Source organism: Semicossyphus pulcher, unplaced genomic scaffold (genome assembly GCF_022749685.1).
Source record: "Semicossyphus pulcher isolate SPU_LCO1_2020_fin unplaced genomic scaffold, fSemPul1.0.p SCAF_25, whole genome shotgun sequence".
Taxonomy (NCBI): Eukaryota; Metazoa; Chordata; class Actinopteri; order Labriformes; family Labridae; genus Semicossyphus; species Semicossyphus pulcher.
The window spans coordinates 10,719,601-10,788,282 of NW_027211699.1; the positions used below are offsets into that span (position 1 = coordinate 10,719,601).

The following is a 68,682-nucleotide window of genomic DNA, read 5'->3' on the forward strand; positions in this document are numbered from 1 at the left end:
CGGCTCTGCAGCGCTGCCGTCTGTCTCTGGGTTTCTTTTCACTCACAGAGCAGCAGCAGGTTTCCTCTCGTGAATATCAGAACAGCTGATTGTTTCTTTACTTTGTGCACATGCACGTACAGGTGAGTGTCAGTGCTTTACAGCCTCCTGAGGCAGAGCTACATGCAGTATTAATGCCCTGTGTCACAGCCTCTCCTTTCTCTGAGCCATCTTCACTGTTCTCTAAGAGTCATCAGGTTTTACTGACGTGTTTGATCTGCTGCTTCCTGAAGTCGTATCTCTGCACTCAAGTCTTTAACTTGATTTTCCAGAAGGTTTTTCCAGAGCTGAAGATATCTGCAGAGGTCTCCTCCTCTTTAAAACAAACACAGCGGGACATTAACGCCGCTTTCAGGATGTTTCACAAATGCTCTTCTTTGGTCAGAAGGAGCTGTGAGCTGAGCTGTCGCTTTCACTGCAGATCCTTTGTTTGTATTTAGGTTAGAATTTCTTCTCGTCGTTCGTTCGTTCATGACGTTTTTAGGAGAGCTGAAGAATCCACGGACGTTTTTCTCTCCTGCAAAACAAACAGAACCAGAAATTAAAGCAGTAAAAACAGAATCAAGACGTTAGAAGCGGCTGCAGGCTGAGCCTTATTTTTAAGTTAGGCTTCGTTTGTTGTTCAGGTTTTATCTACTGACGTGTCCTCCTCTCCTCTCTGTAAGTTAGATGAACTATTTACCTGACGTCCTCTGATGCTCTGGAGCAGACACCGGACGTCAGGAGGGGCCGTGAGTTCCCCTCCTCTCCAGAACAAACAGACCTCAGAAGTTCAACCAACAAATACACCGATTTAGTTTTAAGTTTTACGTAAAGATTTGTTTCTCTGAAGCTCTCTGGAGCTGAGCGGCTGCTAACTTCAGCTCACTAGCTGACATAAATTGAATCTTGTTTAAATGACTGTAACATGAAACGTAAAGAAAGCAGTCTTTGGAAATGTATAAATGTGTGGTCGACAGCTGAAGACACTCTTTAGGCTGATTTAGAAGATCGTTTCATGCAGAGAGATGTTCCTGTATGTCTGTCGTCGTGTTGTCGCTTCACTACAGGTGGATAAAGGTGTGATCGACCTGGATGACGATCTGGATGTGAGCTGACAGCTGACGGACAGAGACGCAGGAAACCTCATCAGATCAGGCGGGAAAGATCATGTGCACACAATTACCGACCTGTCCGTGTGACAGCGCCGCGCCAGCCACGACTGTGACCTCCAATCTGAGGGGGTAAGATCCCCGGAGCCCCCCCACCTCCTCAGATTACCTCAGCCTTTGAGTCCTGCCCGAGCAGAGCGGGCCCGCTCTCTGAATCAGCAGCCAGGCAGAAAATGTGAGGAGAGGCGAGCAGGCTGCGTGATGACTTTGGACTGAAGCGGAGGGTTCAGGTGGAGGAGGTGTGTCTGATCTCTGCTCAGATCTGTCGCTCCTCGTTCCACGCACGACAAACAATGACAAACATGGAGAACGCGGGTGTCAGGGGGTGTGATGAGGTTATATTTAAATTACCTCCACTCTCTGGACTGAAGGTGGAGGGACGGCAGCTCGCTCCTTCCTTTTTATAACAATGAGCCTTTATTTAACAAGAATCCCCGGAGGAGCCGAATCATGGTCTAAACATCTGCAGCAGAAAAAACAACGTGTTCACCAGTCAAACAGACGAAACGTTCACCATCACAGGTCTGCGCTCACGTCAGGGTCTTTATTATGCAGTTAAACTAAATGTGTTTGGGACCAAAACTTTCAAAACTGTGTTCGAACTAAGATTTAGGAAGAAAACTGTCAACACTACAAACATACACACATTTTATTGATAGCAAATTAGTTTAAATTCGACCTTGTTTCTATTCGAGTGCTGGATCTACTTCTCATGTACACTGAAGTGCATTAACAGTGACGTAATCTCAAAGACGATAACGAATCTTTGAACTAAAGTTGCAACTAAATTATTCAAATCAGTGAAGATGTTCACAGTTTCTGCTCTGTTCTGCATAATTATTCATTCAAGATGAATATTGAAAACTTTGACCTGCTGGTGACTTCAGAAGAAAAGATTTAAGGACCATAGAGTCAGTAGGGGGCATCCTCTGGGGACCCTGAACGTCACAATGTATGTAATTTTAATGGAAACCCATTTATTAGTTAGAAAACTGTAAGAGTAGCAAGCGCCTTCTGGAACCGAAGTTTGCTTGAGATAAATTAAATTAAAGGTCACACTTCAAAGTTTAAACCAATCAAACAATCTTCAAGAATGAAGTCGTTCTGCTGTGTGAAGCGATTTAAAGCATCTGGAAAACTCGTCATTCCGCTGCTTCTGATTATTCAGGCACTGAAACAAAAGAGAAAACCAGGCGGACAATGGGCCTTGTTTTAGACAACGGCTAACGTTAGCATTCAACCACCTCCTAGCTAACACTTGCTCTTCAACAGTAATCATGAGATAGTAAAGGCGCAACTCCTAGCTAACAGCAATGCTAGCGAGCTAAGTATAACATTAGTCTGAGAGCGGTTGCATGCTAACGCTAGAGAACAGCTAATGTTAGCATTCAACCACCTCCTAGCTAACACTTGCGCTTCAACAGTAATCATATGATAGTGAAGGCGCACCTCCTAGCTAACAGCAATGTTAGTGAGCTAAGTGTAACTTGAGTTTGAGAGCGGTTGAATGCTAACGTAAGACAACAGCTCACGTTAGCATTCAACCACCTCCTAGCCAACACTAGCGCTTATATAGTAATCATATGATTAGACAGCAGCTAACATTAGCATTCAGCCACTAGAGCTTACACAGTAATCACCCAGCTAACAGCAATGATAGCAGGCTAAGTGTAACTTTAGCTTGAGAGTAGTTGAATGCTAACATTAGACAACAGCTAACGTTAGCATTCAACCACCTACTAGCAAAAACTAGCACTTCAACAGTAATCATATGATATTAAAGGCACACCTCCTAGCTTACAACAATGTTAGCGAGCTCAGTGTTACTTTAGTTAGAGAGCGGTTGAATGCTAACATTAGACAGCAGCTAACTTTAGCATTCAGCCACTAGCGCTTATACAGTGATCACATAATAGTGAAGGCGCACCTTCCAGCTAACAGCAATGATAGCAGGCTAAGTGTAACTTTAGCTCGAGAGTGGTTGAATGCTAACATTAGCAGTTGGCACGCAAGAAATGATGGCTAACAGTAAAATGATGACCTAATATGTCCAGAAACAACCTACAGAACCAACAAAATCACTACTCAATTACTATAAAGCAGAATTAATCATATTTTTTTCTCGTCCGACAGACTCAAACATTTGAGGCATCACAGACCTGCGTAAACGGCCTCCGGGCTCGGGTAGCAATGCATCTTCATACTTCAGAAAATAGGCCAATCACCGGCTCACCGCCAAACCAGTAATCTCTGAAAAACTCACATGTACCTCAGAGTTTTGGCCCCTGGGTGGAACAGAGAGGTTATCCTTCTGCGTAGAAACATTATAGCTGATAAGAAACCGACCATCTGAATATAAACTGGGAGATAATGCCAGACAGTGCTGCTGAACAAGGCAGGTAAACGCTTCCTCTCAGGGCTCCTTCCTCTCTATAATTGAAGGTCAGCCTCTGAAATCAAAGTTCATTCATGCCTGCAGACACTGTGGATGACACGCGTGTTCAAAGGTTACACAAACAAGCCGAACCGTGTTTAAGAAGCTTTAACAATCCCCACACTGAGCCTTCGTCTTCCATGTCTCCTAATGCTTTCAACAGCACTAACAATTACACACAGCTGACCCCTCTAATGGCTCGCTCCTCGTCCTGCACGGAGGAGATTCCTGCAGCACACGCTCCCTCAGGTGGGGAAAGATAATAAATCACTCCTCATGAGTATCATCACCACGCTGGCTCGTGTTCTCTTTGACTCAGGGTCCCAGTATAACCAATGAAAGCTCTCGGAAGCCCCCATGTGGACTGAAGTGGAACAACTCTACTGTAGCTCAGAGGAGAACTTCTTCTACGTCAGTGGAAACAATTTTAAGAACAGGGTGGTGCTAGAAAAGAGAAAAACTAAAGGTAAACATCAGACAGTGTGTCAGACGTGTCTGTTAGTCCAATAAAGCGCACAGACATGCACGAAAGGCTCCAACAGCACAAACACGGCCCAGAGGTTACATTCAGTGACTGAATTAGCTACCTAGCAGACAGCTAGCAGCTCCCAGCTGTCACTCAAAGAGGCCACGCCCCTAACGATGCATCACTGTAAGCCTTAATATAATGTAAACAGGTGAGCTGTATAAAGATTCTCCCCGTACAGTTGTCATGAAGAGAGAAATGAGCTATAGAGACCCAAACTGTTTTTTGTACCAGGCTGTAAACATGTTTATTTCTGCTGTAAAGTTTAACATGGGGCTCTATGGGGACTGACTCACTGCTGGAGACAGCCTCAAGTGGACACCAGAGGAACTGCAGGCTTTGGACCTTCAGCCCTGGAGGGTGCTGCTTGCCTTCCACTGAGCTTTGACGATACAGTGAACATTTCCATCCATCCAACCATCCATTATCTATACCGCTTATCCTGTTCAGGGTCGCGGGGGGGGCTGGAGCCTATCCCAGCTGTCACTGGGCGAAGGGCGGGGTCAGTGAACATTTCCTGTAATATTAAAGACGAGACTCGATGAAGCTGCAGTCTGTGGTTTAATTTATTCTGTTTAATGAAAAACAAAAACTATATTCACAGCTCGTCTCTGTACACTGCAAAGAAACACGCTCCAGTTAAACCACTCAGGCCAAATAAAAGTTCATTAAATAAAATAACTCAGTTTAAGTCCTTTTTCATCTTCAGCTGGTCTTCAGCCTCTTCGTCTCCACGCTGTGCGCCGCTGCCTCCTCCTGGTCTCTTTTGGTACCTCCACTCCTCCTCTCCTCACTGTCCACCTCCCAGCCGCCTCCTCTCGGGTGTCTCAGCTCCCTCTTCTCTCTCCTCTCCTCCATCTCTTCGATCTCCTCGGCGAAAAGGGTTTTCAGTGCGGGGATGAGCCCGGGGAGCATTTTAAGGTCCCTGAAACGAACCTGAGCACAGAGGAAGTGGAGGAAATGGTGACATGTTCTCCTACATATGTTGCACTGACAAAATAACTTTTTAATTTAAGTATATTTTTATATCCTGAAAGGTGCTCTATGATTAAATGTGCCATGTCTGAGTATTTATTTTAGAAAAGCATTTGTCATCTGCGTAATTTGACCCTTGAACGCACCACATTACTGGGTTTAAAAGGTTAAAAGGTTAAATGACCTCTGTCAGCTCACATTTATCTATAGAAGTGCTGTACGAATTAATTAGAATTATACTCAAATGTATCTTAATAATAAGAAACAGAGTCAGCGACACGTACTCTCATGTGGTCGAAGGAGATCCCCACCCTGTCTGTGAAGTCCTCACTGAACAGAGGGATCTTGGCGTATCGCTGGCTGAAGTGGTTCAGCATGATGAAGTCGGCGTTCATCCTCATGCCGATGCCGATGGCCTGCGAGGTCGTGCTGTCAGAAAGCAAAGAAGAAGAAAGTCGCAGATTTACGTTTCTCTACTTTCCACAGGATGATCATTTTCTCTGCTCGTAAAAGATGTCATTGTGAAGACAGACGCTCACTCCGACGCCATAAAGAGGAGCAAAAATCAATGTCAATATCTGTGGAGAGTAAAGAAGTTTAACAGTGCACTCAAACATAACAACAACAAGCAGCTGCTTTATTCTGTTTGCTGATGGAACTTTAACTGCTGCTGTTTTTCCACTTTTATCAATTTTATTAGTTTGCATAAAAGACACTCAAGAGGAGGACTTATAATTTTAATCCTGGGCTCTTTTCTTCACATATTCCGCCTGCAGCAGTGAAACAGGCTGTAATGGCTGCAACATAATCCTTGATGGTTCAAAGGTCGTCCACTAAAAGTTCTTGTTGTTTCCACTGACAGGCTCAGATTGTTATTCTAAGTGTGTGACAACATGACAGAAAGGATCCCTACAGAGATAGACCTTTTTGTTACAGAGGAAGATGATTGTTTTAACCACACACAGACGTTACATCGCTCTCTGCAGACACACCAGACTCCATTCAGAAAAACAGTAATTTTACCCTGCAGAACTGAGGAGTCGCTGCCCTACTGCTGCTTCGATCCATTGGCTTGTTTTGAGTTGTTGTGGCTTTGTGTGTTTTAAAGAATCGAATGCATTATTTGTGTAAAACACAATAGCACAAAAAAGCAAATCCATCGAGGCTGCTGCAGACCAAAAGCTCCTTTGTTCTGCAGGGTAAAATGAATGGAGTCTGGTGTGTCTGCAGAGAGCGATGTAACGTCTGTTTGTGGTTAAAACAATCATCTTCCTCCTCGTCTATCTCTGTAGGGATCCTTTCTGTCATGTTGTCACACACTTAGAATAACAATCTGAGAACCTTTAGTGGACGCACTTTGATCCATCAAGGATTATGTTGCAGACATTACAGCCTGTTTCACTGCTGCAGGATGAAGCTGAAACACCTTGTACCTGACAAAGAGAGTTTATTCTCCTCACCTGTGTCTTTTCTCCACAGCCTCCTCCTCCAGCCCGTCTTCCAGCGTGGCCTCATGGATTAGCAACGTTGCATCCCTTCCTGTGGAAAAAGAGTCGAATCAGAGTCGTGAATCCCAGAAAAGCACTTTTAGCTTCTTCCTGTCTCACAGGAAATCAATCAGGTCGTCGGCGTAATCAAAGACCGGCACGCCCTGTTTGTCTGCAGCGCCCAGCCGCCTATAATGAACAGACCAGGGATACACTCTGTGTCTCTGGGAGGCTCTGCTTGGACCGAGTCCAGTCAAGCAATTTAAGAAGAGTCAATGAAGAGGGATCCCGCAGGAGCCATTAGAGGAGGCTGCCAGCTGCGAGAGTGATCGAGAGCATTAAGAAAATATCTGATAAATTATTCAGAACAAGCTGCTCTGAGGTGACCTCACATGAATCTCTGGGATACTGAAGCGCTCGCTCAGTTTGCTATTAACTACAGCGTGTCTGTGAAATGTGGACTTTAATCATTGAGAGTGGGACTAACCGATGTATACGAACGCATCGCAGGGCATGGTGTCACCGGAGAAGGCCAGCTTCCAGCCGGAGCGGTGCGTGAAGCTGCAGGCGAAGGCGTTCTTACAGTGACGCACGAAGCACGTCTGGAACTGAGACAGAAACAAATAATGAGGGACTCTGAGGAGGCAGTCTGAAAACTTTAAAGCACAAATTTGGCTTGAATCAGTAAAAATGCTTCGCTGGAATCAAAGTTTAGAGTCTCACTAAACATCAGCAAACATCTGAGTGAGAAAAAACCTTCGTAACCTTTAGACAAACAGCTCTTTCTGCTGTTGTTTCTCAAGACCTTTTGGGCGTGGCTTAGCACATTTTGATTGACACCTGCCTGGCACATCCAATCAGGGTAGTGCAGCTTTAAATGTTTGCGTCGTTGAGTCAGAATCAGAGCAGGAAGCATCTTAAAGCTGTTCTTTTAAACTGCTCATTAAACGGCGAGTTAGCAGCTAGCATACAGATGCTACATTAGCTGAGATGCCTCTTTTTCTCATCAAAGCTATGAATGCTACGCTAACGAAGGCTCTGTATTATTAGATAGTGTTTTATTATTACACAACTAAACAAACATCCGCCACAAAAAATAGATCCTTCCCAAACTCCTGCAGCGTAGTAAGAAACTGAAGTGACGATACTTCAGATGTAGTTAGAGGGACGTGAGGTGTGATGTTAAAAACAGCTGCAGACCTGTTCCAGATCGTTCTTCTTCAGCAGCTCTGTGATCAGTGATTTTGTCTTCGGCCAGGGAACCTCGACACCATCGAACAGGCTCCTGTTGGGGACGAAGCTGAAACACCAAACAGACAGAAATCACAGTGAATGACCTGGTTTCACTTGTTTTATACCTGCATACACACCAGGAAGTAAAACAGGCTAAAATGCACTAACGTATGGACGGATAAATAAATACAATTGTATTTTCAGGCCAGACTAAAGGTTAAATATAATAAACATACAGATAATTAACTGGATGATTGAACCAGAAAACGAATCATATGACAAACATCGCTGCAGGCATCCCTGAGATGTCACAATCACAGGAATAGAGCACATAATTATGTCACTGTGAAGTCGAACTTTGACCTTTTGGATAAAAATTGTCATTATTTTATCATTTGTGTTCCAGCTGTGTTCGTGTTGACAATTTGTGTTCCAGCATCTGTGAAGAGCCGTATGATGCGTTCACTGACCTGAGGGAATAAAGCTCCCGTGTGACAACATGACAGAAAGGATCCCTACAGAGATAGACCTTTTTGTTACAGAGGAAGATGATTGTTTTAACCACAAACAGACGTTACATCGCTCTCTGCACACACACCAGACTCCATTCAGAAAAACACTGATTTTACCCTGCAGAACCACAGGAGCGTCAGGTCTACTGCTGCCTCGATCCATTGACTTGTTTCTGTTATTGTGTGACTTTATGTGTTAAAGAGTCAGTTAGAATCAAATATAATGTTTTTGTCACACAAAATAACAGAAAAAAACTCATCAATCAAGGCAGCAGTAGACCTGACGCTCCTGGTGTTCTGCAGGGTTAAATCAGTGTTTTTATCAATGGAGTCTGGTGTGTGTGCAGAGAGCGATGTAACGTCTGTTTGTGGTTAAAACAATCATCTTCCTCTGTAACAAAAAGGTCTATCTCTGTAGGGATCCTTTCTGCAATGTTGTCACACACTTGAAGCTAGCATCATAATGCCTACAAACATGGCGTCCCTGTGAAGCTGTGATGCTTTTTACATGGAGCATGGATGGTTGGAGGTATAAGACAGGAGTAGGTTCACACACACACACACACACACACACACACACACACACACACACACACACACACACACACACACACACACACACACACACACACACACACACACACACACACACAGATAAATCCAGCGTGTGGGAGCATGACGGTAAAGGGTATGTTGTGTGTGTCCTCATACCAGATGTGGTGGACGATCTTCTCACAGTGGTCGTGATACTGGTTGAGCCACGTCATGATGGACGTCGGACCCAGCAGGTAGACGGGGCTGAACGCCTTCCCCAGCGCTGCCTGAGAGACAGAAAACATCAGTACTTTTAATTATAGTAAATTAAAAACACACGTACATGCATCGTTTGTAACGTTCAGTAATGATGCAAAAGATGGAAGCGTTGAAAAGGATGTTAATTAGCATTCTTGCTAACTGTAGCATGTTTACATCCTGTTTTTATTCTGCTGTCCCCATCAAACTAACAAATACGATCAGGCTGCTTGGGTTTACGTTACATCAGTTCATACAGAATTATCCAAAGACGAGTTTTCATGAAATGAGGATTCATCTGTAACGTACCAGCGCTCGCTCCCGCTGATACAGCAGCTTCAGCAAACCCTGAGACAAAAACAAGATTAGAACCAAGCAGCTCATGTCGTCGTGAGACGGTGTTAAGAAAACATGATGTGTATCTGCTCACTGTGTGGTGGTCGGCATGCATGTGCGAGATGAAGACGGTGGAGATCTTGGACAGGGCGTCATCCACGTCATCCCCGTAGTGTCTGCAGAGCTGACCGAACGTCCCCTCCCCGCAGTCGAGCAGGAGCGAGTGAGCCGGGCTGAGAGCAGGACGACAGAGAGAGAGAGAGAGAGAGAGAGGGGACGTCGGGGAGGAGGTTATAACGAGAACACAATCAGGTGTTTTAACCTCTTTATGAATAAAAACACTCTCTGCTCAGGCGATGTCGCCTTCCTTTGAGCACCTTTAAGTAGAATTCTGGCAGCAGGAAGCAAAGCTTGATTCAGTTTAATGAAAATAAATAATCATTAAAAAACAAAATAAATCAGTGTTTGCTCTCGACCTGCAGGTGTGTAAGCTTCAGCTCCGTACCTGATGTTCACTAACGTGCCGCTGACGTTTCTGATCTTCATCGGGAGAGCCGACCCCGTCCCCAAGAACACCACCTGCGGGTCTTTCTCTGTTTGTCCTGCAGCAGGAAACACGACATAACGAACCAGTGAGGAAACAAAAACATAAACTATCTCCCGTCTGTCACGCGAGGCATCGTATCCACTTAGAAGAACACAAACAGTTTGTCGAAACTTTTCAGAGATCTCACCAGAGTTCTCTGCAGCGTCAGCCGAGCACGCTCTCCTGCACTCGTCCACTTCCTGCAGAAAGTTCGGGACCTCCGAAGCTTCTTTCACAAACTCGTCCGTGTTGCAGGAGGGGATGGCATCTCTAACGAATCACACACAGAGTCAAGAAGACACACACCACTGCCTTTACAAACACAGCAGACAGCCGACGCTGATGAGCCTCAGAAGAAGTGGAAACTCTGACACATTAAGACGAGGTGAGAACAGGAGAGAGCGGCTGAGTGCAGCCGGCCGCGCCTGATTGGGCTGACTGAAGGACAAACTGACCTCTGATACTCCATCACAGGTCTGAGCTGGAACTTCAGCAGACACTCGCCTCGTGTGACGGGGACGTGCAGGTCAGCCTCAGGCTCCTGCAGAGCAACAAACACAAAGAGACAAAGTCAGAGAAAGTCTCACATGTTTTATTTAGACTCATAAAAAGTGCTGCTTGAATAGTTTTGTTCAGTTTAAGTGTGCTAAGAGTAGTTTTATACTGTTACTATCTTAGCCTCAGTGTTACCTTTGTCCTGTACGCCTGGAGCTCTGGAAAGATCTCAGGATGAATCATGTTCAGCTGAGCCTGGAGCTTGTAGCTCCGGACGTTGTGGGCCGTACACACGTGTTCGTTCAGGATCAGGTGTTCTGTTGAGGCCGGAAACCTGCAGGAACACAGAAACATCTCAGCCTCAGGGCGTCTAAAAACAGCAGAAATCTGAGTCTGGTGTGAAAGGGAGGAACTCAAACCTCTCCATCCACTTCCTGTATTCATCAGACTTGAGGACAGACTCTGGAGCCATGTGGACCACCAGCGCCGCAGGGTCCTCCGTCCCTCCTGTTTGGTGTCTGGAGACGACAAAAGAGGACCTTTAAAGAAAGATTCTTTTACATGTGTTCAGTTACTTTTTAACCCTTAATGTCCGAGTGCACGAACACAGAGCAGCTTCATTTTGTTTGCTTTGTTTACATTGTTGCTCCTCGTTTGTTTGTTTTTAACCCCTGTGAGCTGAAGTGGTTTATCCGTCCCTCATCCTACCTCCCCTTTCAGCTAAAGACACACCAGTGAGTTAAGCCCCTTTTACACTGCCAGTTCAAGGCGGGATCATTAGCCTCTGTTTCTTCTTCTATGGAAAACGCATGGAGGCGGAATGGTGGGGCGAAGTCGTTCGGCCATCGGAGGGAGTAACAGGCGTAGCCTCCGTTACCTCCTCAGCTGCTGATTGGTGCAAACAGCTTCCACAAACTCCTCAGACGGACACTCAGAGATGAGGAACACCGGCCCCGGGTCAGTGGGGGTGCAGACCTGCTCGGGTCGGATCTGAAGGACAGAGACAGAGAGCTCTGATGCAGCTCGGGAATAATAATGAAGAAGAAAGAAGCTCAGAATGTTTTTATACGACACCTCTTTCCCATCGTACGTGATGATTTTCCCGTCCTTTAAAGCCGCGATGAGCGGACCGATTTTTGCCGTGCCACTGAGAGGAAACAAGGTGAATATAAGTCAGAATAACACCTTTAAATGATAGCACTGAAAACGCTTCAACAAGAGCTGCAGCGTTTAGTCGATTAGTTTTCATCTATTCAGGTTTGAGTAATCGTTTCCTGTTTCTGCTTTCTTTCCTCTTCCAGAGTAAACTCTTTGATCACTTATAGACAAACATGGATGAAAGTGATCAAACTTCAATCAATATTTCCAGTTTCAAAAAGTTATAAAAGTTAAAAGTTAAATAAAAAGCGTCCAGCTTCTTCATTCGTTCCATTTATATCATAAAAGTTTAAAAACAAACAAAAACAAACTATTTTAAAACTTTCCGATATTTTCTGACTTTTATTGGATCGAAAAAAATCAAACAAATTATCAAAAGAATCGAAATATGACTCAATAACCAAAAAAAAGTTTCTGTTAAATTAATCAAAATTGAGGGCTATGACAACATATAAAATAAAGCGCTTTAATACATTATAAGGGTATAAAATCAGAAAGAGGAAAATGTTACTTGTTGCCACAGAGACAAACAAACGGAGACAGCACCGTGTTGGACACGTGTTCTCGTATCAGTTCGTCGTGTTTAAAGTAAAACGCACTCACACGGGCAGACCGAGCTCTTTGGCCTGAGCCACCAAGAAGTTTCCTTTCTTTGGGTGAAGCTGTGAGAGCAGAGAAGAAGACAGTCACACACACACAAACTGTTTCTGTGTGTGTGTGTGTGTGTGTGTGTGTGTTAAATATAAACAGGGTGTGTCTCTTACCCTGCATATGAAGGAAACAACAAGAGAAGGATCTCTGGTCGCTGTCGGTCTCCAGCCTACGAGAAACAAACAACTGATTTAACACTTTTATTAAATGATGTCTGAACTTCTCAACCTGCCGGGTGATATTAACAAAGAAGCTTCAGGTTTCCCCCTTCAGCCTGCGACACATGGAAACATCCTTTAAGTCCTCCCTTGAGTCTCCTCGCTAACAGGACCAGACGCCTCCTGGACTCACCGCCTCGGTCGTCTCCTCCGCTGTTATCGTGAGCGTCGTCTATCCTGGGAGACGGAGGACTTCCAGACGGGCTGCTTCCTCCTGACCGGGGGGAGTGGTCTGTGCTGTCAGCCTTCAGCTTTGCTACCGAGTGAGGACAGGAGAGAGAGAGAGTCAACAGAAACGCTTAAATAAGTCTACACGAAGAAGAAGAACAGGAAGCAGTGAGCTCACCAAATATGGGCACTTGATAAACTGTCATGGTTTCGTCCGTGTACGTCTCTTCAGTGTACGGTCGGACCGCTGGGAGAGAACGAAACAGTGAATATCACCAGAGACAACACAACTAATTGTGTTTGTTAAACTCGACATACACAGCTTGATGTCCTCCAGGTTTCCAGAAAAGGACTTGATGGCGCTCAGGTAGTTGTCCTGCGATTAAAAAGGCAGAAGAAGAAGAAGTTGATGAATAAATACAACATTCGAAACCTGCTGCAGACGTGATGTTTATTCTGTCTCACCAGCTGAGGAGGTCCGGAGAGGACGACTTCAGGGACACCGGTGTCCTTCAGGGTTAAAATCATCCCTGCACAGGAAACGACACACTCTGACAAAACATCTTTCATCTCTCATATTTGTTTGGTTGATAAAAACACAACTAAAAATCATAAAATAATCATTCTTCCAAAAACAAACCTGTCTTATAGTTAAAACAATGAAAATGGAGATTACTTTATTATTTTGGTTTTAATCTCCTGGTTTATCAGGCGGATGTTTCTGACCTGACAGGCCTCCCACGTTGTCCCAGCTCAGTCGGGTCAGGAAGATGTTGTCCAGCCGAGCAGCTTTCAGTCTGTCAGAGAGAAAAAACAAGATTCATTCTCTGTGTTTGTCCGTCAGCGAAATTATTTTTAAAAAATGTGTCCGAAGATGTTTAACCAGCTTACTTGTGCTCCTGCATGAGTCTCTGTGTTCCTTCACCACAGTTGAACAGATACCTGCAGCAGACAGGAGGAAGATATCATCACTACTGTGGTGTTTTGTGTTTTTGATTTTGAATGATTTCAGGTTTATTATAAGTTATTAGTTATAGTTGTATGTTTTATAAAATGACATTCAAGGAAGTTTATTGTCATTTCAGCACATTTCCTTACCAGAAAGGGAACAAGATTAGCTACTTACATGCCGGTTTAAAGAAAAAATAATAAAAAATATAAGAATATTAAAAACTTTGAAATTATTATTGTAATTCATAAGGGTCAGGTCAGACACGAGACCCAAAACTGTAGGTGTTTTGTGGACGAAAACATGCGGATGACCCTCTTATGGCAAGGGGACAAGTTCAACCACTCAAGATAAATATTACTGCTGAGCTAAAGTTATATTAATATTGCCAATTCATGTCATTTTCTCTTAAAAGACAGAACTTTAATTCATCCAACATCACTTTGTATCGCACATATTTCAGTTACACGTGAAAGGTGGAGAAAAGAAGCTTTCACATAAGTAGTTTCAAAGTAAAAGCCTGAGTAAGTTACCTGTTATACTCGGAGAAGACATACAGTGACGCAGAGTTATCTCTGCTCCCAGCACCGAGCACCTGCACGTACACGGTGGACGGTCCGTGAAGGTCCGTCCGCTTCGCCCTGCTCTCTTTGGTTTTCACTCTCCGCAGCGGCTCCTTCAGCTTGCCTTTCCTCAGACCCGGCGGCTGCTTCGTCTCCGGGCTGTTGTCATTCTTATGATTGGTCGCCATTGTTCGGAACAACTGGAAAACAGTCCGGTGGAAATGAAAATCACAGCGCGCGACAGCCGGAGGACCAGCAGAGAGGACTCTGCCTTTAACCAGCAGGAATGTGAAGGACCTGAGCCTCAGATGGACCGTATTCATAATAAATACGTCACCTAATGATTATAACAACCAGCGCCGGTGATTTACATCTAAAAGCACGCATTGAACGCTACTTCACACATCCCCACGCGCGATTTTAAAGAATTAATTACCTAAAAGTAGCTGGATGCACATTCAGCTGGACTTTGGAGGTTGGTTGACACATGTGACACTTCTTCCGGCATCTAATGATGACGTAAACATGGTCTTAACGCCTATTGGTTAGAATAATTATTTCCCAGGCCTGTGGACCAATGACAGCGGTTCTTTGTGAAAAGGAGGCGGGGATAGAGCTACTCCCTGAAGTTCGGTTTAAGCTACTACAAAATGAAACACCTGAGTTAAATGTTCACATTTTAAGCTCTTTTACAGTCAAATATATATTAAATAACCCCCTAAATCCATTCTTGATAAACTAGACGAGTGTATAAACAATATGAATGTGTAAAAACAAAAACTTAAAAAAGGAATTAGCACAGCTACAAGAAGGATATTTTTTGGTTTTAAAAAATCGAAACAGACAGAAAATGTCTTGAAAGCCTTTGTCGACTATGAGATACACATACAAAAATAATTAAATTATTTGATTGCATGGTTTTTAAAATTACAATTACAATAAAAAGCCCTTGGATTCCAGAGTCCATAAATGCATAATAATAATAGTAATCACCAGTTGTTTCTCTCCTCCAGAGAAATGTATGTTTGTCCTAATGTCAAACAGTATTTTAGTAAAACAAAAGTTTTTTCTCTGATAATTAAGAGAAGAACGGTTCACCTGCAAACCTGGATTTAATTGTTCTAGCTTAGATTACGTCAGGACCAGAAATATATATTTGTGAAAGTATTAAAAAAAGAGGCAGCAGACAGTTCTCTTTCTCTTCCTTTATTCATATATCAGCATATAGTCTGCTGCACAGAGACGACAGCAGCCTCTCAGCAGCTCTAACACGACTCGGACCACCCACACTGTTAAACTGCTTTTATACCCGGAGAAGCAAAGTTCCATTAAGATAGCAAACACAATGCTGTTCATTGACGTACATGGAAGAGGTGGGACGATTCACAAAGAGCATGATTCCAGTATGTTGCAGAATCTCCAAATCAAAATACTCCACATGATTTTGGTTCTATAAATACAAAGTTCCAGGCTTTTATTTTCTTAAATCACTGTACTAAGCACTGAGATGTGTTCATGGTTGATTGAGCTGCTATTATACTTACATGACTGTGCGTTTGTGTGTGTGAACAAGAGAGAAACAGAAGTGTTGATATATTACACAGACATGACTGAAGTAAACACCACTGTGAGTACAAGTGGTGTTTTTTTTCTTTTTTACAATTCTCTTTAACACTGCAAGAAGGGGACCAAGCAAATTTACACGAGGGTTTGTTTTTGTTTACTTTGTCGTCTTTTTTTTTTTCTTTTATGACTGTTGTGGTATATTTATTGGTGCATTTGTGCCCCGTCCTGCTTTCAGTCCATGTACATGGGGGAGCTGGGAGACGCCGGCATCTGATCCATGAGCCTGCACACGTATCCGGCAACATCGACCGAGCGCTCCTCGTACATCTGGATGAACGGGTCCTTCTGAGGTTGGAGAAAGAAAATAGACACACCCGTGAAAACTCAGATTGTTCTTCTAAGTGTGTGACAACATTACAGAAAGGATCCCTACAGAGATAGACCTTTTTGTTACAGAGGAAGATGATTGTTTTAACCACAAACAGACGTTACATCGCTCTCTGCAGACACACCAGACTCCATTCATAAAAATGCTAATTTTACTTTGCAGAACACAGGAGTAGCTGCTCTACCTCTGCCTTGACCGGTTAGTTTTCTTGTGTTATTGTGTGACTTTGGTGTTGTACATCATTAGTTTGGATCTAAAACAATATTTATATAACACAGAACAACAAAATAAAGCTAGTACAAGGCAGCGGTGGACAAGCAGCTCCTCCTTGTGTTCTGTTAGCTAAAATCTCTGTTTTTCTGAATGGAGTCTGGTGTGTGTGCAGAGAGCGATGTAACGTCTGTTTGTGGTTCAAACAATCATCTTCCTCTGTAACAAAAAGGTCTATCTCTGTAGGGATCCTTTCTGTCATGTTGTCACACACTTAGAACACCTATTAGTCATTTAGACCCTAAAATATGCAAAGAAAAATAGGACCAAAAAAAGGAAAGCAAAATGTAGCCTTAGTTTGGTAGTTTATGAGCATATACAGAAAAAGCAGAGTGAACTCACCAGCAGCTCTTTGTACTTTGGCCTCTTTGACTCATCCTTTGTAAGGCTGCAAAGAGGAGGAGAAACAAGGTGTTAAAATGAGGAGGGTGCAGCGCAGGCGTTTGTCCACTAGAGGGACACAAGAGCAAACAGCAGCTGGAGCCTCTGTACCCATCGCCTACTCTATTTGCGTTTGTGAGCCTGTGCCTGGTGTATGAAATGTGTTGTTTAGATTGATCTGACGCTGACATCAGAGCTTCTCACCACAGGTTGACAAAGGAGATGAATTTGGGGGAGAAGCGTCTCTCCTCCGAGTTGCTGAGCTGCGGCGGGTCACCTCTCACCACCTGCGTCAGCTGGTCGAACACGCTGTTCCACTTCGGGTAGGGAAACCGTCCTGTGGCCAGCTCGTACTGAAACATATGTATTATATATGATCAGGGGGAAACCAAAGTACAAATCAGCTGTGGAGTCACATCAGAAAAACCCACAGGGAATCAAAGGACGGGTGCAGAAATTAAGTTAATAATTCTAATCTAAATGCTGAGTAATCTCCACTTTAAAGCCTCATTCTATGATTTTAACCATCAGTGTTACATTCAGACTCACCAGTGTGATTCCCAAACTCCAAACATCTGAGCGCACGTCGTAGCCTTGCCGGGACGCGCTCGGGTCTATTCGCTCCGGCTGAAAATCAAACAGAAAAAAGTTTCATGACGTAACTTGTGATTCATTTTTCAGCTTTAAGGGGGGATTGTGCTGTTTTTATACTCAGGAAGAAAACAGGTGTTCATGCCCGAACTGGGACACAACAAACCCAGAGAGAATACCAGACAGGCTCATCACCTGTGGGCATGTTTCCACCTGCAGCTCTTACTCAGCAGCAGATTAATCCCTGCTCTTTGTCTGTCAGGACTGCAGCACTGCTCCTCCAGGCTTCATCACAAACCGCAGAAGAAGAGGTGATGAAGGAGAAGAGAGTGAGGAAGGCTGCTGCTGCTGTGCGGAGAGGAGGGCGCACCGTGCTGGCCCGTTTACAGGCCTGATTTAGACGCTGATGTCACCCAGCAGAGACGGGCTGTGCTGCAGAGCGGAGGGGGTTACTGAGCAGCAGCCGACTGCAGAGAGACGCTCACATCTGCCAACACTGGAACGGCTCAGTCTGCACAATCATTTTATCCTTCTGTACTTTCATCCATTTATTGTGGACTTGTTATAATTTTAAGAAACAAGAAGAGGAAACGTTTTGTTCGAGAAGCTTCTGATGAGCGTTGGTCAGAGATGTTCTGATGAGTGCTCCTCTCATACTACTGTGCTTAAAAATACTGTATATGCATAATTTGAGTTGACTTTCTGACAGCGTGCTCTGACTAACATAACACTCTCTGCTCTCTGTTAGGATGTATGGGAGGCCAAATAATAACTGATGATCATTTTTAGAGGTTTTACAGACTGAATGATTCATCGGTTCAGTTTATTTTCAAAGTAAAAGCCTGACCTGGCTTTTCTTTAGAGAGACTCCCCTTGTTTGTACACAACGCTTTTATTTTGTAAGGTTTCCAGGGCAGCTGTTTGGTAGATCAAGTCACTCACAGCGCTCAATGTTGGGGTTCATGCTTCTCGGTCTGTCTGTCTGTCTGTCTGTCTCCCTCCAACTCGGACTACAAACAGAAACCAGAAGACTTCCTGTTCCTGCAGATTCTTCCTGTTAACAGAGATTATAGTCACCTGCTGTGATATCACCTGTGCTGACTCTGAGCTGTGTGTCAGTAAAGAGAACTGTGTTCAGAGTTTTGAGGAAGTGAACTCAGAACAGAGACACGTGTGTAACAAACACGGACAGAAACTTCTGTTTAAACTGTGACCACAACAATCAGAGCTCCTGTTCCTGTGAAATCTACCTGCAGGCAGCACCTGCATGCTGCCGCAGGTAAACAGAAGGCTCACCAGCTGTTCTGAGGTCAGTTCTGTCGTCATTAGGTCGCCTGTATCATCAAACACCCGCAGAGTCCCACAAAGAGGAGCTGAGATTCCTGCAGAGTGAGCTCACAGCCGTGGGAAGCTGCACGGTGACTCCGCCCACCAACACCGTGCGCGTGTGTGTGTGTGTGTGTGTGTGTGTGTGTGTGTGTGTGTGCGTGCGTGTGTGTGCGTGCGTGCGTGCGTGCGTGCGTGCGTGGAGGTGATAGTGCCTCACCAAATTTAGAATGGAAACTGCTGTGGAGAGACGGGGGGGCTGAGAGGAGCCCCCGCTGACGCCCCACAACAGAAAATAACCTGAGTGATGACGACGAGTGAGCTCAGCTCTCCGGACTCACAGCGATGTGGTGCACTTCAATTATGTTACACACACACTTAAACACACACACGGTGGCTGATCCCCAAAAACACAGCGTCATTAACAAGCAGCAGAGAGAAACACGACATTCAGCCTCTCAGATTCAGAGCTTTGCTTCTTTTTGTCACTGAATCAGGATTATTTCTTGACATCTGGGAAATTTAGATTTTATGCATCAAGACGTTTCGTCGTTGCCAATCATGGGGAGTTTTACTGAGCCTGTCAAAACAGTTGTATAACATCCTCTGTGAGTCTTGAGGAGCTTTCTGCAATCGGACTCTGATGATGTCATGGTGATGTCATCACAGTCATGTGGTTTGGGCTCGACAGAAAGCGGAGTTACAAACTGGACTTGAAGATTTAAAAGATACAGGGAGGATCTTATGAGAAGCTTAAGACGAGTTGCATGATGGGAAACGTAGGATCAAGGTTTCATGTTAGTTTTTCTCGCTCTAAACCTGAAACACCTCCAAACGAGCGCTGACGAGCCGTTTCAGGGGAGCAGCTCTTCGTCTTCTGCTCCACACGTTTGACTTTAGTTTCTCCGACCGTCTCTGTTGTTTCTCTCTTCCACTCTAAACTGCCGCTGAGAGGTCGGCGCTCATCACATCACAAGTGAAGGCCACACCTCTCCATCGCCCCCTGGGGGAGGGGCTGTTAGTTCAGGGAGCGCTTGATTTGATATGCAGCAGAGTTTTCTACGGGCGGAGCGTTTTAAACATCAGTCATGTTTATCTAAATCGTGGGAAGACGAAATCCTGATCTGGTAAATATTCGATTATTGTGCAGCCCTGTGCACGCGAGCATGTTGCTCCTACAAAGTCATGAGGTCAGGCGCAGTTTTGGCGCATTGTTATTTTGCTGCAGCAGAAAGCATCTGCACGACTGCCCAACAAAAACCTGGTCTAACGTCAGCGGAGCAGACGTTCATTTAAAGGGCACTTACATCAAACAGAAAGTGCGTGTGTAGGCGGGTTTTCAACACATTTCCACTCCGCTTATTAAAAACACAGAACATCTCCTGTTGCTTTAAATTAAACTGCTCTCGGCATCGATTAGCCGTTCTGATGATGCCAGAAGACGAGGACGTGCTTCCCTTCCGTTTCACCTCAGGAAGCTTTACAGGAGGTGGACACTTTAAACAGCACTGAACCAGGTGCAGGCTCACCTGGCTTTAGGAAATGGAATAAGAGATGACACCTATGATTAATCAGGAGACTAAATACAACCCCTTTGTGTCCTAATGTGGACCCTGATTATGCGCTGATAAAGCAGAGGAGTTAGACATTCGCTACATACACCTGTGCTGCAGTACAAATTATTCAAACAGGGCCCTGATAATCTGGATATTTTGACGTCTTCTGCTCCAACTTTGACCTCCGTCTTTAAAGTAACCCAGAGACACATGAAACAGCAACAGAAAAACACTGCATCCCTCCTTCAATCAAGTCAAACATGCCTGTTTGCTTCGACTCTTTCAGGCAGACAAAAACCAGTAGAGGAAGCATCCAGGAGAGTCTTTTACTTTGAAAACCACTGAATAAAGACCACTAGATAAAGAAGCAAAGAGCACAGGTTCATCCATCTCTCAGCGTTACTTACTGCCATGTACGGTCTGCAGCCTGCATCTCTGGTTTTGGCGATGGAGTCCACCAGCTGACCGCTGATGCCAAAGTCACACAGCTTTATGTTGCCGTTCCTGTCCAGGAGGATGTTTGACGGCTTTATGTCTGAGACAGTGAAGAGAAACAGGAGGTGAAAAGACGCTTTAAGGTGCACAGCACGATTAGCAAAAGCACCCAGGTGTCGTCTTACCTCTGTGTATTATTTTCAAGTTTTCTTTTAAGTGGTTAAGTGCCTTCACAGTCTGGAAAGGAAACAGGAAGTGTTTAGCAGCCGGAGGTGGACGTTTAGGTTTCTTTATTTTGAAAGGTGTAAAATACTTACAGCTAATGTTATTTTCCCTAATATTTCCTCTGGAATCACGTCGTCTAATGAGCAATATACAAATTTGTAAAACTTGTCTAACGAGGTAGCCATAAGTTCCATACAGATCCAACAGTCGCCCTGAAACAAGAGAAGCAGTTTAAGGAACAATTCAGACTCAGGTCAAAGGGCAGGTCTGTCATAATTAAACCTGGATGATATTATTTCATTATTTACATACTTTGAGGTCTAAATTATTTATAGGTAGAAGAAAATTGTAGTGTCTCCAGTAGATGTGTTCATCCTGCAGCAGTGAAACAGGCTGTAATGGCTGCAACATAATCCTTGATGGGTCAAAGGTCGTCCACTAAAAGTTCTTGTTGTTTCCACTGACAGGCTCAGATTGTTCTTCTAAGTGTGTGACAACATGACAGAAAGGATCCCTACAGAGATAGACCTTTTTGTTACAGAGGAAGATGATTGTTTTAACCACACACAGACGTTACATCGCTCTCTGCACACACACCAGACTCCATTCATAAAAACACTGATTTTAGCTCACAGGACACAGGAGCTTCCTGCCAGCCTCGATGGATTAGTGTTTTTTGTGCACAAATAATGCCTTTGATTCTAACTAACCCTTTAAAACACACAAAGCCACACAACAACTCAAACAAGTCAATGGATCAAGGCAGAGGTAGAGCAGCAGCTCCTGTCCTGCGAGTTAAAATCCCTGTTTTTATGAATGGAGTCTGGTGTGTGTGCAGAGAGCGATGTAACGTCTGTGTGTGGTTAAAACAATCATCTTCCTCTGTAACAAAAAGGTCTATCTCTGTAGGGATCCTTTCTGTCATGTTGTCACACACTTAGAATAACAATCTGAGCCTGTCAGTGGAAACAACAAGAACTTTTAGTGGACGACCTTTGACCCATCGAGGATTATGTTGCAGCCATTACAGCCTGTTTCACTGCTGCAGGATGAACACATCTACTGGAGACATTTAAACATTTTTATGCTTGTTAGTCATTTAGACCCTTAAAAATATACATTTATTTTCTTTAAATACATCACTGTAGCTCATCTCACCTCTCTGAACAGAGCGCCATAAAACTGCACGATGTACGGACAGTCACTACTCCTCATGACCACGTCCAAGTCCATCAGCAGCTGCTTCTGTTCCTTTTCATCCACTGTGGACCGAATCCTCTGTGAAACCAACACAACACACGTTATATCACACAGATTAAGTTTGCACTGCGTCTGGATGTCCGAAAACTCCAGGTCCAGCTACCTTCACCGCCATGATCTGGTTACTCGGCTTGTGCACCATCTTGTTGACGGAGCCGTAAGCCCCTCGGCCGATCTCGCCCAGGTCTTTGAGATCCTCGGCCGTGAAGTCCCAGTGCTGCTCCGGGGAGATCTTCAACTTGCCTGAGGACTCGATGCTGTGTGTTCTCAGCCGCTCTCTGCAAAGAAACCACAGGAGTATGTGTGCGTTAGAGAGAAACAAAGGTTATCTGTCCCTCACATATCTACAGAACCGTTTGTCCGATCAACTTGGCCAGATGGTGCCACTCTAACAGGACATTTACTTCTTCTTCAGGGAATTTTCTCTTTGATTCTTTGATTCAAAACAAACTTTTTAGCCAAGCCTATTAGTGTCTAGATATATTTTTCTGCCAGATCTGTTTTCTTACGCCTTCTCTGACCAGTTTGGAACAGAACATGGCTGGATGAAGCCTGTGCTTTGCTTTGGTCATCAAAGATTGCTCTTATATCACAAAGAAAGCCTCATCTAATGAATTTCTGAGATAAATTGCTCAGCTTCTGTAGCTTCTGGTTTAGGGTTAGGGTTTTGAAAGTGAAGCCAATCTTTCTAGTGCCCAACAGAAGAAGAGAAGTCTGACTCTATAGAAGTCTATGAGAACATGCTCCTCCTCCTCTCCTGATGTATTCCCTCAGTAAACATGTTCCTAATGACTTTATGGTCTCAGTCTCTAGTTTCAAGTCTTCTTCAACACAGCATGATGTTCATTTAGTCACTGATGCTCCCAAAGGATTTAGGGCGGGGCTACCTGTGATTGACAGACGCTACCACGTTGTAAATTAGCATAGCATTGGTGTAGCAATGTATCTCCTCCAAATAAGGTCACTTTAGGGGGCCAAAAAACCAAGATGGCGATGCCAAAACTCCAGGCAACAAAACGAACCACAAACCAGAGGATGTAGTAACACTGAACAAAACAACAGGTGGCTCTGGAGCAGCATCATCTAACTTTAAAGGAAGGACATGCTGTCCATGTGTGTATGACTGTCCTTCGCAGTTAATATATTAGAAGTGTTGATCTGCTGCACTCCACAGCAGGCGAGCTAAAAGCTGCAAGATGCCACACTCCTGTTCACCACAAGGCTGCACCTCAAGGACGTGACCCGATGAGCCACCAGACTCCATTGAGAAAAACAGTAATTTTACCTCACAGACCACAGGAGTTGCTGGTCTACCGCGGCCTCGATGCATTGACTTGTTTGCGTTGTCGTGTGTTTTACATTCTATTTACATTATTTGAGGATTACCAACAACACAATAACACTATTGATGGAGGCAGCAGTAGACGGGAAGCTTCTCAGTTCTGCTGGGTTAAATCAGTGTTTTTCTGAATGGAGTCTGGTGTGTGTGCAGAGAGCGATGTAACGTCTGTGTGTGGTTAAAACAATCATCTTCCTCTGTAACTAAAAGGTCTATCTCTGTAGGGATCCTTTCTGTCATGTTGTCACACACTTAGAATAACAATCTGAGCCTGTCAGTGGAAACAACAAGAACTGTTGATATCTTTAAGGATTACACGACAGCCTGCAGGTTTACTCACATGTGCGGGTTCTGAAAGGGCGGCCCGGCCGTGTTCAGTGTGAATCTAGTCGTTGGCTTGATCGGAGGGTTGGCGAAGTTCAGCTTCAGAGCTTTACGTTTACCTGCACAGGAGGAGAAACAGTGACGTGATCAGGTCTCACGTGGAGCAACAAACGTGGAGGATGTTCAGCAACAACAGAAGCAAACGCATCCCAGGTGAGAGGTCAGAGCGATGAGGGAAAACAACACAAACCATAAAACCAGATAACAGGATGAGGAGACGAGTAAATTCAACCAATTTACTCACATTAACGGATGTCATGCAAAATGGGAAACTCCCGCAGCACCATATGTGATTGTGTTCTATCAGGTTCCCCAAAATATACTCACCTGGAGGGTTTCAATAACAGATCCCAGTAAAGACCAAAACCAACACTGAACGGATCAAACGGCCACATTAACTTCCTCCTGTTTGTTCGCTAAATGTTAGAGTCAGGAGACGACTGTTTGTTCGGTGGTTTGAAGGATTTATACCTGTCGTAGGAACCAGACAACACGTCATAGTTTTGGTCTTTCACTGGATTTATTAACTGTGAGCTCGATGTAGAGAAGGACCAGTTACATTAACTGCTGTTGCCAGGTAGGTAAATATATAAATCCAATTATCAAACTTACACTTCCAGCATTTTTAAATGGGGCGAGATCGTCCTAAAACTGCTTCTGCATTAAGCACCTGGTGATTTCCCACCCCTACCTGCTCCCCAGGTGAGCCACTAGGGCCCTTTGCATAAAGCTTTTCAGCTAAAGGTACGTTTCGACAGCAGGAACTTTCCCCAGGAACAAGGAACCTTTGGAGGAACCAGGGTCTAAATTTAGTGCCGGGGTAATTGACTTACCCCCTGAAAAGTCCCTGCTCAGGGGGTAGTAGTTTCCAAAGGTCCAGGGACTTTCAGGGCGGGGCCTGCAGTGCTGATGGTTCACCCGCCATGTTTGACTGACTGCAGCTGTGAGCTCACTGTTATCATCGTGCTTCGAGACTGTTTATCACAAGCTGAATCTCCTCCATGCTAACAGGCTAACTTTTATGGCGTCATCTTTGTCGTTTGGCCTTCATCTTCTTCTTACTGCCATCTACTGGACTGGCGGTGTAGTGCAGTTACTTTATACGGCAAACTAAAAGCTCCTGGAGCTTTTGGTCGCAAAGCAGCTAAACACTGGCCTGGGAACAGTTCTCAGTGTTGGCTATAGACTGTATACAAAGATGGCCGATATGACAGCTCCCTAAAAGTGACGCAAAAGCCTCTCTCTCGCCCCCTGCTGACTGGCTTGCGTGAGGATGCAGTTTATTTTCGGGGAAACTGTTTGACTTCTTCTTGTTCTCCTTTCCCTCTGATTTGCTCCATGATGACTACGACCTTTATTTGATGCAGAAACAGAGACACAGCATGCTGCTAAAATCCCAAACACCTACATTCACAGTGCAGACACACCAGCCCACATGTAAACACAAAACTGGGAGAAAAGCAAACACTAAATCATGACATGCTCCTCAAGGCCAACTGCTTTGATTTCACCTTCACGTCGCAGGAAAGCTCCGCGCTCGCTCCACCCGAAACACCACAAGAATGTGAGCGCTTGAATTCCAATCGGCTCGAATGGAAAACATCGCTTTAAAATGACAACGTTGGAGTGTGTTCACCTTGTCTCGACAAGCAAGAGCTATGCTGAAGTGCACCCATGCCAAATAAAACAAAAGACAAACCAGTTGAAAACGTGACAACACTACAGGCACTACTTTGGCTTGTTAGTTGCACACTGAAAACCAACGAGGAAGAGCTTCCATTCAGGTATTTAAAGGGGAAAATTAATCAATAAAAACTGTGATTATTTAGTTTTCTATCACACTGAGGGGCAAAAATCTGTTCAAACAAACTTGCCCCTAAAAGTCAATGGAAGCTCTGAATTTGAGGCTTGTGCCGATGACAATAAAAACACCTTACCTGTGATTGTTTCATAAGAAGGTGCTTAATTAGTCAACTATAAACTACACTTACTGGGCAGCACATAAATTCAGAAGTAAGAAGACGATATGGAAAACAAATATTGTGATTGTAAAACAAATTAAAAACCTGGAGTCCAACAAGCTGCAGCCTGTTTTTAAGTTATTAAAGGGGAACTCCGGTATTTTACACGTGAAAAGTTATTCTACACGTGTCGGGGTCTTAATGACCAATAGGTACAAAGAGTTTGGGAAATTCCCAGTTTAATATTTGTGTTTAAGTGTGTGACAACATTTCAGAAAGGATCCCTTCAGAGATATACCTTTTGGTTACAGAGGAAGATGATTATTTAAACAAGAAACAGCTGTTACATCGCTCTCTGCAAACACACCAGACTCCACTGACAAAAACGGTGATTTAACCTCATGGAAAACATGAGGTGCTGGTCCACCGCTGCTTTGTACTAGCTTAATTTAGTTATTGTTTAAGTGTGACATTAATGTTGTTTTGTATCCAAACGTATCAGTTAAAACACCAAAATCACACAATAGTAGAAAATAACCAACATGTCAAGGCAGAGGTAGACCAGCAGCTCCTGTGTCCTGTGAGCTTAAATCAATGTTTTTATGAATGGAGTCTGGTGTGTTTGCAGAGAGCGATGTAACGTCTGTTTGTGGTTAAAACAATCATCTTCCTCTGTAACAAAAAGGTCTATCTCTGTAGGGATCCTTTCTGTCATGTTGTCACACACTTAGAAGAACAATCTGAGCCTGTCAGTGGAAACAACAAGAACTTTTAGTGGACGACCTTTGACCCATCAAGGATTATGTTGCAGCCATTACAGCCTGCTTCACTGCTGCAGGATGAACACATCGACTGGAGCAACTACAATTTTCTTTTCTATCTATTAGTAATTTAGACCCTTAAATATGTAAAAACAGTTCCCATGTTTAAAATATCAGAGTACCACTTTGATCACTGAGCTGTTAGCGACCGGCACAAGCCTACTTGGACCCATCAGAAGTCTTGACTTGGATTAGTTGAAACAGCAGGCCAGACTCCCCCATACCAGACTGTCAGGCGGAAACAAAGGGAAGAGAACTGTTGGTGCTGAAGCAAAAGAGGTTTGGCTTACTTGGGGGAGCTCCAGACAGGTTTATCTGAAACCCTAGAGGTGAGAAGACAGCTTTTATTTTCTTCATATTTGCCAGCTTGTTATTGTCGTCTATAAGAAACTGCTTTGTTAGTTCAGCTTAATGCTCCTAAAATCAGAGCTAAAACGAGTGTTCGTTTCACCCAACAAACCAGGAGCATCCTGTAGTTCTTATGTTTGACAAACAATCACAGAAATTGGCCTTGCTTTGCTAACATGTTAAACATTCAGGGGGCGGGAAGGTTAAATGCATCGTCTGCAGGGTAGTGCATCAGCATGCATACTAATGAAATGAAGAGGACCTGCAGGTAAATCAAAAAAGGAAGTACAGGTGAGTGTGAGTTACCACCGTGAGATGTGAACATTTTACAGCTTATTTAACGTTGTCTCACCATCATCATCATCAGCATCGTGTCAGGAGTTAGGAATGATTAGTTAGCAGCATTAAGGTAAAAGGTGAGATATGGTCAGAGAGATGTGGATCAAAGCAGAGGATTACACAACACGGATAAATGTCAAATACCTCACACGTTATGATTAATAAGTCAAACAAAGCATTAAAAGCCTCATTTATTATTATTATTATTATAATTACTGTCATAAATCAAGTTGTATAGTTACATCAGGAAATAAATCAACTGCTTAATTTAACATCACATTTCAAGACTTGCAGCTAAAAGGTGAACCTTATGAAGGGTTCACCAAACCTAATGCAACATTACACTTAATTATATGTTAAATGTGATTTTTCTTCCCAGAACGTGTCACCTTGTCACCCTGTGTTTATGAATGAAAGCTTTAATTGTATATGTAATCAAAGAGCTTTTTTAACTCAGTCAATAAAATGTGTAGCTACCTGTTTCACTCTGACATCTCCAGCAGGTGTTGGACTCTGAAAGTTAAAATGAGACATAGTTTGTACAAAATAAAAGCAGAATTGTTATCAGTTTTTTCACTTCATTTGTGTTGGAAAATCTGAGAAATAATTCTGCTTTAAAGTCCTCAAAAAACACAAAGTAGATGCAGGTTTCAAACTCCATAAAAAGCAGGTACACACGTGTTTTCAATCAAAGTAGTAAAGGATGGATGGAAGCCAACCAAACCTCACAATCAAATTTATCGATTCAATTTGGTTTCGCGTATTGCTGATCGTTCACACTCAGTGTAACATGACATCACATCATTTCTTAATTGTGAGAATGTTTTGATATATTCTGCACATGTAACACAAACAGAGCTCAAGTGCAATACGCTTTATTTATGAGGAAGAAGAATGAAGCCGTATTTAGAAATAATGGACATCATGAATGTCAGGGCTGCACTTCATATGAAACAGTGATTTTACTGAGCAGAATAGTGACTCATAAAATTTGAAAGGTTTTTTTAAATGAATGATTTAAGACATGTTTTTCAAAAATGTGTAGTAATGGCTGCAACTTAGAAATGCTAATTTATAGAATGGAGTTTGGTGAGATTTTCCCCAGGCAAAAGAAAACAGGAAATACGGGGCTACAGAAGCTCAAAACGATAACAACATTTAGTGCGTTTTTCATTCAGTTTAGATAATAAAATATTTCTATTATATAATGTAAAAACATGTCTTAGGGTGTGGTGGAACCGTGTTAATAGCTGATATGAAAACCACATCCAAAACACATATACAAGGTAATAAAGGTACAAAAGCACAAATACAACCTAAATACTAGTGCTCAAAAACGCCACGTGAAGAAAAGCTGAATTTTAGTTTAAAAAATATGTAAGAAAGCAATAGATGTTGCTGTGCCATGGTATGTATGACCAACAATTTCTTATAGCAGTCATTATTTTCCCAGATAAAATGATTTGGATTAAAGGGAATCTGTCTTTTTGTACAGAGATAATGAGAGAGGAATTTAATTTAATTATAAAAGTGGTTATATCTCTTTCAAACGTGTAAAAAATGTGTTTCCATTTGAGGACGATTAACAGTCTGTAGGTTGCTCTTGGGAATAATTGTTCAGTGCTGGGAGTAGCCTGAGCCTCCCACGGCTAGCCCTGCTAACATTAACCTTCACTGCAGCAGACTGAGCTCCAGCTGCAGTGGGTATTTTTAACGTTAGCTTCACTCACCCTGCAGGCTGCTCATCGTAGTGATGTGCTGAGACTGGGACTGGTGGAGGTGGTTAGCCGCGGATCCTGCGTTATTGCTGCTGTTGTGGCTGCTCGGTGTTGATGAGTTGTTAGGACTGGGAGTCGCCATTGTTGTGTGTTTGAATTCCATCAGCAGCGCCGGGCTGCAATGCAGATACACGGAGAGCAACTTCACCCTTCCCTCCCTGCCACAATGATTCCTGCCTCCCTGACGGAAACTTCAGGCCGCAAAACAGGCGGGTAGCGACTTTAGGAGAGCGTAAAATACGTTAAATTATTAGGATTTTTTTAAAGTTTTGGGCTACGTTAAAAGCTACCTGTGTAGTAACGTTAACAAAAACAAACCTCCAGCTAGGCTAAGCTAACTAAGCTGGCTAGCAGTACTAGCCAAGAAGCTTTACGTCCCGCAATCAGCTGACCAAGTGACACTGACATGTCAACACCCACAGCGTCCCGAAGCTAACGGCAAGCTCAAAGCATTGCTCAGGAAAACCGGATATTACGTAATGGTTCTTTCAAAATAAAACAAGGAAATTTATTTTTTTAAGGCAATAATGACAATAGATACAAAGATAAATAATAACAGAAATTAAATTAAGACTATATGAATTCATGAATAATAATAATTTGTTAATATAATGGGGTTTTTTTATAGTCATAAATCACATTTAGAAAGCTATAAGCTGATACAGTGAGTCAAGGAGGGTAAATAATGCACAGAAAAATTTTGCAATAAGTTTAAATTACAATGATATATACAGTCCCCGTTAGTCAGTGGACATTAATGTTTTAATATGCATTTATATAATATTTGTCTTAAACAAACCTATTTTAATTTAAATTATTTTAACCGATAGTACGGTTTAAAGACTAAAAGCGTTTTTTGGGGAAAACATCGACAAATTATAAACAAAACTTAGCATTCGCTTTATTTTGTAAGGAGAATCGGAAGTTATACCTCTTATCTGCGGCTACCTTGACGTCACTGCGGTCGTGGAGACGGTATGCTCGTTTGTCTTTATGGAGCAGCTAGGGCAGAAAGAGTCAAGCATTTAATCTAGTGTTGTGACATAAAATACACCTGTATTAGGTGTTTTATTATACATTTGAAGAGGCCTTTTTACGACGATAAAATAAAAACAGTTATTCAATAATCAAAAGTGTATCCCTGTGTCTAGTTCTGACCGTTATGCAACCCAAAAATTACAAAAAATATTCATCATGCCTTTAATAAGGCCGGTCTGTGGGGCTGGATCAACTCAGAAATTGGCGGATGGGATCAAATATTTCTTATTTTTGGTTTATGTTCAAACAGGTCAGTGTTAAACATCGAATTTGTAGGTAATATCAAACAAACCCAAAATATTTTATAAGACGAGAAAGGCCGGTGTGGTACGCCTGTTTTCGTATATCTTTACGTCCCGCAGGCCCGGGCGGGTCAGTGAAAGGTTTTGAAACAACAATGGGCGAAGTTTGTGAGAAGTCATGGCTGTCTGTGATTTGGCGAGTCTGCAACGTTTTCATGTCCTTATTCTTCGCTCTTGCAACATATGTTCAGGTGATGTATAGATAGTTTTTCAAAATAACATTTTACTTCCTCTTAAATCAGGATCATTTGTCTGAAAACTCTTGTGTCTTTGCTTTAGATCAATGATCCAGACGCGGGGTTATGGATGGTAAGATTACAACCATGTCACGTATTATTATTACTTTTTTTAAATTGTGTTATTTACTCCACTTTGCTGTCTTGTGATGCAGGTCGGTTACGGTGTTCCTGCAGTGCTGTGTGCATTTCTAAGCTTGAAACCGCACGTGACAGGTAGACAGATGAGTTTGGATTTACACTGGTCGTCTTTTAATGTGTAGTAGTCTAATTTTTAAGAATAGAAACCTCATTCAAAAGCAGTTATTTTAAGGTTTCCTTTCCTGTAACAGTTTCCATGTCCCTGTTTTCCACACTTTACTGGGTGTTGAATTCTCCTTCAATGCATGTTAATCCAGATCTAACAGCGCCCTCATGTGGCCTTATGATGCCTGTACAGCTCTCTTAAAAAGTCTGCTGCAGATCTGATTTGACTAGTTTTGCATGTTTTCTTGTCTGCGTCGCAGAGACTTTGGCCTGGAGGCGAGTCGCTGATCTACATGTGATGGTTTCCAGCGCTGTAGTTTCCATGTTGGGCTGGACACTTTATAAAGAGAGAATCACAGACATCTTCCAACAGGAGGAGGGCAGGTAAAGTGTTCAACTGTGGGTCTGTCTACTTATAATAGCTGTCAAGTCTATCAAAAACAAGCATGCTAGACTTGTACGTGCATTTCTGTTTTTATTTATATTCAGTAATGTCATTAGGTATAATGTGTCCTGAAATAATGTGCAAAAATGAAAAATATTTACATGAAAGTGACGAGATATTAGAGGCAGCAACGTTAGAGGAAATAACTAGAGTGATCAGATGATGTGAAAAAAATAAATAGTTAAATTAATAATGTAAATTTTATTTGAATGTTTCCCCTTCCAGAGAATTTTCCGGTCTCATGTTGACGCTTGTTTGGCTTCTCCTGTGTCGTCACTCTGGAAGGTAAAACTAACATGCAACCAGGAGATATATTTCATTATTTATAAGATTTATTTTTTCAGTCATGTATTTTTCATAAACGTTATTACACTTTTCTCTGACAGGGCTCCAGTCGGGATGCTCAGAGTCTCAACAGCTGCTGCCATCACAGTCTTCCCCTTCGTGGCCTGGCTTTACTACTACGTCAATAAGGAGCTGAGACTGAATTGGCCTTCACATTGTAAAACTGCTATTTAGACGTCGTATGTTCTCTTTTTATGACTGAAAATCATGGACCAAGAATGCTGCTTAAATAAACATTTAAAGTGTTATTAAATATACACGTACGGCGACTAAGGTGCTTGAGATGCTATTGAAGATTCAGTTCGGACATGTTATTGGTTTTTTATGTTTTAGTCTGTTATAATGATCGTATCTGATGTAAAATGAAATAAATTAATTTTCTTACTGATGTGTAAAATAAAGTCTAATGTATAAATTGTATAAAACAAAAATAAAAGTGATTTTTATTATAAAGTTGTTGTTTTTTCTTCTAGATGGCAGCAGCGAGCACAGGAACCAGTAGGATAACAGAAGAAGATGAAACTACGTCACTTCCTGTGTTTAATAACAGTCACCGGGCTACTGATCTGAGAGCAGCCGTTTTAGCGTTGAACGGTCTATTTTAAGTTAACATGGATATTTAGAACTGACCTGAGAATAGCAGTTTGTGTGCCGTATTTCTCCTCGCATATCACGTTTTGTAAAGTTGTACCCTCTTCCTCGTTGGAGCAGCGGTTTCGTCAAGGACCCAAACATGACACTGAGCGTTTTATATCAGAGCCTGGGCTGCCGGTTGTTCCACAGTAACGTTAAACTCTTACAAAAATGCACTCAGACACAAGCGGTCAGACTCGCACACAGTGTTTTACGGAGGGAAACTGGACTGAAACACAAACTGTCACCGCAGAGAGTTCACTGCTGCCTGGTAGGTCAAAGCTAGCAATCTATCAGCTGTAACACCAAACTCCATTTAGAAATCTGGCAAATTAAGGTATTAATATCTAGCAAGTTCGTAGCCACGCTTGTTAGCTAAAACACATCTTTTACCTGCCATTATCACCTGTCAATTTCCCGAACGTACAAACTATAGTGTACAAATAATTGTAAGAAATTTAAATTTAAAGCTGCTTCTTGTTTTTTGAATGGAGTTTTTTGGAGTTGTTATCCCTAGTAGCTGTTTGGAATCGAAGAAACCACCTAATTATTTATAAGACGTCTCTTGTTACAACCTATCCTTTCATCATGCAACACCACCTTAGAGTGGCAAATATTTGAATGGAGTTTGGCATAAAGCATTGATGTCTTAAGGTGTTGCAGCCACTTCAGGCTATTGTGTTAAAAGCATGAACTCTAATCACATTTTTTGGGGGGGGTTACTCATGTACAGGTGAGTGTTAGTCAGCGGCACACCTGCAGAACAACTCAGAAGCTTTATCAACACTCATCAAGAACATTTTCCTCTCTCCCACCACCGCCTTCGTCTGGAGATAAGCAGAAGAAGTCTGGGGTAAGAGGCAGCAGTCTTATCAAATGTCACATCTTACAGACTTGAGACCTGAATCTTGTTTTAGCAGCTTCATTACCTGAAAGTTCATGAAAAGTCAGGTTTTCCACAGTAAGAATATTTAAGTTAATTTTTACATATTTAATAATCTCATTAAGATCTTTATTCAAACAAAACGTCATCACAGCACACTGATTGGTTTCCGGAGCTGAAATGTAAAGATTCCTCTGTGATGGTTTTTTCATTAAAGCCTGTGACATGGAAATCTTTAGCCATCACGTTTGCTATTGGAGGCTCTCTGCTCGGAGGGATGAAGTACTTCAAGAAAGAAAAGGAAGAACGTGAGTATTTGTCTCTCGTTAGTGAATAAAAGTTGATTAAATATCTAAAACAAGTCAATAAACTCAGAAAATAAAGATATTTTCATGTTAAATCAGCTGATAAAGATGCTAATTACAGACATGAACTGTTGAATTTTGCAGTGATTGAAAAAGAACGAACCAAATCGATCGGCAAACCGGCTCTGGGCGGTCCGTTCTCACTCGTCGATCACAACAACAAACCCAGCCGGAGCGAGGACTTCCTGGGTCGGTGGGTCCTCATCTACTTCGGGTTCACTCACTGCCCCGACATCTGCCCGGACGAGATAGAGAAGATGATCGAAGTGGTGGATGAGATAGGTACAGAAAGAATGAAACCTGTTTATCAGGAAGAGAAGCTGAATGTCTTTCACACATCGAAGCTCAAATATAGTTTTCTTTGTATCCACAGATAAAATAAAGTCTCTTCCTGAACTGACGCCGATCCTCATCACCATCGACCCCGACAGGGACACGCCGGAGGCCATGGCTGCATACGTCAAAGGTACAAAACACATGACCTGAACTTGTCTTTAAAATCAGTTTCTTTTTTTATTTCTTTGGAGGAAATAAAGGTTGAATAAGAGGAATTTAGGTCCTTTAATTTTCCAGAAAAAAATCTTCCAAAATCTGCTTTCTTTTCCTGAGAAAAACATAAAAATGAACTCCATAAAGCACCTGCTGTAGCTAAATGCTACATTTCAACTGTTATTACAGGAATACGTCATCAAATTTACAGCTGTTGCAGGAGTTTTGCTCATTTTTGAGTGGACTTGTGGCATCCTGCCTCGATGACATTCAGTGTTCTCCCTTGTAGCTGTGTGAAGTGACAAAAACACATCTCTTGTTACAACGCCGATCCTTTCATCACGCCACCAACAGCACCTTAAATTGGCACATTTTTGAATGTTTGGCATAATGGCTCGATGTTTTCAGGTGTTTGAGACATTCAGTTTCTCTTCCTGATGAGCAGTTTGTGTTATTTCTGAACCTATTTCATCCACTTCTGTCAGACATGTCGCAGGTATCCAGCTGAAAGAGTGGCAGCTGTCTGGCAAAAGATCTTCTTTAAAGTGTGTAAAGGGCAGGTGGTCCAACAGGTGCTTTATTACAGGCCTCCGTCTTCAAATCAAAGCAGCAGAGTAGTTTTAACAGGTGGAGCATAAAGTGCAGAGATTACCTGGAGGTTAGCGACGGGCATTTCAACCAAAAATACAAAACGATATACACTGCGAACTATTCGACTATTATTCGAAGAACGATGCAAAATGCGTAGTTATTGTAGACGTGTGACCTGCTAGTCTTACCTTTGGTTAAGTTGACCCTGACCTCCTTTCCGACGAGTTCCACACAGACCTTTCTGGCAGCTGCAGGAGTCTCTGCATTTTTCTCTGGTTCCAAATCTCACAGCACAATACGCACGTTACCAGCACCTGGCGCTGATGCTTTCTTCTTCTCTTGTTATTTAATGGCAGTTAACAGCTCTCAAATGCGCCACAGCCACCGCCTGCCGGTCGTACCGAACCAACAAGAATGCAGAAAAATTATATTTTGTAATATTTTTTTTCTGCACCTTTTTTTTATGATAAAGAGAAATCACAGTTTTTCCTCAAAAGACAAAACGGATAGAAAAATAGAAAACAGAAAAATCTCTTTTATCCTTAAATATTTGTTTGTTGTGGAAGAAAATTTTATTCAGAGTTTTTCCACAATCATAAAAAAAAGGCTAAAACCTCCTCTTTTCCTTTTTCAGAGTTTTCTCCAAAGCTGATTGGCCTGACGGGAACAATCGCTCAGGTGGAGCAGGTCTCCAGAGCCTACAGGGTCTATTACAGCCAGGGACCAAAGGATGAAGACAACGACTACATCGTGAGTAACAACAGAAAGACTGTATGTAGGAAGTGGGCGTGGCCCCTGTGATGTCATCCAGGTTTAAGCTTTGAGTTTGGTATTTTGACCGTCGACACTTTGTAGCCAGAAGTGAACATATCTGGACGAGAGAAAATGTTTACTGAGGGAAGAGATAGAGAGAGAAGAGGGCTCGTGTTCTCGTGGAGTCGCCCCCTGCTGGACAGAAAGAATCACGTCCACGTCTTCTACACAGCCTGTGAACTATAACTCTGTTGGTAATGATGCAGGTGTAACACATTTCTCTGCGTGAACTTCAGGTGGATCACACCATCATCATGTACCTGGTCGGACCGGACGGAGAGTTTCTGGAGTACTTTGGACAGAACAAGAGAAGTGTGGAGATCACCAACTCCATAGCAGCGTACATGAGGAAGTACAAGAAGTCAAAGTGAGCGTCAGCAGCTCGTTAAGGCCTCACCTGGACTGACGGACACGTCAGGTGTTCCTGTTTGATCCCAATTAATCATTACCTGTATTTATTAGAAAGTGTCTGCTGTAACATTCCTTTCAATGAGTGTGAAGGAAGATGATGATTCTCCATATTATTACCCATAATGCACCTCTCATCCTGCTTAGGAAAGGCTGATTCCTGCTTGAACACATTTTCAGCTCCAATCAGGATGATCTCTGATTTCTGATGCACAGAACGAGGAAACACCTGAAGACAGATGTTGTAAATGAAGTGATTTTGTGATAAAAAAGTACAAAATACAACAAAATACAAATATGTATTGGGTATTCTTTCGCCACTTGCAGGTCGAATCTTGTTTTAACATGTTGGAAGAATCACAGGTTACTTTAAGTTACCTGTAGAGCCCTGCGTGGGACCGTTTTCCACTCGCGTCAGATCCCGTCACGTCTGATACCGCAATGTCAGTTTGGCACAGCTCTTAGATTTCCATTCTTTATTCTTCAGACAAAGGAGGGTACACCTGGCTCGGCCCATTGTCTGATTCTGTCTGGGAACATCTGGTGGACAGGTGTTGAATGTCAGGTGTGGAAAGAAGAAGAAAGAAACAGAATGGGGTCTTATTGTCTTATTTCACACAGTTACACTAAGAAATGTATTAAAATAAAAATAATATCGTGAAAATATTGACAATAATTTAGACCCTGCAGCAGATATGTGTTTTTATTCCTCCTTCATTGATCGGTACCCTCTGTTGTAATTCTCTTCTTTCACCACTTGGGGGCAGCGTCTGACAGGAACTCACCTGCAGACTCAGCTGAGGTGTGACTTACAGGTCGGTTTGAAGAGAATGAACACAAACACATTTCCTAAGCATGCTCAAACTCACCAGCAGGGGGCAGCACCTCACCCTTCAGTGTTTACCTACATGTGCTGACAGGTGACTGCAGTCCCAGTTCAACTCGTGCACAGCCAGCTGGTGGACGTTGTTTACCACTGCAGCACTGTAAATAAACATTAATTAATGAATTAAACAAACACTGACTGGCCTCCACTCAGCCTTTCATCCTAGGACAGTCTGCTGTGAGAAGTCGTAGCATTGAGCATGTTAGCAGTTAGCATCTTAACATTCAGTATTTAATCTGCACCGACCAGCCATAACATTATCTGGCACCAAGACGTGAGCAGCAGATCCTTTGAGTCCTGTAAGCTGCGAGGTGGGGCCTCCATGGACCGATTGTTTGTCCAGCACATCCCACAGACGCTCTATGGACTGAGATCTGGGGAATCTGGAGGCCAAGTCTACACCTTGAACTTGTTCCTCAAACCATTCCTGAACCATGTCTGCAGTGTGGCAGGGCGCATCATCCTGCTGACAGAGGCCACTGCCTTTAGGGAATACTGTCTCCATGAAGGGGTGGACTTGGTCTGCAGCAATGTTCAGGTAGGTGGCACGTGTCAAAGTAACATCCACATGATGTAAAAGATGATTCATCAGAGCAGGCCGCCTTCTTCCATCGCTCTGTGGTCCAGTTCTGATGCTCACGTGCCCATGGTGGACGCTTTCAGGGGTGGACAGAGGTCAGCGTGGGCACCCTGACCGCTCTGCAGCTACACAGCCTCATACACTACAACCTGTGATGCTCTGTGTGTTCTGACACCTTTCTATCAGAACCAGCATTAACTCTTTCAGCAGTTTGAGCTTCAGTAGCTCTTCTGTTGGATCGGACCACACGGGCCAGCCTTCGCTCCCCACACGCCGCCCATGACGCTGTCACTGGTTTTCCTTCCTTGGAGCACTTTTGGTCGGCACTGACCTCTGCAGACCGGGAACAGAACCCGTCAGTGAGCGGGACCAGGACTCATGTTCTATAGAATAATCAGTTTATTTATCATGACAGAGAACACATCACAATACATGATTAGCTGTGTGTTATTTATCAAAAGAACAACATTAAAATCAGTTGTGTTTGTTCACAGTGAACACAAACTGTGCTGACACACTCACAGATATGTTTCTTCATACTTTATATTCAGAGTCCAAAGAGGAGATTTAATTTGACCTGTTTTAAAATATTGAAATAAATATTTTCTATATTTAACAAATGATTTGAAAAAGGCCTGATGGGAACTACAGGACATGTGACTTCACGTGTATGTGTATGTGTGTGTGTGTGTGTGTGTGTGTGTGTGTGTGTGTGTGTGTGTGTGTGTGATGACACACTACCTGACCTCTCAGGTTTCAGTCAGGGAGGCGAAGCAAGGCGAGGCCAGAAGACACCAGACAGACAGTTAGAGTGAGAGACAGACAGGCTTAGAGAGAGAGATAGAGAGAGAGAGAGACAGTCACGCAGACACACAGAGAAAGACACAGGCAGACAGACAGGTGGAGGCACAGGTAGACAGACAGACAGACAGACGGGCTGCTGGGTGTTTTTTCTGGATTTATTTTGGAACAACCGACAGAAGCAGGTAAGACTGGCCATCATCTGTTTATCAGCGGCGATATGACCGTCAGTGTGTGTGTGCGTGTGTGTGCGTGTGTGTGTGTGTGTGTGTGTGTGTGTGTGTGTGTGTGTGTGTGTGTGTGATTTCTCAGGCATTTAGACGTCACAACAGAATTATATATAATTATATGAATTCTGATGTTTCTGTAAAATACAGTTAACTTGACTTGAGGTGTGATTGTTAACCAGTGAGAGCATTTAAAGATGGCCGACGCGTCTCCTCCTCTCGTTGTACGAAAGTGAAGCCAATCCTTCCCCTCGGAGCGGGCGCTGCCATCTTGGTCATCTGTATTCTGAGCGTGTGCAGTAGAGATCGGCTGGTGGAGCGGCATTATTGACGTCCCGCCCCTTCCTCTACCCGACACACACCTTTACCTTGTGTCCTTGGCGTGTTGGAGCCCTCAGGTGTCCTTGGCGTGTTGGAGCCTCAGGTGTCCTTGGCGTGTTGGAGCCCTCAGGTGTCCTTGGCGTGTTGGAGCCCTCAGGTGGGCTCAGTCTGCAGCAGAACAGCTTCTTGTGTCGGTCTGAAGCAGATATTCACGCTGATGGAAAGTTCAATGACTGTAGTGTTAGTGTTAGTTACGTCTCCTCTCGCCGTTCCTCCTCTACTCTGCTACTCGGGAACAGAACGCTGCAGGAGCCCCATTTGTCAACAGAGCTGTCAATCATGAGGCACAACACTTGGACATAAATCAGCAGGATAAGAACTAACTATAATGACAGAAACCATGTTGGAGAAAAATGTATTTGACGTGTATTTTGATTTTATAGTTTGACTCATGTCCCATCTGTTAACATGGAGGAGGCGGGCTTTATGAGCTATACTGCAGCCAGTCAGCAGGGGGCGGTAGAGAGGGTTTGGCTTCACTCTTGGGGAGCTGTCATGTCGGCCATCTTTAATACAGGCTATGTTGTTAGCGTATAAATAAAGTTAAAGTGTGGTGTGATGTTTGCTGTTGGTGTCATGATAGGCTTTATAAATAAAGTTCACCGTGCTGAAGCGTACATCCAGAGAATTTAGGGAGCGCGATGGAGATGACGGTGCGGTGTGTGTGTGTGTGTGTGTGTCCTGTAGTACACTTGCTGTGCTGCTGTTGAAGTGATCCTCTCTCTCTCTCTCTCTCTTGCTGAATCAGAGACCTGAAACAGTTTGTTATCCCAACAGGAAGCTGCAGATCACACCTGGTGGTCACAGGTGACACAGGTGACTCTCTGTATTTCTTAATCCCAGTTCAGTTTTCAACCTGCAGGTGTTCTTTTTCAGGTGTGTGTTTCAGGTGTTCTTTTTCAGGTGTGTGTTGCAGTTTGTCTTTTTCAGGTGTTTCAGGAATTTATTTTTTAGGCATTTTTTTCACATGATCTTTTTCAGTAGTTTGTTGCAGGTGTTTCAGGGGATTTTACCCACAATGCCTTAGTGATGAAGGCAGCCTCCTGCAGCAGTGATGTTGTTGTGGAGGTTAGCATCTCTGTGCTACATGCTACATGTGATTCAGGCTGTTAATAGTTTAAAGAGCAGCTCTCCGGCTCCACGGTGAGGTTCAGGTTTGGTTTTATACGCTGACTCGAGGCGGCAGGTTGGGGTTAGAGTTTAAGACATCCAGCAGACTGAGTATTTATAGGCCGACTGACTGTGTTGAACGAGCTGATCAGGGATCAGATATTAACAACTGCTGCAGTCTAATTTAGCTCAGTGTGGCTGTGGCCAGGCTAACCGCTCGAGGAGCAGGGTCACACTGAAAGGTCAACAGCCTGCCAGAGGAAATACCATTTAGCTGGTCAGATTAGCGCGGCTAGCTTCAGTTCAGGATAATATGTACGCAGTAAGGCGGGTTGGGGGTGGGGGCGGGGGTTGGGGGCGACACAGGAAGGGTTTAATATTGTGGGATTATCACACATATCTGGTTGCAAAAAGATATCTGTGCTGCAGCAGTGTTGACAGAGGAGCTAATGCTATCTAGCCGACACATCTGTGGAGCTAGCTCCTAACATCTGTTTGGATGAACTAAGCTAATTAACTATGATAGAAACGAACGAATTGACCTTTGACCTCTGATTTTCACAGCGACAGCAGCCTTAGGCCTGCCAGATTTGGGATTTGTTTGGTGTGTGTATTGCACATACACCTGCGGCCTCGGGCCTACGACCGAATCACAGCCGTGATGATATTCAGTACAACATCTCTCCCTCTCGTTGCTTCAATACGTTATAATGTTTAAACATCAGCAGAGCTTCAGCGGCGCTTCTTGATCGCTCAGGGATGAATTCACACGACAGATTTTTTGTGCAATGAGTCAAAAACAAACCGTCTTATTCTCAGAACAAGAACCGTCTTTGTTCTCCGCCTTTTAAGACATTTTTTAATCAGATGATAAACAAACACTTGGTGCAAAACTGGACCCTTTTTATGCAAATGATCCTCACTGCAAAATCAGTCCAGGTCACAAACACCTGCTCCAACAGGTAACGTTAAACATTTTGCAGAGAGTTGTCTCTCCTAAAGTTTCATTTACTTGAACAGCGATTCACATTCATCACTTCAGGACTCGTTCAAAGAGTTAGTTTAGTTTAATTACTTCACACATCACAGATTAATGAACATGTTTCAACACAACATGATGAAATTAACTTTTCAGATGTGATCATGATTTATAGACACTGAGCTGTTTACAGGATTACTGAAATCATCTCTACTGGTGTCAGCTGTAGTCTGTCATTCACTTCCTGCAGGACGCTGCGACACACACACACACACACACACAAACACACACACACACACACACACATACGTATCGTTTTATTTTAGCGTGGAGAGCTGACAGAGGAGAGGAAATGCCGGGCGTCTCTGACTGCGTCCAACAACATTCTGTGGTCTATGGTTGCACACACACACACACACGCACACACACACACACACACATAAACACACGCGCGCACATTAAAAGCAGAATGACTTTTCTTTATCAGTGTGACACAACATCACACTCTGCTGGAACAACAACACCGATAACAGCTGAGTGTACGTGTGTTTGTGTGTGTGTCTGTCACACAGCTTCATGTCACCTGTCTGTCTCTCTGAGAGACAGACATCTGTATCTTAGCTTAAAGGAGCAGTCAAACATTCAATGATCTTCTTGTTCTCTGTTAGATCATCAGTTTCATCTCAAGCTAGGAGCAGTGGGGGAAACTGTTAGCCTAGCCTGGCACTAAGACTGGGAGCAGTGGGGGAAACTGTTAGCCTAGCCTGGCACTAAGACTGGGAGCAGTGGGGGAAACTGTTAGCCTAGCCCGGCACTAAGACTGGGAGCAGTGGTGACAAACTGTTAGCCTAGCCTGGCACTAAGACTGGGAGCAGTGGGAGAAACTGTTAGCCTAGCCCGGCACTAAGACTGGGAGCAGTGGGGACAAACTGTTAGCCTAGCCCGGCACTAAGACTGGGAGCAGTGGGGACAAACTGTTAGCCTAGCCTGGCACTAAGACTGTGAGCAGTGGGGGAAACTGTTAGCCTAGCCTAGCACCAAGACTGTGAGCAGTGGGGACAAACTGTTAGCCTAGCTTGTCACAAGGACTTGGAGGAGGGGGCGACTTTCATATCTGCCTAAAGAAAAGTTAATCTTGTGTCTTGAGAGCTGCTCGGTGGAGCTGTAACGCTAACCCCTAGCATAGTTACATTAATATTGTTGCATTTTAGCATCATAGCATGTTAACATCGCTACATAAAAGTAATATTACATGTTAGCTTTGTTACATGTAGGGGTAGATACATTATAGCACTGTTAAATGATTGCATCTTTACAAGTTAGCATTGAGTTGTGTTAGCATCCTTGCTAGCATCCGTTAGCAACATATAGCCTAAGAATTGTTACATGTTTAGTTAGCATGTGTCATGTATTCAGAGCACCAGCTCACTAAGAAACAGCTAAATACTGAAAAACTGCTTTTAAATCAAATAAAACAACAAAATCTGAGACTTACTGATCAATGATAAACAAATATCAGTTACCAAAGTTTGAAGTTGTACTGGTTAGCAACAGAAGCTATTAGCTCTCAACATGTACCGTTGTGTACTTTTAATATTTTGCTCAGTTTTATGCAGACTCAAATTTTCTTTGGCACCATCTACTGGCGATAAACGACATCGTGACCAATGTTGCTGCTGTTAGTCTCTTTGAGTCTCTGTGTGGCGCCTGTTATCACAAACACAAGAGGCTGAGTGACATGTTAGTGACGGACGCACATGCATATACACACACTTCCACACAAACGGACAAACTCTCACGTTCCATACACACACACACAGACAGCTTCATTTTAAAGCAGGGAATGAACCGACAGCAGCCGAACAGAGTAAGACGCCTGTTTTCATACATCACTCTTGTTATTTTATCACGTTTGATCAGTCGTGTGTTCTGACATCTTTTAAATGTTGCATTCAATGAGTTTAGCGTTCAGTTAATACGTTTATGTTTGTACATGTTGGTCACTGTAGGCATGAATGGAATCTATCAATGGTGTCTTACCAGCAGAACTTAAACTGTCCACTCTGTTACTGAGTGTTAATTATTGTTGATAAGTGTAAATGATTGTTATTGATTGTTATTGTGTCAATCTGGACATGTAAAGCGGAGTATTTGAATTATAACTAGACAGAGTTTGTTGGTTTGTATTTAAATTTGATACTAACTCATTTTATGTTAATAGTAAAACTGCATGTGCTACGTAGCCATGGTGGCTAACAGCTAGCCAGAAAACATTTGAAAATCAAACTATTCTCTCTTGATTAAAGTCAGATTCTGTCAGTCGACTGTTGCATGATGAAGAGGACCCAAGGGCTGACGTTAATGTCCGCCATATTTGTTTCTATGCATTCTTTATTTCTTCTTTAAACTGCTTGGCCAGGTGATTGAGCAAGGACAGGCAAGAGCCAACCCTTTGTTGGTCCCGAGCCTTTGTTTATCCACACCCTAGTTGATGACTTGTCTGCCTCATCACTCTCTCGGTGCTGTTCTCCTTTTCAAGTCAGTTCCGAGTCCAAGGAACCTGCTCTGAGTCCTCCTGCTTCAAGTCACTTCCAGGTCTGAGCACTCTGATCGGTCTCTCCAAGTCCTGGTCAGCCAGGCCATAGCTTCTCTGAGATGTCCTCGCTGTTTGTGATACCTTTTGTGATATCAGGGTAGCTACTGCTGTTTGTGGTCCCACCTACACCAGGGTAGTTTCAGCTGTTTGCTGGGACCTTCCTGAAATGCTACAGTAACTGTGGCTGCTTGGGCCACGTGCCACACCCACTGACTCGCTGTCAAGATTCAGGACACCTGCTGTGGCAGTTGGCAAGATAGACACAAGTCTGAGGAAGAGCATGTTGGCTCCAAACGTCACTTTGTGCTGAATAAAATCCTCTATGGGAGCTTCATGGTGTGCAGATCTTTTTTGACATGCAGTTTCCAAGATACCCAGTCTGCCCCCACTGAGATGCCACTGTAGCAAGATTTCATGGTAAAAGTCACTGATCAAGGAACCTGCTTTGAGTGCTGTTGGGACAACCCAGAAAGTTGGCACTGTCTGGGGAAACTGCAGCAGAAGCTGTGGATATAGTGATAAATGACTGAACCAGTACCGGTAACTCTACAGGGGAACATGTGCAGTGACTCTGGTGTACACGATGTGCAATGAAGAGATACCGAGTGATGGTATGAGTCTGGTTTTTAAGCTTTCATTTAAAAGTATAGAGGGCGTCTGCCTCCTGGACCCAAACTGGATGACGATTCCAAAGGAGAAGGGCCTGATAACTGAAGGCTCTACCTCCAACACTACTCTTAGAGACTTAAGGTACGCCAAGCAGGCCTGCATCCTGGGAGCGCCATGTTCTAGAGGGGTAATATGGCACTATGAGCTCTTGAAGATATGATGGTGCCTGACCATGAAGAGCCTTGCAAGTGAAAAGAATTGTACTTCAGTTTTCACAGGGAGCCAGTGCAGAGAGGCTCATTTAGGAGAGATGTTTCCTTCTTTCCTGGCGCTTGTCTGGTGCATCCTCCTTCAGTCCTAATGACCTCTCTCTTGTATTCTTATGTCCTTTCTTGAGTCCTTGTGTCCACCCTTATATGTTTTGGTCTTCCCTTGTACCCTTATATCCTCTATATTGCATCCCTATGTCCTTTCTAGTGTCCTTATGCCCCTCTCTTTGAATCTTATGTCCTCTTTTTCTAATCATTATGTCCTTTCTTGTATCCTTATGTCCTGTCTTGTATCCTTCGGTCCTCTCTTGTGACCTTATGTCCTGTCTAGTATACCTTATTCTCTCTTGTGTCCTTGCATCCTCTCTTGTATCCTCTTTCTTCTTAAGTCCTTTCTTGTGTCCTTATGTCCCCTCTCTTGTATCCTTTGGTCCTCTTACGTGACCTTATGTCCGTTATTGTCAAGTCCTCTCTTTTACTGTTATGTACTCTCTTTCAAATCATTAGGTCCTTTTTATATCCTTATGTCCTCTCTTGTACACCTAATCTTCTCTTGTGTTCTTGTATCCTCTCTTGTGTCCTTTCCTTCCTTCTTAAGTCCTCTCTCGTGTCAATATGTCCTCACCAGTATCTTAAAGTCCTCTCTCGTGTCCTTATTTCCTCTCGTTTCCAATATCTACTCTTGTATACCTAATACTCTCTTCCCTCATGTGGCCTTGTGACCTATACTTAGCATATCATAATTAAGTCAGGGCTGTTTTTTTCTGTGCAATGCATGGCCAGCGCATTAATGCAGTAGTGTGCAACCATCAGTTGCACTGTTCATGATGCATTGTGGGATACTTAGTGTGACACTTAACATTCGGACAGCACTACCAAAGTGTCAACTCTTTATGATGGACTGTATAGTGAGTGTTTTCAGACACAGCCTGTCTCCTGGAAGAAGTGAGCATGTGCTGCAGACAGGAAGTGAACGCGTGTAACACATGTAGCAGAAGGCCGGACATTGAATCGTGATTTATGTATTTTCATCTTCATTTATCGTCAGATTTAATGAAACAGAAAGAAATGAAAAGTTGTTTACAGTGAAGCTGCAGCGTGAAAAGATGAGACGTTAAGGCTGAAACATGAGAAGAAACAATAATTAAAACAAGAGAAGAAGAAACATGTTCCAACGTTTCATCTTCATTAGTGACATTCTGTTATTTCATCACTGAGACCTCAACAGCTCCTGTTTTTGATCTTAAACTGACTGACAGCCAAGGGAACACGTGTGTGTGTGTGTGTGTGTGTGTGTGTGTGTGTCTGTGTGTGTGTGTGTGTGTTGCTGTATTTAGCACCCTGTAGCCTAATATTTGTGGGAACCAGCAGAGTCTGATAGAGGATCTTAGACAGTAAGACAGACAGGTACACACAGACAGACAGACAGACAGACAGGCAGTTAGACATATGGAGGGCTGGACAGACAGACAGGCAGACAGACAGGAAACACAAAAAGATGGATAGGCAGAAGTCAGAGAGAGAGACAGGCAAATGGGTGGACAGATAGACAGATACACACAAACAGACAGAGAGACAGACACACAGAAGGATAGACAGGCAGGCAGTTCTTGTGTTTCAAATACATGGGCCAGACGTGGCCATCGAATAGGCCAGGGGGATCTGGCACCGAGTAGTTCCTGGAGCACACACAAACAGAAATACAGTTTGCCCTTATTATTAATAATTTAAACAGATCATATAACCTGAATTATTACACAACTCACATTATCGATAAATGCAGACGGAAATAATAAATGAATCAGATGTGGCTTCATGTAACTAAAAACATCTTTATTATGACCGTCACCATCATCAAACAAGGACAGGAAACGAGGAAACAAGGAAGCGAGAAGGAGACGAAAAGAGGTCAGCGGTTGATCAGAGGGAGGTGAGGAGGGGCTGAAAGAAAATCATGTAGGAACACAGAGAGGAATGAAGCATGTGTGTGTGTGTGTGAGTGTGTGTGTTGGAATGAGCTGGGTCATCGTAGTGACTGAAATGTTACACCGCAGGGTTAAAATGATGACTCGAAACAGCTGCTACTGCCATGGCAACGCGAGGGTGGGGTCAACCCTGGCAACGCTGAAGTGTGTGTGTGTGTGTGCATATGTGTGTGTGTCTTCTCTATATTGACACTGTGACATGTGAACAACTTCCTGCCAGGTGGCTTCAGACTGTTCGCAGGCTTATAAAGTTCATTCAGTACAGAGCAAATCCCTGCCAGGTGTGTGTGAGGGCAGGTGGGGGGAGGGGGGCAGGTGTCTGTGTTGGGTGGGATATGTTTGTGCAGTGCCACTGAAGTAGATGTGCAGTGACCCTGCAGTAGAAGATGTGCAGTGCCACTGAAGTAGATGTGCAGTGACCCTGCAGTAGAAGATGTGCAGTGCCACTGAAGTAGATGTGCAGTGACCCTGCAGTAGAAGATGTGCAGTGCCACTGAAGTAGATGTGCAGTGACCCTGCAGTAGAAGATGTGCAGTGCCACTGAAGTAGATGTGCAGTGACCCTGCAGTAGAAGATGTGCAGTGCCACTGAAGTAGATGTGCAGTGACCCTGCAGTAGAAGATGTGCAGTGCCACTGAAGTAGATATGCAGTGACCCTGCAGTAGAAGATGTGCAGTGCCACTGAAGTAGATGTGCAGTGACCCTGCAGTAGAAGATGTGCAGTGCCACTGAAGTAGATATGCAGTGACCCTGCAGTAGAAGATGTGCAGTGCCACTGAAGTAGATGTGCAGTGACCCTCCAGTGGAAGATGTAAAGTGACTGAAGTAGAGGATGTGCAGTGACTGCAGTTGGAGATGTGCAGTGACCCTCCAGTGGAAGATGTAAAGTGACTGAAGTAGAGGATGTGCAGTGACTCTGCTGTAGGAGATGTGAAGTGACTCTGCAGTACAATGTGTGCAGTGACTTTGAAAGAGTGAAACAGAATGTACAGTGCCTCTGTTTTACAATATTTTTAGATTCATCTCGTTTGGAGGTTTTGCTTTGTTTTTACCTGTTTACTTATTTTCTACTTTCCATGTTTTCTCCTGAACATGGTTCTCTGTCTCATTATGTCATGCCCTCCCCCCACCTGACAGGAGGGGGTTGCTAGGTGACAGTGGAGTTTGTGCAGTGCCCATGATGCCAGGATGGCACCTCTGCTGCCCCCTGTTGGTTCAGAGGTCTTCAGACGCTTCACACCAGCCTCGTTGGAGGAAATCCAACGACGACATGAGGTGGAGGAGAAGGAGCAGCAGAGGAGGAAGGAGAAGAACATTGAGGTAACCATGAGCAGCTCTCAACTGTCATCAAAAAGTAATCAATACAGTGAGAACATGTTATAAGTATGAAAAAACAAGTCTGTAATGAAAACACTCAGAACTAGTATTTAATGGGCTGCCACTCTTGTGTACTTTCTCTCTCACTAAAAGTCTCTCTGATTGGCTGTCTCTGTGATTGACAGATAGCGGAGGAAAATCTTCCTAAACCTGCCAGCGACCTTGAGGCTGGGAAGCCCGTCCCATTCATCTATGGAGAACCGCCCCCTGAGCTTCTCAACACTCCATTGGAGGAGCTGGATCCCTTCTACCAATCACAGATGGTCTCTGTCTCTGATAAAATTTATATTCTTTCTGTTGACTGAACTGTCTGTCTCTAACCTGTCTGTCTCACTGACCCGTCTATCATTTTCCTGACCGCTCTGTTTGTCTCTCTCTAACCTGTCTCTCTCTCTGACCTATCTGGCACTTTCTCTGACCTGTCTGTGTTTGTTACTTGAGCCTGTCTGTCTCTGTCTGACCTGTCTATTTCTCGTTACCTGCCTCACTCTCCCTGCAGAGGTTCATTGAGCTAGGTAAAAGCAACATCATCTGCAGGTGCAAGTTATGTGTCTCTTTCTCTGACCTGTCTCTCTCTGAGCTGTATGTGTCTCTGACCTGTCTCTCTCTGAGCTGTATGTGTCTCTGACCCGTCTCTCTCTGAGCTGTATGTGTCTCTGACCCGTCTCTCTCTGAGCTGTATGTGTCTCTGACCCGTCTCTCTCTGAGCTGTATGTGTCTCTGACCCGTCTCTCTCTGAGCTGTATGTGTCTCTGACCCGTCTCTCTCCGAGCTGTATGTGTTTCTGACCTGTCTCTCTCTGAGCTGTATGTGTCTCTGACCTGTCTCTCTCTGAGCTGTATGTGTCTCTGACCTGTCTCTCTCTGAGCTGTATGTGTCTCTGACCCGTCTCTCTCTCTGACCTGTCTCTCTCCAGACCTTCATCGTGCTTGGTAAAGGAAACGTTATCTACAGGTTCAATGCAGAGCCAGCCTGTTACTGCCTGAGTCCGTTCAACCCGGTGAGGACCACCGCCATCAAGATCCTCATTCACTCATATCCTTTATGATGTCACACAGTACTCTTTCATGATACCACACCATATTATTGATAAATTATCAGCTGCATAAGTTTTCGTGTCCTTAAAGCCAAAACTTTATTCAGTATGTTCATCATGGTGACAATTCTGACCAACTGTGCGTTCATGACGATGAGCGATCCTCCACCCTGGAGCAAGACTGTTGAGTGAGTTAACACACACGCCAACACAATAATTTAAACTTCAATGTAGTTTAAGTTCAAACCGTTTGACCTTTGACCTCTGTGGACAGGGTTGAGGTCTGTAGCGTTTCTGCTCCACCGGTTTATTAATGTTTCAGTGTTCTCTGTCCAACAGATACGTGTTCACAATTATTTACACGTTTGAAGCAACAACCAAAGTTCTGTCACGAGGATTCTGTATGGGAGGGTTCACCTTCCTCAAAGACCCCTGGAACTGGCTGGACTTCATGGTCATCAGCATGGCGTGAGTGACACTCATTTTGAGGATGATGAGGATGAGCATGATGATGGTTATGATGATGGTGATGATGGTGTCTCACTGTCTTTCAGTTACCTCACAGAGGTTGTAGATTTAGGAAACGTTTCCGTGTTGAGGACGTTCAGAGTTCTTCGTGCTCTGAAGACAATCACAGTCATCCCCGGTCAGTAAGCGTGTGACCCATTTAAAGTTGGATTTAACCCCTGAAATCCACCTTCAAACAGAGTTATAGCATACAGCTAATCCATCAAACATGTCTAAGTTGTGTTGATGACCCCGCCCCCCAGGTCTGAAGACGATTGTCGGAGCTCTAATTCAATCAGTGAAGAAGTTGGCCGATGTCATGATCCTGACGGTGTTCTGCCTCAGCGTCTTCGCTCTGATTGGTCTGCAGCTCTTCATGGGAAACCTGCGGCAGAAATGTGTCCTGATACCACCCATGTTGCTTAACCAAACGTCTGACACTGACAACGACACGTATTACCATGGCAACGATACCTATAGCAACAACACCTACGGCAACAATACCCATGCCAACGATACAGACTTTGCTTTCTATGAGCACATCAACAACCCAGGTACTACATTTGATAATCTTCCTCCGGGTATAAACAGCAGAGTATCGTCAGCATAGCGGCGAACATTTTTCCATTGCTAATAATTAGTCAAGAAGGTGAAATAAAACCAGGTGTCCAAAAACATAGCCCTGAGGAACCCCGTTATTTATAGTTATATTCTTACTTAGGAAACATACTGAGTTCCTCCAGTGGCTGGAGATAGTTCAACGACTTGACCCTCTCAGAAACAACACGTGAATTTAACTTGTGAGTCTGAGTCAGAGGTGGACTCTCTGATTCCAGCTGTATTTTTCTGTCTGTCTTTTATCCATCTGTTTGTCTCTTGCTCTGATAGATAACTACTACTACCTTCCTGGTCAACTTGACGCTCTGCTGTGTGGGAATAGCTCTGATGCCGGGTATGTTCACATGATGATGATAATATTAATGATGATGATGATGGTGATGCTGATGATGAAGATGACGGTGTGTTCAGGGTCTGTCCGGAGGGTTACATGTGTCTGAAGGCAGGCAGAAATCCAAACTATGGCTACACCAGCTACGACTCGTTCTGGTGGGCGTACCTGTCGCTCTTCAGACTGATGACTCAGGACTTCTGGGAAAACCTGTTCCAGCTGGTCAGTACCTGACTGGTCCCGGAGCAGTCACCGGTCCTCACTGGTCCTACACTAAATGTTCCACCTCAGCCGCTTTTTGTAACAGAGTTCTTGTTTTAATGACATTGCTTGATAAAAAAACATCAGAGGGACTGTTTCTGTCTGTCGGTCTCTCACCTGTCTGTCCTTGCAGACACTGCGGGCAGCAGGTAAAACCTACATGATCTTCTTCGTGGTCGTCATCTTCCTTGGGTCGTTCTACCTCATTAACCTCATCCTGGCGGTGGTTGCCATGGCCTACGCCGAGCAGAACGAGGCCACCATTGCGGAGATTAAACAGAAAGAGGAGGAGTACGCTCAGATCCTGGAGACCCTGAAAAAGCGAGAGGAGGAGGTCTGATCTGATGGATGACACAAAACAGAAACGTTTACTAAGCCAGACATGCAGCTCAACATGTGTTGTTGTTGTTACAGCAGGCAGCCTGCAGAGCGGCGCTCTCTGAGAGAAGAGATCTAGAGACAAGTAATTCATCTACAGAAATAACGAGCCACGAGGAAGAACACAATGCTATGGACGGTACACACAGTGTCCATTAATAAAGTTCTAAAGATGATTGAGTGTATTTTTCTAAAACCATGCTGAGGTACAATGATGCTGATCTTTCACTGACGTAACCAAGTTTTCCTCCCTATACAGCCTTAATGTAGCTCTCAGTTTCATGTCTCAGCTTTTGGTTCAGGTATTAATTATCTCACTGTGTGTGTTTCAGACTTTGAGGATGACCAGCGGCCCTGTCCTCCATGTTGGTATGCCTTCGCCAACATCTTCCTGAAGTGGAACTGCTGTGGCTGTTGGCTGTGGCTGAAAAAGTGGCTCTACATCATCGTCATGGACCCATTTGTCGACCTTGGCATCACTATCTGCATTGTCCTCAACACTGTCTTCATGGCCATGGAGCATTATCCGATGACAGAGGAGTTTGAGAATCTTCTGAGTGTCGGAAATTTAGTAAGTTAAGAAGAAAAATCTGTTTCATTGGCATGGCAGAACAAGTAAAGTCTGTTGTTCTCTACACTCTGGCCAGGGTCATGGGTGGTGAGGCATTACTGCCACCGGAATGACAGGCTTACTGAAATATAAAAAACCTTTAAGATGTATGAAAGAGTTTATGGTAACTCTGCTACCCAGGATATTATTCCCAACAGCTGGGCTGCAGTACCAACGACTGTTAGATGATGTGAAAGAGAAGACTTGACTGCAATCAATAGCCACCAGTTAGAGCAGGATGCCGGGGGGGCAGACTTCTCACTGGGAAGACTGCAAACTGATATTCAGGGAAGTGTGGCTGTAGGTTGACGGGAGTTGTTGACTGGAGGTGTGCCTGGGCGTTGCCAGGGAAAACACGAGTTCTATGGCCCTGGGCAGCAGATTTCTGTGGCTCTAGAAAGCTGAGTCTCCATTCTTACACTGGACATCTGAGTCTCTCTGGCGCTAGACAGCTTAATCCCTGTGGCACTGGGCAGCTGAGACTGCTAATGACATTGAGAACCAGGATCACGTCTTCATTAGTGGCCTCCATAAGTGCCTGGAAAATGGCCAGGCAAGTCTCCCAAAAAGGGGACCACCAGATGTCAGGGTGTCTTCTCACCCTATTGGCTTTCTCTAAAGGCTTGGAGATCTCAGGGAAACAGGTATTGCAGTGGGCCTGCTCAGGACGGGGAGGCTCAAGAACCCGACAACAACTGATGATGGCTGAGAAGGTGGGGCAGAAAGGAGGTTAGCTAGCTGGGTTGAGGGCTGGTGGTAGGCGAAGGTTCAAACTGGAGGCTAGAAAAGATTCTGTTATTATCAAAAGTAAAGAGGGTGTTGTGAGGATGCAAAGTTCCCTCAGAGAATCCACGGATCAGCTGTCAGTCCAACACATCCAGATCTGTCCATTCACACAAAGATAATCAGATGACTGAAGTATCTCTAATCTTAAACTACAGCAACTACACAGTAATTAAAAAGTTACTTCAGTCTACATAATGGAGTACAAACGTACTTCCTCCATGTGACCCCTGGTGCTAACCTTCTTCTGCCGACCTCTGTCCCTTCAGGTCTTCACGGGGATCTTCACAGCTGAGATGGTCCTTAAACTTCTGGCCATGGACCCATACTACTACTTCCAGGTCAGACTTCCATTTGCTACCAGCTCCGTGATGCTGACTGATGGCTGTTTCCATGGTAACACACCTCTGCTCTTTTTTCTTTGGTTGCAGGTGGGCTGGAACATCTTTGACAGCATCATCGTCACTATGAGTCTGGTGGAGCTGGGATTGGCCGACGTTCAGGGTCTCTCTGTGCTGCGCTCCTTCAGATTGGTCAGTGTAACTTCATCATCCTCATTATCACCATTTTTTACAATGAACAAACTACAGTTTACCTGCCTCCTCACCTGCCTGTCTACATGTCACCTCACCTGTCTCCCTGCCTGTCTCATGTCCAGATGCGGGTGTTTAAGCTGGCCAAGTCATGGCCGACCCTCAGCATGTTGATGAAGATCATCGGGAACTCTGTCGGCGCTCTGGGGAACCTGACTCTGGTTCTGGCCATCATCGTCTTCATCTTTGCAGTCGTCGGCATGCAGTTGTTTGGGAAGAACTACAAAGACTGCGTGTGTCGCATTTCGCTTGACTGCGAGCTTCCTCGTTGGCATATGTATGATTTCTTCCATGCCTTCCTCATCATCTTCAGGGTCCTGTGTGGAGAGTGGATTGAGACCATGTGGGACTGCATGGAGGTCTCAGGTCAAGTCATGTGTCTGACCATTTTCATGATGGTTCTAGTCATCGGAAACCTGGTGGTGAGTTGCGCTCTGACCTGAGCTCGTTGTAGTGTGTCACTAATCCTGCTGAACAGCTGTGGCTTCGAATCGATCCAGGTTTGGGATCAAGTTTTTGGGGCTCTGGCTAGAAGGTGGCTGACCAGGTTCCAAAATGTTTTCCTGCCCTCTGAGGTCCTGAACCTGTTCCTGGTCTCATTTTAGGTTCTGAATCTGTTCCTGGCCTTGCTACTGAGCTCATTCAGCGGAGATAATCTGGCTGCTCCAGATGAAGAAGGAGAAAACAACTTGCAGATTGCCATGAACCGGATCGACAGGGCTGTGGCCTGGATAAAGACCTGGATCCTGGAACATATCAGGGCTTTAATAGGAAAGAAAGAACATGACAACCCAGTCCAAAATGGTAACACCAGACCTTGAGCTCTAGCAGTGACTTCATTTATTTATTGACTTCTTCACACATCTTTGTTATTATTCTTTTATGTTTAGAAGTTGGTGCTTGGTCTTTAAGTGAAAAATACATTTTGATTTCAAGTTTAAGTTTTTATGAATCAGAGATTGTATGATTTAATTAATTTCATGTGATGATATTTCCCTGTTGTGAATTTAACTTCAGTGGTCAACAGTGAGGAAGAAAGCAGTACAAGTAAGGAGGTCTTGGCTCTGACCTTTGTGACCCCAGACCAGACGATGTCAGACACCAAAGCCCAAGACTGCAACCATGACATTCTGACAAGCAACTACCACAACATTGCCTCCCTGAGGGTCCCCATCGCTGAGGCCGAGTCCGACTTTGAGACCCCTGACAACGACGACGATGATGAAGATGAGGATGATGATGATGATGAAGAGGATGAAGAGGAGGAGGAGGGGGAGGAACAAAAACACTCCCAAGTAAACATTTTTCTATTCAAGTTCAACATTTTAACAAGATACAACCTGTATTTAATAAAGTAGGCTCACTGAGATGAAGAGTCCTGAATCATCAGATACATAGAAACACAAGAACACAAATATTAACATAAACATGAACATGAACACAAACATATGAACGAAAGGCTGTTGGTGAATTACAATGAAATCTGTTTGACGTTCTTGTTTAGTGTGACAATTCGTCAGTCTGCAGCACGGTACAGAAACTTCCTGAAGTCCAGGAGGTTGCAGAGGATGAGGATCAAGATGCGAACACGCCTGAGGACTGCTGCACCGACAGTACAAACACACACACACACACACACACACACTCACACACCTGCAAGCACTACCACGTTGCTCCATTTCAGCTTTGCTGCAGGAGCGTTGAAGACATTGTAAATACTTGGCTCCTGTAAACATTGTAATGCAGCTGGCTGCTTCATAAAACACTTACATGTGTCTTTTTCAGAGTGCTTCCGACGCTGTCCGTGCCTGGACATAGACACGTCCCAGGGCAGAGGAAAGATGTGGTCTAACCTCAGGAGAACCTGTTTCTCCATCGTAGAACACAACTACTTTGAGACCTTCATTATTTTCATGATCCTGCTGAGCAGTGGAGCTCTGGTACACTTTTTTATACAATATCACAGATCAAAGAAGCTCGTTGTAAAAGTTGTTTTATAAATACTTTATAAGTGTGACAGCTGCTCAGTCCTCAGCATGCTGGTTGGTCCGTTTAATGTGATCACTTGACTGAGCAGGTAAGATCTGATTGGTTCTGTGTGCAGTGTGAGAACTAACATGTGAAGACGACACAGCCTGACTATAGCGCTACTAACAAGGCTGACTTTGTGAACAGTGGACTACAAACATGGCTGACATTGACTTCTAAAATGGACACCATAAAGCAGGTAATGCTATCGTTTACTAACTGAGAAATGATTAACACTTTGAAATAACGTTCATTAATCCTCGATGAACTGTTGAAGCATCAAGCCCGGTCCTGAAGCTCAGAAACTGTGATGTATGACTCACCTGCTGAACACCTGCTCAGGTAACATTAGACTGTATGCTAACAGGCCTTTGAGGACATCAACCTGGAACAACGTCGCGCCATAAAGATTGTTCTGGAGTATGCTGACCAGGTGTTCACCTACGTGTTTGTGGTGGAGATGATTCTCAAATGGGTCGCCTATGGATACAAGACGTACTTCACCAACGCCTGGTGCTGGCTGGACTTCCTCATTGTAGACGTAAGAACACGATTAATAACAGTGATTATTGGTGATAGATTGATCCTTCAGCAACGCGTGGTGACCACCGTGCCTGTCTGCGGTCGGAAATCTTCACCAGGTGTGCTGTTCTTTCAGGTGTCTCTGGTGTCTCTGACAGCAAACATCCTGGGATACTCTGACCTGGGAGCCATCAAGTCTCTGAGGACTCTGAGAGCTCTGCGGCCCCTGAGGGCCCTGTCTCGCTTCGAGGGCATGAGGGTGAGACAACCCTTTCTTTCCCTAAACCTGTCTGTCTAACGTTTGGATAAATCTAAGGTTACTATCACAGGCCCAAACTCTGCTCCAATTTTAATGTCCTTTGTCCACCTGCATTAAATCTGGTAGAAATTGGGGTGCTTCATTTTGACTGCCATGTAACGTCTGTCGTCCAATCTGTCCTCCTGCACCTCTGTCCATCCGTCTGCAGGTGGTGGTGAATGCCCTGGTTGGAGCGATCCCCTCCATCTTTAACGTCCTGCTTGTGTGTCTGATTTTCTGGCTGATCTTCAGCATCATGGGAGTGAATCTGTTTGCAGGGAAGTTTTATTACTGTTATAATGAGACCGCTGAGGAGATGTTTAGCCCCGACGACGTCCACAACAAGACCGAGTGTTTGGCTCTGATTGCAGAAAACTTCACTGAGGTTCGCTGGAGGAATGTTAAGGTCAACTTCGACAACGTTGGGATGGGATACCTGTCCCTGCTGCAAGTGGTGGGTCTCAGCACTCAACCTTTGTGGTTATAAGGTTCTTCTTGCTGTCTGTGTCCACTGCTGTATTCTTGTTTTCACTGTATGCAGACGACTGGACTCTTTATATTCAGCTGTGCCGATACTAAAACTAAGCTGCTCCTCTTTCAGGCCACGTTTAAAGGATGGATGGACATCATGTACGCAGCCGTGGACTCCACAAACGTCAGTACACCAACCAGTAGTTATTTAAGCACTGGAACTGATACTGCTACTTACACTGGTATTCACACTGGTACTAATACTGGAACTAATACTGGACCTGATATTGGAACTGATACCAATTCTGGTAAAAAAAATAAATAAAGGAACAAACACTGGAACTGATACTCTAATGATTGCACTGGTATTAAAAATGGTACCAGAACCAACACTGGTTATGAGATTGGGAGCAGCACTTATAATGGAAGTAAATATTGCACTGGTAGTATCGGGTATCAGGTTGTACAAATGTAACTAATGTTACCATACTGTGTGTTTGTGTAGGAGGGTTCTCAGCCCAAGTATGAGGATAATCTGTACATGTACATTTACTTTGTCGGCTTCATCATCTTCGGCTCCTTCTTCACCCTTAACCTCTTCATCGGAGTCATCATCGACAACTTCAACCAGCAGAAAGCTAAGATATGTTTTTCTCACATTTTAAACCGATCCATTTGTGATTATAAACGTTCTATTTTTCGGTCAGTGAGTTAACTGTTTCTATTTTGTCTTCACATGGGGGGAACGGATCTGTTCATGACAGAAGAGCAGAAGAAATATTACAACGCCATGAAAAAACTGGGCTCTAAAAAACCTCAGAAACCTGTTCCACGACCTCAGGTCAGTTCGCTTACTGTTTGACTACAACCAGGTGGGACGGGTTCAGGTGGGACCACAAATAAAAACACTTTGCTCTGGTCTAACATCATCTGTTTCTTCTTGTTCTGCAACATCAGAATAAGTTCCAGGGTCTGGTCTTCGACCTGGTCACCACACAGTTTTTCGACATCTTCATCATGGTGTTGATCTGCCTCAACATGGTGACCATGATGGTGGAGACGGACGAGCAGAGTGCGGAGAAAGAAAACCTCCTGTACTGGATTAACCTTGCCTTCATCGTCATCTTCACCTCAGAGTGCAGTCTGAAGGTCATTGCGCTCCGGCAGCACTACTTTGCTGTCGGCTGGAACATCTTTGACTTTGTAGTCGTCATCCTGTCCATTGTTGGTGAGTTGCCTGATCCATGTCTGATGTCGTGGTCTCATCTAGTGATGTCATCATCTGAACAATAGCTGTGATGCGTCTTGATGTCTTCACTTAGTATTCAAGGAGCAGAAATCTCCTCATATGTCTGAAACTTTAGGAAACTGAATTCATGGATAAAGCGAGAGGATACGAATGTTCAAGTATTTGTCGGAACATGTTAGAGAACAACCATCTGTCATTCCTTACCTCCTCACTTCCTTCTCCTCAGGCCTCCTCCTCGCTGATATCATAGAGAAGTATTTTGTCTCGCCCACGCTCTTCCGTGTGATCCGATTGGCTCGCATTGGTCGAGTCCTTCGTCTCATTCGTGGCGCCAAGGGGATCCGGACACTGCTGTTTGCCCTGATGATGTCACTTCCTGCCCTCTTTAACATCGGCCTCCTCCTCTTCCTGATCATGTTCATCTTCTCCATCTTCGGAATGTCTAACTTCGCCTACGTGAAGAAGGAGGCGATGATCGACGACATGTTTAACTTTGAGACGTTTGGGAACAGCATGATCTGTTTGTTTATGATCACCACGTCAGCTGGATGGGACGGTCTGCTGAATCCCATCATGAACATGCCGCCTGACTGTGACCCCGATGTGGAGAACCCAGGATCATTGGTCAGAGGGAACTGTGGCAGCCCGGCCATCGGCATCGTCTTCTTCACCACCTACATCATTATGTCCTTCCTGGTGGTAGTCAACATGTACATCGCCATCATCCTGGAGAACTTCAACGTGGCCACGGAGGAGAGCGCTGACCCGCTGTGTGAGGACGACTTCGAGATGTTCTACGAAACCTGGGAGAAGTTCGACCCCAGCGCCTCACAGTTCATCCAATACAGGTGAGTCCCACCTGTCTGCGTGTTATTGATCCTGACCTGACTCCCTTGTGTTGTTCATGGCCTCTCCTGTGTTCCACAGTAAGCTGTCCGATTTCTGCGACACTCTGAAGGATCCTCTGAGGATTCCCAAACCGAACACCATCAAACTGATCCAAATGGATCTGCCTCTGGTTCCTGGAGACAAGATCCACTGTCTGGACATCCTGCTTGCCCTCACTGCGCAGGTAAACTACGGTCACGTTACCTTTATTTTTATATTGTGTGTTATTTTACGTTTAATGTAAAAATAATTGTATATTGTGTTCTGTTCATCATCATGCAGGTTCTAGGTGATTCAGGAGAAATGGACGCTCTCAAAGCCAGCATGGAGGAGAAGTTCATGGCCAACAACCCCTCGAAGGTTCACTCTGTTGTATTCTCTGTTCAGTGTTTCAGAAGATATCTTGACCTTAGTTACATTGACTTTAGACTTCACACCAGGGCTCTGTTTGTGCTCAACTTCACCTTCTTGGGTCAGAATGTTTTCACTGTATGCAGACGACTTGACTCTATATGTTCAGCAGAAACGTGACTGAAGACGATTTGACTTTCTGTTAGCTTCAGTGTTTGTGGAAGCATTCGAAGGTTCCTGTCTCAGGTGGATGGTGCATTGACAAATGTTCAGAGGTTTGGATTTTGGTTTTGATTCATCAAAATAGACTGAAGTCACGCTTACTTCTTTTTACCTGCAGGTGTCATATGAACCAATCAGCAGCACCCTGCGGAGGAAACAGGAAGAGGTGGCAGCGACGGTGATCCAGAGAGCGTACAGGAAACACCTCCTGCAGCGGACGGTCAAACTGGCGTCCTACAAATACAGAGAAAAGACGGAGGGACGGCGAGACGAGCTGCAACCGCCGGAGACAGAAGGACTCCTCTTTAAACGAATCAGTCAGTTTTACGGAGACAAGGAGGAGACGGAGGAGCCTGGCTCAGGTGGTGAGGATCCTCCTCCCCGGGTGATGCTGCAGAGCGAGTTCCTCCTTCACGCGGCTCCTCCCCTCAGTGCCCCTGACTTCCTGCGAGATGAGGACCTGAAGGAGTCTATCGTCTGATGATGGCTGAAGTTTCCCATGCTCTCCTCTCGCTTGTGAAGTGTTTCCTGCGGGAGGAACGGACTCAGCAGAGCCACAGATCGCAGCAGAGGCAACTGTGTGTCCAATATGTGCAGATCGATCGTGTCGACGGTTAAATTCAGCTGTTTTCATGAACTGTGTCGGTGGATTCTGTGCTCTTCTTCTGGCTTTGCACTTGAAACCCTTTTATCACTGCGTCTTTATTTCCTGTTAGTGCTGAGGGACTTTCTAAAACGCTGTATGTGATACTAACTCTAAATAATATTATATAAATTACTAATAATTTATATCATCATAAGTCCGTCACAGCTGCAGCCCACCTTTTGACGCTTACACTGCTGTGATGATGACGTCATCCAGCCAATGGGAGCTTGTAATGGACCAGGCAGCGGCCAATCAGAGCTGCTTCAGACTAACTGAAGCTGAACATCAAACTGTCTCAGGAACAGAGAGAGTCGACACCGGGTCAGTTTGACCCTGAACTCTGACCCGTATGAGCGCTGGGGCAGGGGTGAGGCGTGTCATAACTCTCTCTGTGAAGTGTCTCGAGATAACTTTGGTTATGATTTGGCTATACAAAGAAAATTTGATTGATTGATTGATCGTATAAATGATGGTGATTTAATGTGTGATCATATTGTGAATTCTTTGGTCTCTGTGATCCCATTACTTCTCTTTATCACTTTATTGTTTTATTAGGATTTTAATTCTTTATATAAACTGTGCTGATCAGAGGCTCAGTCAGCGTCTCTGGCGTTCAAAAAGCAGAAAGTGCTACATGGACTGTGTTCGGTACCTGGTGGGACTCCGTCCACACCTCCGTGTCCTCTCACAGCACCAGGCGTGGAACAGGTGAGCTCAGCCTGGGTTTATCTCACGAGGTGTCTGAGACTGAGATACAAAAGCAGCCTGCAGTTAAAGCCGAACAGGTGGAGGAAGGATGTCCTCAAGAACAGTGTGAAATCATTTAACTTGATTGATTGATCGTTTATGATTGATTTGATCTGAAGCTCTCTTTTCTTCACTGAGCAGATCCTTCGCTTTCTTTCTTTCATCTATTTTTTCTATGATGGTAAATCAGTGTTATTAAGATATTAAACATATATGTATTAAATAATTATTATAGGATATTATTGAATATTATTCTAAAATATTATAACAAGAATAATTCTGTGCAGTTCAGCTGAAACATCTGTTGTTTTTCATCTTTTCTTTCTTTAAAGAATTAAACTTGTTAAACTTGTTGCCAAGAAACCAACGCTTCATGTGATTGGTTGATGAGTGTCCGTCATCATCCTGCTGATTGGTCGATTTTAAATGTTGTAGGATTAATCGTTATCATTTATAACCTGCAGCGACGGCAAAGTGATTAAAGCTTCAAACTCTCCTGGAAATGTTTCTGCTGTTGTTCTTCAAGATCACCTGGACTTTACACCTGTACACCTGTATAACTGTACACCTATTCACCTTCATGTACCTATACACGTTTACATCTGTATACATTTACACCTGAACACTTTTTCATTTGTAAACCTTTATAACTGTACAGCTGTACACCTGTATACCTTTTCAACTTTGTACCTTCATACCTGTACAGCTCACATCTGCACGCCTTTAGACCTCTACACCTGCACACCTTTGTACCTTTACACCTACATACTTGTACACATTTATACCTGATCACATTTACAGCTTTACATCTGTACACCTCACACCTGTACACTTTTACACCTGTACAGCTTTATAGCTTACACATTAAAACCTGAACAAATATGTACCTGTATACCTCTACATCTTTACTTGAATGTTCCTGGGGAATTGTTCCACTTCCTGCCTGGCTCAGAGGGGATGGTTCCACTTCCTGCCTGGCTCAGAGGGGATGGTTCCACTTCCTGTCTGGCTCAGAGGGGATGGTTCCACTTCCTGCCTGGCTCAGAGGGGATGGTTCCACTTCCTGTCTGGCTCAGAGGGGATAGTTCCACTTCCTGCCTGGCTCAGAGGGGATGGTTCCACTTCCTGCCTGGCTCAGAGGGGATGGTTCCACTTCCTGCCTGGTTCAGAGGGGATAGTTCCACTTCCTGTCTGGCTCAGAGGGGATAATTCCACTTCCTGTCTGGCTCAGAGGGGATAATTCCACTTCCTGCCTGGCTCAGAGGGGATAATTCCACTTCCTGCCTGGCTCAGATTCGGTGCCGCAGCAGCTGTTGTCAGATCTAAACGGCCAAAGTTCAAAGAGAAAGACAAGAAGAGCAACAGCTGCTAGCACAACTGACATACTGAGTATTACATCACACACACACACAAGCACACATTTTGAGTTTCCTGTTTCAGTCATCGAATGTTTCAGAGGAAATCTCTCTCTCTCTCTCTCTGCAGTCTGAAGTTCATGTTTAACTTGAATAAGAGCTCTACTATCACTGTAAATGCTTTGTGGTGATGTGTACACGTTTTGATTTTAGTTAATCTTGATGTGAAGAGAATAGTGTCTCTGCTGCTGATAAAAACTGTTTCTATTGTGACTTTACTCAGTCCGTATGCAGCTGTCGCCCTCTGCTGGCCGTGCTCTGATCTTCACCTGTCAGCTGCAGCAGGCAGGAGCATATCTTGTTTAACCTTTCTTGAAGTTACGATTAAAGATCAAAGCATGTGACTCATTTTAAAAATGGTGGAGCGACCCTTTAACATAATCTTAAAGCTTAAAGCTTAAAGCTGTGCTGGATTTCATAATAAAATTTAAAGCAGATCAATGAGCCTGGAGACCTTTCATATACAGGTGTGTACCTTTCCAAATCATATCCAGTCATTAAACTGACTGCAGGTAAAGCTACAGGTAGAGCTATATTTCAGTGAGTATCACTTCTATATGACATACCTCATCAGAAGACTCGTACAACACGACATGTCCCTTCATCAGACACCTGCGACACAATATGTTTCTTGTACCTTTGGAGGACATGTTCCAAATGATGCATCTTCAGAGGAAATAATCCACATTAGGGATGCACAATATTATCGGCATCTGCAGATATGTAATGTTTCTGCTGATATTTTCTGCCGATAAAGCATCGCTTTAATTCTGCCTGAATGCTCGATGATTCCCTAAAAAAGCTCAACGTAATGCTACGACATTAACTCTGCCTCCACAAAGTTATCAACAATATACGAATAGAGACTAAAAAGCAGTGGTGGCTGGCCAAGAGAGGGCGCTAGGGCGCCGCCCTCCCTAGTGAAGAGTGTGTTTTTATATTTATTTTATTTTAAAAAACTAATATTGACAAAACTTACTTGTATGTTTATATACAAAAAAATATATACATTAATCAATGTTCATTGGAAATGTGGGAAAAAAGCGTTAGGCGCTTTTTGCAGCGCCCCTAAAGCAGAGACGAGTAGCCAATCAGGGACTGTTGCTGGGGCAAGATACGCGCATATCAACGTGAATTTGGCCAATCTGCGTCGTAGAAAATAATCCCTGAAGAACGATTCTGAAATCGGGTAAATTCGGTTAGTCTCGGTGGTTGAAGTCTGATCAGTCTATGAGTGATGGAAATGACAATGATGGACGCTGACACCGCAAACAACTCTGTACGCTCTCTTCTTCAAAATCCGTTGGAGAGGAGAAGTTTAAGTGAAAAATTACGGATGAAAGAAACTGGACCGGATCAGCCAGATATTAAAATCAACCAACAAGCGAGTGAAAAGGTAAAACCTACACCAGCGGATTTTCTTAATACTGTTACACCAGAAAGGCTAGCTGGATGTAGCCGTGTAAATGCACTAGTTTGCTTCCCGTGTTTACTTTTTAAAACTGTCGTAGTGGGATGGTTGTTAAAAACTGAGTATGGCACAGCACAGCCCCACCTAGAATATTTTTCACCAGCCGCCACCGCTAAACAGTCACAGAAACTCGAGCTGATGAACAGAAGTTAAACTTTCACAGCTCTTAAGTAGCTCACAGTTAGCTCACATTCTCGTCATTTCACCAACTTAACATCAAACACGCCGAAAATACACTCGCAGCCAAAGCCGACGCTAACAGAGAGCAACATAAACATCAGTGCAAAACTAACTCACATATTCACGGACGCACACACGATAAAAAGAGTCCGTCTGCGATCACTGATGTCTCCGTAGTAGGTGCAGTAAACAAGTCCGGACATGTCTCCCTCACTGACGTGTTTCGGGGGGGATGCTGCATTCAGGTGCGCTCAGAAACGTGAGTGATCAGACACCTTTTGTACAACGCCTCTTCCGTCAAGCGCGAAGAAGGGTGCAGGATGTCTGTGGTGTGGCAGTTTTTGGCAAAGAGTAGGCATGATTTCATATCCACTACAGGAGACTTGATGTTCTCTGCAATTAGGTGGAAAAGAATACATGCCTAATATATCGGTATCGAAATCAGCAAAAAGGGTTGGACATATCAGCATATCGGATATCAGCACAAAGTCCAATATGGTGTCTCTTCAGAGGAAATAATCGACATGATGTTTATCAGTTCCGACATGACTCATCAGCTGACACACGTGTTATTTTGTCTTTCGAAAGAAAACGTCCAACATGAAGGATCAAAAGGACACGTTGTCTTCATCATGACGTTTGTCACCACGTCTCATCTGCACAGGTGAGCTGTTTCGGCCTGCGGTTTATTTCATTATTACCATGGAGACGGGATGATGGAGGTTTGTTAAGATGAATGAGCTTGTTTCTGCTGTCAGACGGTGAATATTTACAGTGAGAGAAATGTGTCAATGAGAAGGTCAGATCACACACACACACACACACACACACACACACACAGTTGATATCCACTGTGCTGGAAAATGGTCTCCGGCTCACCAAAAAAGGACAATTAACAGGGCAAAGAAATGATCACATTGTACATAATAAAATAAAACAGTCCATATCAGTGCCTGTGTCTGTGTTAATCACTTGGAGGAGTTCAACATGTTGATTACATTTGGGATAAAAGACTTATAGATGTTTCTGGTTGCCAGAGGAACTCTGTGGCGCCTCCCAGAGCTCAGAAGCTCAAACTGGCCGATGAGAGGATGAGAGCTGTCACCCACAATGCTCCTCGCTTTCTTCCTCGTCCTTTCAGTAAAGTTGGTTCAAAGATGTTTGAGGTACACTGACTATTTTACTGGCCATGACTCTGATCCTAGAGAGTTTGTTTTTAGATCGGCAGTTGAAGTGGCCGTACCGGGCTGGAAGATGAAACTCTCTACGAGGTTCTTCTTCTAATACCTGGCTGACACCGAGGCTGCGGAGCCGTCTCAGAAGATAAAGTCGTTGTGAACGCTTACAGCGCACCTCTGGGGGAGATAGGGGATTGAATATATGTTGAATGTATGTGATTGGAGATTGGCACTTTGCCATCAGTGTGTGAATGAGTCTGTGAATGGGTGAATGTGACATGTAGTGTAAAAGCAGCTTTGAGTGGTCAGAAGTCTCCATTTAAGGGTTATCATGAGGGTGGTTATCAACTTTGTTTATTAGGTTTCTTCTTCAGGCTCTGTGCATGTTCACATAGAGGGAGTGCAGATGGCCCGTGGGCTGGACAGGGGCAGAGCAGGAAGGCGTATGCACCAGGGGCAGGAAGCAGGTCGAATACAGGGGCGCTAGGTGTTACCACACTGGAAGCCGGTGAGGTTATCACCTTTAGGGCTGGTGTGCCAAGGATTATGATGGTGATGGTTTTGCTGAAGGTCAAGGCAGGTGCAGGAGGGCTAGACCAGTGAAGGCCTGAGCGGGAGACTGGGGCCAGGAAAGCTGAGCAGGGATCCGGCTACTGGGAAGCAGGACTCGAGGCTGATGGCTGAAACGCTGGCAGATGAGCTGAATAGCTGAAGCACCATCACAGATAACTGCAGAGCACCGTTTTAGATTCAGAAGACTGCTGCTACACAGAAATCAGAGAGCTTGGTCTCTCTACAACCAGAGCGCACTGCAACACAGGGACGGAAAACTGATGCAGCTCAGGAGCAGGACACAGCTGCGAGTCAGGATCAGGGGACTGTTGCAGCGGAGCAGGGACAGGGGCAGTCAAGGCTCTGTGGTGCTGGGCAGGGGGTCAGCGCAGACGTATGATGTCACGAGGCTTAATCACCATGTCGCATTTATGCCCCCGATAGGACCCTCTGGTGCTAAAGAACAAGGCAGTGCGGCAGCTCAGCAGGAACAGGGGCAGTGGAGGTTCTGTGGTGCTGGACAAACAGCATGAAGGACCCTTCAGCACTGTCTGAGGGGCCTCAGGTTGGCTCCTTGAACAGGAAAAACATTGCTCTAAGGTTTCAAGAAATGCAGTGTCAGAAAACTGAATAGTGGGCGAGCCCTTCAAGACAAGAAGGCAGCTAGCTCCACGTCCTAACAGACTGGTGAGCTGGCTGAGAAGCAGGCTGAGAGCCAGCAGGCCGGGAGCCAGGCCTAAGAAGATTAGCCTGTAGTTCGTTAAAGACCTGCGTGTGAACGAGCCTTCTTTGGATCTGCCTGTTGTTGCTGTGTTTTAACTAGCTGTAAACAAGCTGTTTAATGAGCTTCATTAGATCAACCTGTGTGTGCTGTTTGTTGTCTCTTCTCTCTCCGCTCGTATCGCTGTCACGGAGCGTTGAATAAATTCAGTTTACAGTGTGATGCAGCTGTTAAAGGTCTGACCTCAGATCAGTGACAGGTGTGAATAAATTCAGATCTCTGAGGACAAAAACATCAAACATCTGACTCTGTTTTCTAAAAGCTGACATTTTTACATTCATACATCAGCCGCGTGTTTCCTGTAAATCTTATTCTAATATTCAAACTGTCCTGCTCAGAAACGTCCTCAGCATCATTTGGTTTGATGGATCTCTGTTTGAGTTTCACTTTGAAACTTAATTCGGATTTATATTTCCACAGGTTTTCAGCACCATGTTAAAAACCTGCTGATGTTTGTTGATTCACAAACATATTCTTAAGATAAAACTGAGGAAGACTCGTTAGAAAAGAATGTAGGAAGTTCTTAAGAATGTTCGTAAGTGCAATTCACTATTAATTGCTAACTTCGTACGAACGTCTTTATTTTCTTACTTTTTATGAACGTCTTTTTCTTACTTTGAACGAACTTCTTTATTTTCTTACTTTCTACGAACTTCTTTACGCTTTTACGCTCAGGCTCACATTCATGTATTCACATGTCCTGTGTCATATCAGCAAAGACTGTGACTGACTGTATGAATCTTTACTGTATACCTGCTTTTATTGTATATGTCTACTGTATATACCACAAACATGTATATATGTCTATAAATGTGTATACAGTAGACGTATACACAATAAATACAGTTACATAAAGATGCAGTGAAATTATTTTGATTTTATAAATTATTTTTTATTTTAAGTTTAGTTGATTTTTCTTTAGATTTTTTTACTTTTCCTCCGATAGTCGCCTTTTTATGTTCCATCTAAATATTATTATCAGGATGCTCATGTTCAATAGAGGTCAACACACACGCACACACACACACACACACACACACACACACACACACACACACACACACACACACACAGACACACACACACACACACACACACACACACAGTTTCATGTTTCTGTCAATGAATTTAATCATCAAGTTTTCTTCTATAAAACCACAATACTGAGCTGGAAACTTCAGACAGTCTGAGCTCTGATCAGATAAACTAGAGCTGAACCAGAACCAGAACCAGAACCAGAACCAGAACTGAACCAGAACCTGAACCTGAACCAGAACCAGAATCAGAACTGAACCTGAACCAGAAGCAGCCATGGAAAGAGGTCTGATATTCTGTTTTTGTTGCTTTGATTTCTTTTGTTGTAAAAGTTTATTTATTTAACTTTTAGTTTGTTACCTTAGAGCAGGTGAGTCTGAACATCAGGGACAGTCTGACCTTCACCTGTCAGATCTCACCTGTCTGTCTCTCTTACCTGTCTGTCTAATCTGCCTGTCATCTGTCCCTCACTTGTACGTCTCACCTGCCTGTGTCTCGCCTATCTTACACCTGTCTGTCTCTCCCATACCTGTATGTCTATTACCTGTCTGTCTCACATGTCTGTCTCTCTTGTCTCTCCCACACCTGTCCCTCACCTATCTATTTCACAAGTCTGACTCTTACCTGTCTCTCATCTGTCAGTCTCACCTGTCTCATCCACACCTATCTGTCTAACACCTGTCTTTCCCACACCTGTTTGTCTGTCATCTGTCTTTCTCACATGTCTGTCTCACCTGTCTCTCCCACACCTGTACCTTACTTGTTCATCCCACCTGTCTGTCTCTAAAATGTCTCTCTCTCTCAGCTGTCTCTCGTCTGTCTGTCTCACCTGTCTTTCTCACTGTCTGTCGTCCCACTTGTATGTCTCTCACCTCTCTATTTCGCCTGTCTGATGTTTTACCTATCTCTCACCTGTCTCTCCTCACCTGTCTGTCTCTCAGTGGTCCTCCTGCTGTCCGTGTTGTCTCTGGGCGTCTCCTCTCAGCCAATCACAGACGGCCAGCGTTTGTTCTCTATCGCTGTCAGCAGAGTTCAACACCTGCACCTGCTCGCTCAGAGACTCTTCTCCGACTTTGTGAGTGTACGGCGGCTCGCAGGGACAAAACACATACAACACAAAACAGTCAAAATACACACAACACAACACAACACAACACAACACAACACAACACACTACAGGAACCAAAAGACGTTATCGCAGGAAGTGGTGTCATTGACCATCACTGTGTGTATAACTGTGTGTATAACTGTGTGTATTGTGTCTGTTAGGAGAGCTCTCTGCAGACAGAGGAGCAACGTCAACTCAACAAAATCTTCTTACAAGATTTCTGCAACTCTGATTACATCATCAGCCCCATCGACAAGCATGAGACGCAGCGCAGCTCGGTAGGCCCACTACACAGTACTACACAGAACACGCTGTGGTCTGAATCATTCCATGTTCTGAAGCTGTGTTCTCATTGGCTCTAGGTTCTCAAGCTGTTGTCCATCTCCTATCGATTGGTTGAGTCTTGGGAGTTTCCCAGTCGTTCCCTGTCCGGAGGTTCTGCTCCGAGGAACCAGATTTCAGCCAAACTGTCTGAGCTGAAGACGGGAATCCTGCTACTGATCAGGGTGAGAACACACACACTCACACACACACACACATGAATTCATATCACACTAATGACCAACGAGCCTACCTGTGTGAGTAACC

General features: G+C 44.0%; 6 protein-coding genes across 10 annotated transcripts in view; 4 read left to right on the plus strand and 2 right to left on the minus strand.

Moving 5' to 3' along the window:
* Positions 1-4,675: 4,675 nt before the first annotated feature.
* Positions 4,676-14,756, minus strand: elac2 (elaC ribonuclease Z 2). Of its 3 annotated transcripts, XM_069675967.1 has the most exons (25): positions 14,710-14,756; positions 14,244-14,473; positions 13,653-13,703; positions 13,488-13,558; positions 13,227-13,291; positions 13,080-13,137; positions 12,940-13,008; positions 12,727-12,849; positions 12,489-12,544; positions 12,328-12,386; positions 11,641-11,713; positions 11,444-11,556; positions 10,986-11,084; positions 10,762-10,900; positions 10,527-10,612; positions 10,220-10,341; positions 9,991-10,087; positions 9,580-9,718; positions 9,459-9,497; positions 9,069-9,178; positions 7,813-7,912; positions 7,100-7,220; positions 6,586-6,664; positions 5,410-5,554; positions 4,676-5,086 (listed from the first exon to the last, which is right to left on the minus strand). In XM_069675967.1, the coding sequence occupies exons 2-25, from the start codon at positions 14,459-14,461 to the stop codon at positions 4,856-4,858; spliced, it is 2,463 nt and encodes an 820-aa protein (XP_069532068.1). In that variant the 5' UTR covers positions 14,462-14,473; positions 14,710-14,756; the 3' UTR covers positions 4,676-4,855. The 3 variants fall into 3 exon arrangements, with proteins under 3 accessions (XP_069532068.1, XP_069532067.1, XP_069532069.1); XM_069675966.1 differs by having other exon boundaries at positions 14,244-14,747; XM_069675968.1 differs by lacking the exons at positions 13,653-13,703; positions 14,244-14,473; positions 14,710-14,756 and having other exon boundaries at positions 13,438-13,503.
* A 715-nt stretch (positions 14,757-15,471) lies between these two features.
* LOC138604037 (dual specificity mitogen-activated protein kinase kinase 4-like) lies at positions 15,472-29,623 on the minus strand. Of its 3 annotated transcripts, XM_069675855.1 has the most exons (13): positions 29,194-29,623; positions 27,941-27,976; positions 27,067-27,099; positions 23,951-24,053; positions 22,375-22,549; positions 22,170-22,289; positions 21,104-21,223; positions 20,972-21,023; positions 20,759-20,886; positions 17,428-17,505; positions 17,083-17,231; positions 16,840-16,885; positions 15,472-16,184 (listed from the first exon to the last, which is right to left on the minus strand). In XM_069675855.1, the coding sequence occupies exons 1-13, from the start codon at positions 29,342-29,344 to the stop codon at positions 16,071-16,073; spliced, it is 1,305 nt and encodes a 434-aa protein (XP_069531956.1). In that variant the 5' UTR covers positions 29,345-29,623; the 3' UTR covers positions 15,472-16,070. The 3 variants fall into 3 exon arrangements, with proteins under 3 accessions (XP_069531956.1, XP_069531958.1, XP_069531957.1); XM_069675857.1 differs by lacking the exon at positions 27,067-27,099 and having other exon boundaries at positions 23,951-24,041; XM_069675856.1 differs by lacking the exon at positions 27,067-27,099.
* A 496-nt stretch (positions 29,624-30,119) lies between these two features.
* On the plus strand, positions 30,120-32,235 carry tmem220 (transmembrane protein 220). The gene is made up of 6 exons (XM_069676308.1): positions 30,120-30,772; positions 30,861-30,890; positions 30,973-31,033; positions 31,324-31,447; positions 31,734-31,793; positions 31,895-32,235. Exons 1-6 carry the CDS (start codon positions 30,677-30,679, stop codon positions 32,025-32,027), a joined length of 504 nt encoding a protein of 167 aa, XP_069532409.1. The 5' UTR covers positions 30,120-30,676; the 3' UTR covers positions 32,028-32,235.
* A 330-nt stretch (positions 32,236-32,565) lies between these two features.
* On the plus strand, positions 32,566-36,646 carry sco1 (synthesis of cytochrome C oxidase 1). The gene is made up of 7 exons (XM_069676211.1): positions 32,566-32,757; positions 33,220-33,339; positions 33,587-33,677; positions 33,819-34,016; positions 34,108-34,200; positions 35,449-35,564; positions 35,864-36,646. Exons 1-7 carry the CDS (start codon positions 32,587-32,589, stop codon positions 35,996-35,998), a joined length of 924 nt encoding a protein of 307 aa, XP_069532312.1. The 5' UTR covers positions 32,566-32,586; the 3' UTR covers positions 35,999-36,646.
* Positions 36,647-47,646: 11,000 nt separating this feature from the next.
* Positions 47,647-60,877, plus strand: scn4ab (sodium channel, voltage-gated, type IV, alpha, b). Its single transcript, XM_069675925.1, has 30 exons — positions 47,647-47,778; positions 47,961-48,098; positions 48,752-48,870; positions 48,970-49,059; positions 49,211-49,339; positions 49,426-49,517; positions 49,642-49,932; positions 50,267-50,330; positions 50,408-50,549; positions 50,722-50,922; positions 51,003-51,105; positions 51,299-51,537; positions 52,629-52,700; positions 52,791-52,892; positions 53,018-53,374; positions 53,558-53,756; positions 53,970-54,247; positions 54,457-54,565; positions 54,738-54,892; positions 55,348-55,521; positions 55,639-55,761; positions 55,970-56,254; positions 56,402-56,455; positions 56,777-56,914; positions 57,008-57,112; positions 57,229-57,499; positions 57,747-58,368; positions 58,448-58,592; positions 58,691-58,768; positions 59,100-60,877. The coding sequence occupies exons 1-30, from the start codon at positions 47,647-47,649 to the stop codon at positions 59,460-59,462; spliced, it is 5,370 nt and encodes a 1,789-aa protein (XP_069532026.1). The 3' UTR covers positions 59,463-60,877.
* Positions 60,878-67,262: 6,385 nt separating this feature from the next.
* Positions 67,263-68,682, plus strand: part of gh1 (growth hormone 1) — a 1,989-nt gene continuing 569 nt past the window's right edge. Inside the window, exons 1-4 of the mRNA XM_069675795.1 lie at positions 67,263-67,272; positions 67,928-68,061; positions 68,256-68,372; positions 68,457-68,600. Coding sequence (XP_069531896.1) covers positions 67,263-67,272; positions 67,928-68,061; positions 68,256-68,372; positions 68,457-68,600 — 405 coding nt within the window. The remainder of the gene's footprint in view (positions 67,273-67,927; positions 68,062-68,255; positions 68,373-68,456; positions 68,601-68,682) is intronic.

Coding starts and splice junctions, on each gene's coding strand:
- sco1 (XM_069676211.1), top strand. CDS start 32,587: ATGACACTGAGCGTTTTATATCAGAGCCTGGGCTGCCGGTTGTTCCAC. Junction 33,340..33,586: donor ATAAGCAGAAGAAGTCTGGG/GTAAGAGGCAGC, acceptor TTTTCATTAAAG/CCTGTGACATGGAAATCTTT. Junction 34,017..34,107: donor CGAAGTGGTGGATGAGATAG/GTACAGAAAGAA, acceptor TTGTATCCACAG/ATAAAATAAAGTCTCTTCCT.
- LOC138604037 (XM_069675855.1), bottom strand. CDS start 29,344: ATGGAATTCAAACACACAACAATGGCGACTCCCAGTCCTAACAACTCA. Junction 27,100..27,940: donor GAGATGTCAGAGTGAAACAG/GTAGCTACACAT, acceptor TCTCACCTCTAG/GGTTTCAGATAAACCTGTCT. Junction 21,024..21,103: donor TAGGGAAAATAACATTAGCT/GTAAGTATTTTA, acceptor TTTCCTTTCCAG/ACTGTGAAGGCACTTAACCA.
- scn4ab (XM_069675925.1), top strand. CDS start 47,647: ATGGCACCTCTGCTGCCCCCTGTTGGTTCAGAGGTCTTCAGACGCTTC. Junction 47,779..47,960: donor GGAAGGAGAAGAACATTGAG/GTAACCATGAGC, acceptor TGTGATTGACAG/ATAGCGGAGGAAAATCTTCC. Junction 53,375..53,557: donor TAGTCATCGGAAACCTGGTG/GTGAGTTGCGCT, acceptor GTCTCATTTTAG/GTTCTGAATCTGTTCCTGGC.
- elac2 (XM_069675966.1), bottom strand. CDS start 14,596: ATGAATACGGTCCATCTGAGGCTCAGGTCCTTCACATTCCTGCTGGTT. Junction 13,292..13,487: donor CAACGTGGGAGGCCTGTCAG/GTCAGAAACATC, acceptor TTTCCTGTGCAG/GGATGATTTTAACCCTGAAG. Junction 10,342..10,526: donor CCTGTGATGGAGTATCAGAG/GTCAGTTTGTCC, acceptor GTGATTCGTTAG/AGATGCCATCCCCTCCTGCA.
- tmem220 (XM_069676308.1), top strand. CDS start 30,677: ATGGGCGAAGTTTGTGAGAAGTCATGGCTGTCTGTGATTTGGCGAGTC. Junction 30,773..30,860: donor CTCTTGCAACATATGTTCAG/GTGATGTATAGA, acceptor TCTTTGCTTTAG/ATCAATGATCCAGACGCGGG. Junction 30,891..30,972: donor CAGACGCGGGGTTATGGATG/GTAAGATTACAA, acceptor CTTGTGATGCAG/GTCGGTTACGGTGTTCCTGC.